At 37.4% G+C, this 72,089-nt stretch overlaps 2 protein-coding genes across 2 annotated transcripts; both read left to right on the top strand.

Annotated features, from left to right (window-relative positions):
* The first annotated feature begins 14,988 nt into the window (after positions 1 to 14,988).
* LOC140235362 (minichromosome maintenance domain-containing protein 2-like) lies at positions 14,989 to 59,620 on the top strand. The gene is made up of 22 exons (XM_072315390.1): positions 14,989 to 15,104; positions 30,462 to 30,629; positions 33,588 to 33,651; positions 34,240 to 34,298; positions 35,016 to 35,119; positions 35,943 to 36,044; positions 36,695 to 36,799; positions 44,075 to 44,142; positions 44,791 to 44,883; positions 46,267 to 46,364; positions 47,682 to 47,699; positions 48,390 to 48,453; positions 50,374 to 50,510; positions 50,850 to 51,009; positions 51,617 to 51,706; positions 52,642 to 52,793; positions 53,545 to 53,576; positions 55,674 to 55,821; positions 56,736 to 56,878; positions 57,803 to 57,912; positions 58,646 to 58,719; positions 59,528 to 59,620. Exons 2-22 carry the CDS (start codon positions 30,501 to 30,503, stop codon positions 59,618 to 59,620), a joined length of 2,043 nt encoding a protein of 680 aa, XP_072171491.1. The 5' UTR covers positions 14,989 to 15,104; positions 30,462 to 30,500.
* Positions 38,094 to 39,059, top strand: LOC140235045 (uncharacterized). Its single transcript, XM_072315082.1, has one exon. It carries the CDS (start codon positions 38,094 to 38,096, stop codon positions 39,057 to 39,059), a length of 966 nt encoding a protein of 321 aa, XP_072171183.1.
* Positions 59,621 to 72,089: the final 12,469 nt, after the last annotated feature.

Raw genomic sequence — 72,089 nt, 5'->3', positions numbered from 1 at the left:
TAGGTCAGATCTGTAAATGGTATCTTATTGAATCATGTGCTATGAAATCGCTTTTGGGTTTGTCAAGAGAATATTTTGAGAGTTTCGTGTTGGATAGGAGTGAATTGTGTGCAGTTAAAAAGTGAAACGAATTAGTCATCGAAACAAGTAATTATGTGTTGGTTGTTGAAGTATTAAAAAACACAAACGTTGTCATCTGCAAAGTATTCATATGAGAAATTTTTAGAGACTGTATAGCTTATGAAAAAGGGAGCAACAAAGGATGAATCAGTGCATATGACAAGCACTTTTTTTGTGTTATAGAAGAATGACAGACCATTTATTTTTGCGCAACTCTCCCAGACAACGGCAACGGCAGTCTCATATAGCTTCATAGAAACAAGGTCTTTAGAGGCAGATATGATTTTAATATTCATATAATGCTATACGCCTTAGAGTTTGATGTTGTAGCCTATAGATAATCAAACCACGTTTGATATTCATCAATCGTAACATCACAGAAATTTCATGTTGTACATTTGTTCTATATAGGAGCAAGTTTTCAACACTTACATACATTTATTATGTGAACAAGAAAAGAAAAGAAAGAAAATCAATGAAGACGAATCACAAGAAAGGGTGAGCATTCACAATATCATTAACATTAGGAGAAAAAGGAGCCTTGTGGGATTCCGCATTTGATCGATAGCTTGCATAAATCTGTATCATTGCTTGTACCATATTGCTGTCTATCAAATGCCATGGGAATGAATTTTACGAAGCAATACTGTATAATGTTATGAGGCATATCGAATGTTTTACTTAAGCCCAGGAATAAATCTATTATATTTTGCTTATCGCTTATTTTACTTATTAACAGCCGTATTAAGCGCCTAATAAATGTATTGTTTTATTCTTATTATTATTCTTATTATTATTATTATTTGCCATAACTTCGAAGGAGGACGAGGTCGGATTATATTGTTCTTCCCTATACCATCATGCCTTCAGCTAAATGTCACGGCTTTGCGTAAAGGTTTGTGAGAGAATGGACTCCCATGGTTATTCATAAATATGATAATTCCATAATGAAAATTGCCAGAGAGCAATGAGTACGCTCTAAGGCTTCAGTGCCGTGAACGTATGTTTTTACACCAAATCATTATCTTTCAATTATCAACGATTGATACACTTCTTATGGTTGTTCCATCAACGCTCCTTTCAGCGTAACCAATGGTTGTTACTATTTTTACAGAGTCAAAAGAGGACGCAAAGAGCCAAACTCAAAGAAATCTTTTCCAATGTTACCAGCAATGCGGACTCACAACTACACTGTAAAAACATCGGTGTTAGATTTAACATCATGGGTGTTAAATCTAACACCGACCTAGTGTCAATAGAGGATCACACCCACAGGTGTAGAAAATGTATTGTGATGGTGTTGAAAAGTGTTCACCTGGCTCTTCGTGGTGTTAATTTGACACTGTATCTGGTGATATTTTTGACACTGCGCTGGTGTTAATTCAATAATGACACCGCATGGTGTTGATTCGATATTGCTGGTGTTAATGTCAACGGTATAACACCCGTCCAGCTTCAATAGGAGACCACACCAACTGATGTTACTGTGGTGTAAATGTGGTTACACATTTTTTTCAAAAATCAAGTACTTTATCGGAAAATTCTTGATCGTCTTGTTGAAGTTCACAATCAACAAGAAGTGCAGTAACTAAGAAATTATTCAAAAAACAATCTTATATTTTTGAAATGACACCCGGAGGTGTTAATCTAACACCATAAATGAGCATTGAAAATTATAACACCAGCTCGGTGTTTCATATTTAACACCGGGCTTTTTGCAGTGTAATCGCGAGGTTAGCCAAATACGTCCCAATTCATATCAAAATCCATTTAAAAACTGAAAGAGATACAGAAGTAAGATTACATGGAATCGTTAAATGCCGAATATCTAGGAGACCTATGATGGAAATTTATGTAGAATTACATAATTTATCAATGAGATTATTTTTTTTTATTAAACTCAATCAAATCATTGTGTTGCTCCTAATGTGATCATGGTACAAAGTCATGAAAATCCTCTTCTCCATTTAAAATGACCACAAGATTTTGGCAAAAAAGAAATATATTTCTCTGAAAATGCGAGACTCCTTTTACGGTACTTGTTCAAGAAGTGTCTGCATGTTTTGTTTGTCTGTTTGTTTGTTTTTTGTTTTTTTTTTGTTTTTTTTTATACATGGGTTCCATCAACAGCTCTGCCTTTATTCAAGGAAAGTGACAATTCATGGAAAAAAAAAACACCTAGTAGGTTATTTACCATCCATAACTGATTGAAGTTGCCGAAACATGGTTTCTTGAATTATCTTGAACGGATCATGCAATTACATTCAGCTCTGAAATATATATATATTTTTTTGATATTCCGCATTCAAAAAGTTTGCGTATATTTTTGAAGACTGTTGCGTTATGTTTGAGGTAATTCAGCATTTAGACGTGTCACATAGTCGTCGATTTCATGTCTCTTGCATTTTATGTCTGGTTTTCGAACACTTGGTAATACTTTTGAAACGTTTTAAAGAATACTATTGTTTTATGAGCATTGATGAGGTTGAGAAAAACACACACAAATAAATCGGTGTGTGTGACAAAAATCTTCAATGGCATAAAACGCTTTATCCTGTCGGGGAAGCGTAAGATTTTAAAAACAAAGCACCAAACAGATTAGTAATGGCATCCTTCATCAACGACCAGGACGCGATGTGATGTTAGATTATAATCCGTTTTCTGAAGCAGACATACACACAAGGTAATGGCTGGCAACATATAAAATCAACAATACGAAAAAAGGGGATTAATCCTCCAGAAATTCATCATGTTGTGCTTCAACAACAACAGTTTATTTACAAAACACAAGTTTTCAGGCACCCTGCCCGAAATATGTGATTTTTTTCCACGTGCTGATTTCAGTACACAAAAGATGAAAAGAAGAGATTGTAATGCATTACTGCAGTCCAACAACTTCTTCAGTTGTCCGAAACCCTGAAGAAGACGAGTGGCGAGTTGGAAATTTGGAGCAACCATTCAAAAATGTTGGATACTAATGGTGTACAATGTATTACAATCTTCTCTTTGCAGCTAATATCATATTACATCATACATACATTTCAATAATTGTACTTGGCACAATGTTGAGGCTTACCCAGGTCGTCTATCATATTATGGTATTGCTTCACGCTGCTCCCATCTGCAAAACCTTCCTCCAGAAGAGGTTCATACTGACGATATAAACTTTTCCAGTCACTGTGATCGTTTTCAAAGAAATACTCGCTGTCGCTCTCTTCCCCATCGACCTGCTCGTCGTACGCGGGAGAAGTTTCACCAAAGTTCCTCCAAAATTCTTCGTTGTACACCGTCAACTTGTGAGCCGCCACCTGACAGACGAAAACCGAGCAAAACCAAAATACAGCGAACAGGATTCTTCGCACAAATGCCATCGCAATCTCCGCATAAAGGAAAACGAAAAAGAATCTAAAATACTACAATTGACAAGGAACTTCGACGGAAGTATGCAGTGGCGCAGTCTCCTTGATTTGTTTGTGAAGAATCTCGCCCGTCACTTTTATACACTGTAACTGCGAGCGACTTCCTTGCCAGTGGGTAGATATTGTTGATTGTGGGGCATAGGTTATGCTAATTACATTGCATATTGTCACTTGTATTCCAATTTTCTCCCTACCAGAAATTTTGCTAAATACGAAATAGTTTCTGTATAATCCCGACCACACTTATTACAACTATCGACACATATTGTTGTTCCATCTCCCATCCATCCCCCTTTTTTTGTTTTTGTTTTCTTCTCTTTTTTTTCTTTTTGCTTAAAAGCTCGCTTCAAACACTGCACTTTTCTCTTACCAAAATATTAAACAGTGCAAAGGGGATAGATTAGTATGAATATTTGAGCTGTTGTTTATTTCATTTTATTTCATTTCATTGCATTTCATTTCATTTCATTTCATTTTTTTTCCATTTCATTTCAATCAATTTCATTTTTCAACTTAAATGGAACCATACTAAAATATTTAAATACTAGTAAATTTATACGTAATTACACAAAATCAATCCAACATTGATTCAGAAAACTACTGTGAATAGATAATATATAGTAAATGATATTGTAGACTGTGACTTTCATGACATAATTTCTTGTGAAACCTTTATAGCTTTAGTTTAAGACATAGACATTCAGAAATCACGAATTTAGAGAAAGGTATGGGGTGCAAGGAGACTCCAAAACAAAGGACAGACCAAAAAAAAAAAAAATATATACAAGACTTTTAAACTACTTCTCATAAAATGTTCATCAGACACCCGGTTGTCAATACAAATTTAACATTTCAGTCAATAAAGATTCTATGTCATTCGCGAATATTCAAATCCTCTAACGAATGTACATAAATGCAGATGAAAATTCATTTAAAGTTTCCATAGAGTTTATGAGCATACTTCTTATGACATTCAATGAATTTACAAAGTTTTTCTGTGAGGCACGACCCAGTCTTCACTCAGTATAGGCCCTTACACGAGTACCCATAAATGTCGTACTTTGTACAAGTTGTATATAAGGATCGGCGATTGCTATAATACATAAATCCTTATCTCGAATTTCTTCGCAAACTCATTTTACCGACTTAATGCATCAGCCGGTACAAATTTAACTTGGTAATAAATTGACTCCGCTTCCAGTCTGGATATATCTAATTTCTAGTGAGAATGCATCTATTATATATTCATTGATAATTTAGAGTACGGAGTTAAACTTGCTGTTCCAAGAGCGTTGATTTACTTCTTAAATTCCTTGCCAAAATCTTTACCGAGAGCACAGCGTCATAAATCGGTCAATTACTGATACCTTGGTTCAGCAATGGCAGTACGTGTCTACGAACATTACAGGTTTTCATTTTCGATGCAGAATATGATTATGTGACTCTCAAATGATTGATAATGATGTTGATGATTATAATGCCGTTATTTTTTTCCACTTTATCGTTACAGCAACTCAGTGTGGAGGAGTTTCTGTCGTAAACGTATGAAATACTAATCCTATTTGATTAGGGACATCATCGATCGTTTCATTCTATTGACACACGATCATAATGAGCACTATGCACTTATTACATGTATTATGAGGTACTGGTATGGGGTGGGGGTGCTCGGGAGTAACGTAACCTTCATGCACAACTTTGACGCCATAGTGTTTCATGACAGACTTAAACCCTCAAGCCCCAAGGGTCATCCCACGAGACCATGACTCATACAGCCCACGAGTAATACACCCCGCGAGCTCGACACTAGGCAAAAAAGGCCCACCACCTCGACTCTTGGCAAAAAGCATATTAACTCGACACTATAGGCAAAAAAGGCACATGAACTTGACACTAGGCAAACAAGGCCCACGAGTCAGACACTAGGCAAAATGTGCCCACGAGACCGACACTGCGTACATTATTGATGTAGCCCCGTGATATAATTAATGTGTATGGACTGTATAGCTCATGAGCCTTGTTTGATCAGTGTCTAGCTTGTTGACTGTATGACTCGTGGGCTATATAACTCGTGGCCTGTATGACTCATGGGTTGTATGACTCGTAGGCTATATGACTCGTGGATGTTGAGTGCCCAACAAAATGAAATGATTTCTCTTTAATTAATGATATGATAACTAAAACCCTTCCACTCCAATAGACAACTATACGTTATACTATATACAGTAATCATATTCGACAGGGCTGACACCTTTCATGAAACTGTGCCCGGATTTTTTATACAAAAAATAAATATAAGGGGCAAAGGTTTTGATTTTAATGTAAAAAAAAAATGAGTTTCTTCGGTCAATATTGCAGTATGCTTTATGAGATATCAATTTAATGCAGGATTTCGTATCATGATGTCCTTTCATTTGTCTTTTTGTGCGAGTAAGCAGAAGTTTTTTTTTTTTAGTTTGATCAAGTTGATCAAGGTGAATTTTGCTTTTGTAAGACTTCTGTCTACAGTTTTGTATTTATAACAATAATTGAATACAATTTGTAGACTATTGTGTATAGTCTTTTGGCAAATTTGTATGAATGTAAGAGTTATGTATTACTTTGTATTACTTTATATGGAAATAAAATCATTTTGAATTGAATTGAATTGAATTGAATTGAATTGAATTGAATTTAATTTAATTGAATTGAATTGAATGTACAGGAGATCATTGTTTCCCTGTGAAGACGACGGTGATAACAAACGAAATTCGAATTAAAAAAAAATGTACCAGAAAAATGTGTTTCAGGTGTGTGTGTGTGTGTGCGCGCGCGCGCGCGCGCGCGTGTGTGTGTGTGTGTGTGTGTGTGTGTGTGTCAAACACAACGATATCAGAGTATGTGTTTGGCATTCTCCGGGGATGTCCATATTTTGTTGCATACTCAGTCATCAAAACACTCTTATTAGATACCTCATGCGAAAAAAAAAAATCTAGAATTGCTGTTTCAAGGGGAACTATATAGGGGAGGATGTTTCGCCCTTTGAAACTCTCAAATTATAAATGTATAGAATGCCAGAAACGTACCTAGAATGACGGGCCGATATTGCTGTCTAATACTCCGAGATTAAATTAAACCTCCTAGTTTTCCTACAGTTCGTAGTATCTAATGTATACTAGTAAATGATCTATTAGTATATATAAATTACTCGTCTGGACAGAGATCTTCGGTAATCGCTGGCACACAAACATATTCACATCCCATTTAACTAAAAACCCCAATCTGTTTTGAAGTTGACTGCTGTAAGACTCGAGAGTAATGAAGGCAAACCAACTTCAAATATACATCAAATTCCGACAAAAAAAAAATCGGAATTTTGAAGTCTAGCATCTGTTCGCAAAACACTTATGCCTATATATAACAACAGCATGAGAATGCAAATTGCACATTAAAGGCTACAGCGTCACAACCTACTGTTTCCTGTTGGTTTGTGCTTGAAAGTATTTGTCTATATTATCAGCAACTACTAGTATCACCTCCGTCTCATTTACGAAGGACATCATTTCTATTATGTCAAGTGGAGAATAATTCGATGTGAAAATAGACATTTACCTTCATCTGAATTCATTTAACAGACTGAAATTGGTTGCACTAAGACTAAGTGTGCAATTGAGTAGGAGACTTGCGTGACCATGCCATGTTATTGCAATCTCATCTACTTGTATAATGATTCTATTGGAAAACGTGTGTTTGTCTGTGTGTGTGTGTGTTTTTATTGTTGTTTTGAATAACATTTTGTCAATTGATCAAAGCCAACGTGAATATCGAGAACACACTACAAATTGCATTAACACGTTTATCTTCCTAACATTTATTTATTTATTTATTTCAACATATAATTATTTTGACAGCATAAAAAGATCAACAAGTACAAGCTGTTTCGTATCAAGGTCCCGTACAATCCACGTTTATAGATATGAAATCACGTTTCATAAATATATTTTTACAAAAAAAAAAAAAAAAACCCACAAAGTTTAAGGGATCAAGACGCCCAGTTGAAATCAGTATTACCTTTGACCTAGTGTTGAAAATAAAAAGAAAAAACAACAACCACCCAATGTATTTGAAAATAGTTGCATTTTAAACAGTTATCAAAACATGACACATGTACAATCAAGCAATTACAATATAAATTCAAAAACTCTTCGGGCAGGAACTTCCGTTCACAAACCCTCAATAACAGAAAAGCAAAAGTGTATCAGAGTCGACAAAAATTCACCCCAGAGGTCATGGATAAATGACAAACAGTCACGCCCATTAAACTCAACGATAAAAAGCTTGTCATTATACCCATTATATCAAGCATTCATGCACGCAGACACCATAGACGACAAGCTAAGGTAATCACTCATTCACATAATTCAGGTTGCTACCGGAAGGCACATTGTGGCAACCCCCCCCCCATAAATAAATAAAAAAAAGAAAAATCCAGTATGATGCCATTAAAACCTACCTAATATACAAAAAAAAAGATGAAATATATTGCTGAAAGAGGGGGCTTTGAGAGAAATCAGTGAAAGTACATTTTCTTTTACAGTGTTTTAAAAGCTGCTCTTATGTTAAAATTGCACAGTCGGTGTGGGGGGGGGGGGGGAGGGGAGTCCATGGACGCATTTTAAACATGAGCGTTGACCCAAAATAGTGATGGTGATATTAATTATGATAATAATAATAATAATAATAATAATAATGATAATAATAATAATAATAATAATAATAATAATAATAATAATAATAATAATAATAACAATAATAATAATAATAATAATAATAATAATAATAATAATAATAATAATAATAATAATAATTCCTTCTGTTTTCAAATACTCGTAATTTCAACATCTTCATTTATCATTCCCATTGACAGTTTCGTAATCAAAATTTGATGTAATAACTCGTACTGTCCTCTTTTGTAAACAATAAAGAATATTTAAATTTTTCACAGAGCAATTTGCCAAGACTGAACAGGAATGATCAATACACGGTGAATAACCGCATAAAGTTTCTGTGAACTTATATCCCAAAATTGGTTCATTTTACGTAACATAAATAATTTCTCAGAGACAGATTTGGCAAGATTTTGTATGAGCTCTTCCCAGAGAAGATGGCTATCAATCATAACACCCTAATACCCCCAAAACTACGAACCTGCTCAATCCTTTTCCCATCAAGGAAGATCTTCAAATATTCAGAGCATCGTGGACTTAATAACATTACCTTTATCTTATATAAATTAATACATAATTCATTATTTCTTATACCATCTATATATAGAATGTAAATCATTTTGCAGCATCAATGTACAAGACAGCATCAATGTACAAGACACAGTGGATCATATCACTTTTCCCCCGTTCGTATATACAGTTTTAGCCCTCAAGACAATTACTTCTACCGGCCCTTTTCTCTGGAATGAGTTAGATTCTGTTCGGCTGCAATCAAGTTCTCTGAGTTCCTTTAAGCAAAGTCTAAAAGCCATTTTTTATTTAATCCTATGTTTAATTACTTGCCGTGATCATCTGATATATCTGTGCTTATTCGTAATGATGCCTCGCTTGGGTGACTACATTTGCTTAACCAATATTGCAACTTTATGTAGCATTGAAACCTTGAGTTTTATCATGAACATTATAATCTATTTTGTACATTCCGTAGATTTTATTATAATCTCGACATATTGAATTTCGCATGTGTTTCGTCATTTTTCGTAAGCATGTTGTACTAAACGCTTATATTATTACTTTGGAACCTACATCCTACAAGCATTGTTTTTTTAGTAGATTCCTCTTATTACACATCATTATACTATAATTATTATATGTCATCATACATTTGTGAAACCATGTCTAAAATTGACTGTTGTGTTAAACATATTTTACTTCGAAATCAAATGGAATATGAAACCTGAATATAAAATGTGGAATATGGAACATGAATAAAAAAAAAACGACAACAACAACAACAACAACAACAACAAAAAAACCCTTCATCGATATCAGATTCAGGAATGTCATTGATAAATAATTCGAGCAACAATATACGACTCGTTATGTTAATGTTCTTTTCTTCAGCAAAGCTGTGAAACTTGACATAAGCTTTCAGTATATTTCGTACACGTCATTCTTGTGCAGTTTTATAACGCAACAAATTGATATCAAGAAATCGTAAAGATGCAAAATACAAGAAGATACAAAAAGTTATTGCGAGCTCAGTTATATCAAAATATGAATGTTGAGAGTTTGGCAGCAATATACTGACGTGAATGCTATGATTACTCAAGTACGTAATCAAAAGGAAATTTCATCATTGTGTCCCCATAACAAGTAAAAGCACAGACTTGATGTGCGATTCTACACCATACTTTGTGGTCATTCCACGAGCTATTAGACACCCGCAAGTCATACGGCCCACGAGCTACACACTGAAAATAACGGTCCGTGAGTCATACACCCACTTGTCATACAACCCACGAGTCATACAGCCCACGAGTCATACAGCCCACGAGCTAGACATCAATTATATCAAATCAGGCTCACGAGCTAGACACTTAATAAGGCATAGAGATTAACTCGTGACCGTTTTTATAGCTCGTGGGTCTATTTCACTTGATGTGGTCAAGTTTGTGGGGCCTTTTAACTCAGTATATCTAGCTCGTGAGCTGTATAAGATAACTCATGGGCCGTATGACTTGTGGGCAGTATGACTCGTGGGCTGTACGACTGTATATCACTCTTGGGTGTCTAGCTTTTGACATGCACCCTTTAAAGTGACTGTAATAGATATAGACTAAAGTCGCACGACGGTACATAACCCTAACAAGAATCAGACTTAACGAAAGTGAAGAAGCAAGTATAAAGTACGAGAGTTGTGCATTCTACTTCCGCCTACTTATTTTTTACTGAGTAGTGGGTGATATATATCGCAATAACATAATAGTAATGATAATAATAATAATGATAATAATAATGATAATAATGTCTTATTTACCCAGGGTTATAGCCTCTTCAGTGTTGTCACTGCTCTACCAGAGGACTCTGCCAATTATTATTACCCTAGAGTTGCCAGTACCCATTAATACACCAAGGTGGGTAAAAACATCTTGTCTAAGGACGTAAGCACTGGGCGGGATTCGAACTCGGGTCCTCCGATCGGGAGTCTGGAGTCTTATCCACTATGCCACAGCGCCTCCACTACGCAAATTATGCAGATTAGCAGAGGTAATATTCTTCGATTGGTTCGAGCACAAAACTGCAAATCTTGTTTTTAGTTGATAACGTAATAAGACCTATTTTGACAGTGAGAACGGAATCTTTTAGTGTCTGTGTCACCAAAAATGTAACATGATGTTATGATTGTGTGATATTATCTCCATCACTTTAGTGCTAATAATGTAGAATTTACGAACGAGTCTTTTTTCTCTCTCTCTCTCAAACTGCCATACATAAAAGGCGCACAATCACTAATCGAGTAACATAAACCAGGGCCACCAAAAATGACCCTTCAGGTGGGGGGATTTTTTTTTTTCTGTAAATAATGATATCAAGTTGTCATCGTCAATTTGATAGTTTCGCATCTCACTACATACGTAGGCCTATCTTTTGTTGACGGAGAGTATCACGGAACTAGTCAAATTCTTAGTTCGGCACAAAATCAGAAACAGAATATCCAATGAAAGAAAAACAAATCCTTGTAATTTAGGCCAATAAACTATATGCAACTTAGATGTTTGTTTGTTTTGTTGTTTTTGTTTTTTTGTTGCAATGTAATTGTTTAACTGCAACAAACGATGGTTTATTAGGCCCTACTCCATGATAGGGCTCAAGTGATGTTACGAACGGTATGTTGTTGTTGTTGTTGTGGTTGTTGTTGTTGTTGTTTTCAGCTCAAATGCAAACAATATAGATTATGATTCACAGATCCTCAAACTCGATTATCACATTATGGTATCAGGGGAAAGGCCTTGGAGTGGTTCAAGAGTTATCTTTCTAATCGAAAACAATTTGTATTTATCAACGGTCACGCATCGAGTATGCAAAATGTTAACTGTGGTGTTCCTCAAGGAAGTTTACTAGGTCCCCTTTTACTTATTCTCTATGTCAATGATATGTCAAATTCTTCAAACATCCTCTCTTTCTTATTATTTGCGGATGATACTAATGTGTTTTTATCTGATTCTGATTCTGATCGATTAATTGATACTTTAAACAGTGAATCAACGAAGTTACTTCATTGGATAAGAGCGAATAAACTGTCATTAAATTTGCAAAAAAAAAAAAAAACTAAATGTATGCTGTTCAGTGATTCGCTGGAAAATTTACCGAGAAATGTTTTTCTGGAAGACACGGTCATAGAAGAAGTCTCTTCCATCAAATTTTTAGGTTTGATTCTGGACAATAAACTTACCTGGGGATTGCATATTGATTCTGTATGTCGTGTTATTTCAAGGAATATAGGTATTATAAACAAAGTTAAATTTTATCTTCCCCAAAATGTACTTTTTATGTTATATTCTACTTTGATACTACCTTACTTAAACTATGGGATACTCGCATGGGGAAACACTTTTTCTACTTACACAGAAAGAATATTATTATTACAGAAAAAAAAGCTCTTCGTATCATTTGTCACGAATCGTGGAGAAGTCATACTAATAATTTATTTCACGAAAATAATATTTTGAAAATTTATGACCTTTATCGTTTGCAGTTAGGACAACTCATGTATAAACTCACCAACTATTCTCTCCCCCTTGTGTTTGATTCTATATTTTTAAAGAAAGAAACTGTTCATGCATATCCAACCCGTCAATCCCATGAATATCATTTGCCTTGTTAGGACGGTTTTGGCAAAATCTTTATTCTCCTTTTCCGGACCAAAATTCTGGAATTCTCTTGATAATAATATAAAAGAAGCTTTAAGTTTTGATACATTTTCTTTAAAGTTAAAGAATTATTTAAAAACTTCGTATGCAGCATAATGATTCATTCTTTTTTTTTTTTTTACTTTTGATTTTCAAAACTGTTGTTGCTCGGTAATCTCACTACTCTTTGTTTATCAGTGAGCCCGAGCTTCTGTGCCTCCAGTGCCCTGGTTATGACCCATCGTTTCCCTCTCCTCTCCCCCTCCCCCCCCCCCCTCCCTTGTCCACCTCGGACTTACTACCTTCATCACTATCTTTCTATCCTCTCATCAATCTTTCCTTACAAGAGAGCCGCCTTGTGTTTGTCAATTTGCGTTGGTATGTGTGCATGTATGTGTGTATTACTCTGTCTTTTTTCTTTTTTTTTTACTACCACTTAGGGAAATTGTTGTTGTTTTTGCTACTATATGGTTTTTTTTTTCTGTATGAGGGGACTGCATTCTACAAGCTCTGCTTTTTAGCAGTCCCCTCCATTTCCAGCCATATTGTTTATGCATTTACCACAGTGACATAACAGTTATTTTTTTGTATCTCTGTTGATAATTTACCTGTATCTTTTTTACAATGTTATTTCTGTTCATCGCATTGTGGTACTGATTTTCTGACATCTGTGTATATGAATGTTTCATTGTACTTCCAATTATTTTGTTTGTTGGAAATGAAATAAATCAACTTGAACTCAGCTTGAACTTGAAACTGCATGCAACAACTCTAGTTTCTTGGGCATTTATTCGATACAATTTTCATTAATTTTGCATTTTTTAAGAGGATGAAGAAATCTCAATAATCTGAATATCATTAAGACATTTGAAAGCACTGGTGATAGTTTATAATAGAAAACAAGGTAAAAGAAATCAAAAGCAATTTCATTGCATTTTGAATGGCTGAGGTATATCGCAATTGATATGTATGACGTCACCAATGACGTGTGTTATGGAAGCATAATTGCTATCGTCAAATCAAATGTTGTCTTATTTCATCTCCAACAAATTGAGAATACACTGAAATGTTTGGGTATACAAATCATGTCAGTGCAACAATGTAATGAACATAATAAGTTATGGTAACAAAGATACAGGTAAACAGAGATGCAAATTGAATGTTATATTTTTATGGTGAACTCCAAACAAAGTTGTTGGAAATGATGGGGTGGGGGGACTGCTAAAAAGCAGAGCTTGTAGTAATGCAGTCCTCTCATTAAAAAATAAAGTCAAATTGCAAAACAAAACAAAAAACTGGGTAATTTGCCTAAGAAAAAAAAGGCAGAGTATCACACACACACGCATGCACACAGAAAGACGCACATTAACAATCACGAGGCAGCTCTCTTGTAAAGGAAGAAAGCTAAAGATTATTGAAGAGGGTATGGCTTGAAGAGACTGAAGTGGACAAGAAAATGGAGAAGGGAAAGAAGATGTTTATATCGTTAGGACTCCCTAAAATAAATTATTGACACGAGATCTAGTTCCAGTATAGTAATCTATATCAAAGCATGCGCGGTAGATCTTACCCCTGTATTATACATACATACACACACACACACACACACACACACACATTATATACATGTATATATATATATATATATATATATATATATATATATATATATATGAAAGTTCTGCGTCGGTGTGTAGTATCAAGAGTAAAAACACTCGTATAAACACCGCAGGAGCTCCTGCGGTGTTTATACGACTGTTTTTACTCTTCATATATAAATATATATATATATATATATATATATATATATATATATATATATATATATATATATATATATATCATATATCATATATGTATATATATTTCCATTGATACAGATGTTAGAAATAAATAATGGAAAGTGAGAGGTCATCATAGAAAGAGTAGGCCTACAAAGTTTCATCACTCAAAATTGTAACAAATTCTTATAGTCACACTCAGAATAATTTCGTTTTGTTTCGTTTATTCATTTCCATTTCAAATAAAAAAAAGTACAACAAATGCAATGCTTACACAAGTCTTTATTTTCCAGCAACATTGAGGTAAGTCTTTGATTGAAATCAAAGTGAATAAACAGAGGTATTGAGAAAAATTCTCATAATCCTTGGAAAAAAGGGTCATAAATAGCACACAAATGGGCCCTAAAATGATAGTTCGAATAATATTTCTATTGTGTAACACCAATTGGCCTATTGTCAAAGAAAAAAAGAAAGCGTGTCAGGAACCCAGATGAGGTGTGCTTTGTAAAGAGTGCTTAAACAGGCTGGTATGATTTTTTTTTGGGGGGGGGGATTATTGGTTTTTGTTTGTTTTTTTACGAAAACGTATGCATACTGCTACAGCTGTAGTAGTACATGTACATAGTTGTAGCAGACGGGAACTCACTTTCATGGCTTTTGAGTGTGTTTACTTTGCTGCCCTCAGCGTTTGTTACAATCTGCTCCGAGTTTACGTACGTTTACCGAAGGCTAGGCTGTGCCTATGGCCCAAGCCATGGTTGATGCGATGACGGAGTGTTTACAAGCACAGCAGAAGGACATTTTGGACAAAGAAAAATCTTCTCTGTATTAAAAGTACAGTGGAAAGAACAACACCGAGGAAGCCGCACATCCCATCTGCTAAAGGTTAGTATGCAGTCTGCATTGATGCTTTAACGCATTTCCTCGGAAGCAAGATACACTGTAAAGGGGTACGCTGTAAAGTGTAACTTCCGCGAGCAGACTATCATCGGCCATCGGCCCGCGGGGCGCGCCGGGCGCGGCAGGTAAACTCAGATACTCGGGCAGCACCTCAGCGCTGGTCTCTCGGTCCATGCTCGGTCCATCCTGGCCTGGTCTGGCTGGGTGATTGATGATGGCTTGACCAGATGCAATGAGCCGAGAAAGACTTAAGGACAGCGCTGAGCTGTGTAAAGACTTAGAACCATGCCTATTCGGTTTTAGAACACTGTAGCACGATGGGGATGGCTTTTTCGAGCAGGCCAGTAGCAGTACGGTATATTGAGAATATTGATGGTTTAAAAGTTCCTAGTGTGCTGACATTGTTACAGCCCATAACAGTCGCTGTATAAATAGCGACAGCGTCTGGTCGGCGGGCTAGCTAGCTATAGGATAGCTGACAATATGACATCAACATGTGATGTGTGTGTGTGTGGGGGGGGGGGGGGGAATAGTTTTGTGCATGCATACCCATGCCCATGATGATGATGTCAATAGGCTAGCCACTGATTCACATAGGATTACCAAGACCTAGTTAGACCCCATGTAGGCTAGGGATATATAGGACCTATTAAAAATTTTACTAATGTAGATTAGGTAACATCAGTATAACTCGGTGAGTAGAGACTGAATTATCCGTCTATTACTTGCTTAAGTGAATACATATTACATGAAGTGTTGTATCAGTTTTCTATTTGTTATCCCTCTTTTGTTTCTCATCTTGTTTGATGTTGCTTCCCTATTCTTCTTTATCCATAATAGCAGGTTGCCCCCTTCCTTAGACCAATGGTATCTGTCTTTTCACGTTGGGCTTCATGTTAGGACATGTATGGTCAGCCCCCATTTAGATTGGGGGAACGGGGGCTGACCATACATGTCCCATTGTCGGATAAGAAGCTCACCTTGAAGAAACAAATGACTGTCGGTCTAGTGGCCCCTTATCTTTCTTCTTCTTCCTGTTCAGCACAGTCCACCTTTGATGTATTGTCCTACTGTTGGCAGGTGTGGTGTGGAGGTGTTTATGTACAGTGTAGGTTAATATGACTACATTTTAAATTGAAGGTTGTATTGAAAATCTAAAAGAAATTTTAAGACGTCTTTGTAAGCAGGATACAACACACACCCACACCACACCACACCACCACCATGCTCGTTGTTGATGATCCTTGGGATCATTACCGACACATCTTTGCATATTGATTGTCTACCCTTTTAGTCTTGCTTTAATCCCCTCCCTTACTTGTTGGGCTCCCTTCCCTTGACTTCTAACCCTTCCCTTTTGTTTTCTCTGTTCTGTGTCCCTAACCCTCCCATGAGTGTTCTTGTTGTGTATAGTCCTAATATGTATTACATTCCTTGACAGATGTCAAGGAATGGATGTCCCAGAATGACAGTAAATCAGAATTCATTCTTCTTGGTGCCAAATCTAACCTGAAGAAGGTGTCTTCTTTGCTTACCATTCAAATAGGAGACTTGGATATCCACCCTAAGAAAAAATGCCGAAACCTGGGTGTTGTCATTGATTCAGGTATGACTTTCAATGACCACGTTTCCACTGTTTGCAGAGGAGTGAGATTTCAGTTATTTCAAATTTATCGCGCATTCGTAAGTATCTCTCTCCTAAGACAACTGAATGCTTGGTTCACTCTCTTACATATCCTCTCGTCTTGACTTTGCAAATGGGATCCTGATAAACCTACCAGGCTACCAAATACATCATCTCCAGCTGCTCCAGAACTCTGCTGCTAGACTAGTAACTCTAACAAAGAAAACTTCACACATCTCTCACGTCCTCCATGAATTACACTGCCTTCCAGTTGAGAAGCGAATTGTCTACAAGATCTTGATCCTGGTTTTCCGTTCTTTACATGGCACAGCACCCAGTTACCTTCAGGAACTATTCCATAAGTACAAACCAACTAGATTTCTTCGTTCATCCACTCCTCACACCCTTCGAGTTCCCCATACTCATTCATGGGGTAACAGAGTTTTCACCCAGTCTGGATCTTCTCTCTGGAACTCATTGCCTTTGAAACTGAGAATGAAGACCTCTTTCCCTCTGTTCAAGAGGGAACTCAAGACCTTTTTATTTCAATAACTGTGCTTTTTTTTTTCAATTGGGATCTTTTCCTGAATGAAGCAATGTGGGAGGAGGTCTGCGCCAGGAGTGCCACTGTTTGACAGACATGGCGCATTACAAGACTCCGTTATTATTTTTTATTATTATGTACTTGCTTTCCCTGACTGTCTGTTATTTTGCCTCTGACACAGACGCTGCTAGGATCGAATGCTCAGGCTCCCTTTTGACTCCAATTTTCAATTTTATACTCAAACCTCATCATGTGTCATTAACACCTGATCGTGATCGACCCAATCTGCCAATTTCCTGAGCACAGCATTCTGTAGATCTACTAGGTGCCACTGCACCTAACTGCACTGGCTTAAATGTGAAGCATTACTGGTTACAGCACCGTATGGTTCTGTACTTTATGACTTCCAAATGACACATCTGGTTGTTTAAGGGTACATCTAGGGTTATTTGTACATCTTTTTAGTATCTTCACAATATCATCATGATTGCACTGATTTCTGAATACTGTTTTATCTCTGGCAATAATAACATCTTTGTGCAGCTGATTGACATTAAACCAAAACCCAACAACTCAAATGTTTGTTGTAAACATGGCTGGATGTTAGGAGAGCAATCGCACTCTACACATATATGCTACTCCCACTTGGTACATGCATATTTGCTTGTAGTGCTCACATTAGCCACTGATTGTGTTGTCAAGCAGAATGTTTGAGTTCGGTACCCTTTCATTAATCTTCCTACTTGATGGACTAGAGCAGGAGTTTTCTCTTTAGTGTTTTTTTGTTTGTTTATTTTTGTTGCTGCTCAGACAGTGAGGGATTGAGACGGAAAATAATAATGATAATTAATACATCTCTGCAGCATAGCTGCTACTCTATATTGCTATTCTTTTGTGCTGCAATAGGAGACTCCTGTGCAGTCTACTTGATTTCTATCTAAATTAGAAAAGCACTCTGAGAGTGCAGACCTCTGCCAAGCAGCTCATTTCCACCCTTACACACATGCTGAAAATCGTTCAGTTTCGCAATATATAGTGTATATGTCATCATTGCTTGTCATCAGCTTCCAGCTGCGCAGCACCTCACCCGAGCAGAGCACTCACTTTAGAGCACGTAATGCAAACATCAAATATGTGTAGCATGAACTCCCAAGTTCATTGACCCTATATGCCAAAAGATTTAAAAGAAATCCTTCAAAAATCTTTAAAAATTCCTGGATCATTACCAAAATTTAATCATCTGTTCCTCGTGTCATTCTATCAAATTTTCCTGTATGCTTCATTCCAATCCATTCTCAACTTAATGAGTTATTTTGCACACAGACAAACAGACAAACAAATGCCAATGAAAATATAACCTCCTTCCTTAGCGGAGGTAATTACAGATAGGTCTACCCAAAACAGTACAAAAATGTAAAAGCAAAAAACTCATCGAAATGTAAATATGTTATTCCAAGAAAATGTGCAATGCATGTAGACTGTCAATATAAACAAAACAGGAACCCCCTGTAGTGTTGCTGGTAGGGATAGATGGATGATGTACATATCAACAGGAAATGAGCTACTAAAGAAAACTGACAGGAAAAAGGAAGTGAGCCAGTCTTGTTTTTACTACTGTATGCACGGTACATATGTAACCATTACTATGTTTATGACAAAACTTTGTGGAGCCAAAGTGGGACCATGATGTAACCATGGAGAGGCTCAAACATGTGCAGATACCATTCTTTGAGCCAGTATTATGCATGGCCTCTAAACACTGAGACTGCCCATGATACCAGTAGGCTCTATACCTGTACCATTTGATGATGTACACGGTATTGTACAACGTACCTGACGTTCACAATATTGACTATTTATCAGTTCTCATTTTCTCAGAAATAGCTGTTTAAGGGTTTATAAAACTTGTTTTTATCAATAATGTTGTTATTTCGATACATATGATATTGTGATTATTACTTTGCATAAATATCGTTATTGTTATCATACCTCTTTTGTTCCTTGATTATATATATTGGTATACAAATGATGCACAGGATAGAGTGCGTTAGTGGAGATGTAGCGCACTCGAGGGTATTTACAATTGTGAAACATGCACGAGGCAAAGCCGAGTGCATGTTGCACTACATTGTAAATACCCGAGAGTGAGCTGTGCATCATTTGTTTTATAAAATGGGTCGAAAACTAACAGCATTTTTCACGTACCTTTGTGGGTCAATACCAGTCAGCTACATGTAGCACTCGCTCAAGAGTCAAGATGTCCGAAGATGTTCGTCCCAAACATTTACGCACGTCGCACTCGGAAATCCCGCACATATAAGTACTGTACGTATAAGAGTATACATACGCTACACATGTTATGCACACAAGAAAGGCCGGCCGGCAACCTGAACTAGAAGTTGTTTACAGGATTGACAGCGCGTATAGTAGCGCGACGCACTTGTAACAACTGATTGAGTGCGCACTGCTAGTGTAAACATTGTGACGTCAGGCTGTGCATGTTAGTGAGAAATTAATACACACACACGTGACTCATTTCAGCGCTTCCAATTGGCTGCATTCTTGAACCCATTTTATGATTTATTTTATCCATAGAATGACTGCGTACACTTGGCCGATAATTTTCATATTTCATATTTTTTCTCTCTCTTTAGAGAATGAGAGAGGATCTTATTCACCCCTCCCCGTAAAAAACAACTACAAACAAACAATTATAGCAGTTACTATACTGCACAGCAATGCCACAGTGCACCCTTTTCATTCTGTCAAGAGCCTGTTGTTTTATTTATTTATTTATTTATTTATTTATTCAAGATTTCATGCGTGTTCACAAAATAGGAATGCATACAAATGTATGCAAGTACATCTCATATAGCCAAGACAGAATATATACAATAAGTATACATTGATATGAAGCAGTTACAGGATAGTATACAACTCCACTAAGAGAGCTACATTATTCAAGGTAACGAACACGCAAAGGAATTGCAACATAAGCTTAAAGCTTGAAAATCGTTGCAACCCCAGTGCACACAATCTATATGCTTGCAAATAGTTTAAATGATACTTGATAGGAGTTGGGGGGGGGGGGGTATTTACAAAGAGAGCATGGGAACATGAGGGGGAAAGAAGAAATGCATTTGTGGTGCCTATTTGTCCTGTCGGACATTGACAAGAGAGAGCAAGAAAAAGTTTAAAGTGTCAAGTCATTATAAGCAAATTATACTGATTAAATTGATTAAATTTCTCATAAATCCCATTCAAATGTCGATTTCAGGGGAAATATATGATCACAGCAAGTTTAATAGTTAATAGTATCCAGGAGTTCAGCGTGAAGCTGATGATAGAATATGTTTGATCGACCTTTTGAAAGTAACTATTTTTTGTAAATTACGAACATGCTGAGGTAGCGCATTCCAGACATCAGGACCGCTATGTCTGACTGATTTATAGGCTAGTGCAGTACCAGGGTTCACTAAATGTATATCTGATGCTTGTCTCGTGGGATATGAGTGAACTGCACTGTTAAGTTGAAACATTGTCGAAAAAGAGACAGGTAATAGGTCTTGCTTAGAATGAAACATGAAGAGGGCAGTCTGTAGGAAATGTATATCATCTACTTTTAAACATTTTAATTTCAAGAACAATGGGTCTGCATGTTCTAGGAAACCAGACCCTGTACATATGCGAACAGCTTTCTTTTGCAACAAAAGGATATTATCGGTCAAATTCTTTGATGTTGCCCACAGAATATTACAGTACAAAATATAAGGTAAGCTAAGAGTGTTATATACATCAAAAGCACTTTGTCAGAAACAAAACTTTTTACTTTATATAATATACCAATATTGCGAGATATAGGTGTAGCGATATGATTCACATGGTCACTCCAATTAAGTTTATCATTGATATATACGCCAAGGAACTTTGTACATGTTTTCCTTTCTATGCGGGTACCATCTAGATTGACATTCATTTGTTGAGCACCTGAGCATTTCCTCCCTATAAAGTGAATGAAATTAGTCTTCTGCACATTCAGAGATAGTATGTTACTTCTGAACCATGATGTTAGCTTTGGTAATTCTGAGTTAATAGTGAGTTCAAGGGTTCGAACATCACGATGAGATAAGAAAACACTGGTATCATCAGCAAATAAGGTGTAGGTCAAGATTGTTGAAACATCACAAATGTCATTTATGTAGGTGAGAAATAAAAGTGGGCCTAAAATGGATCCCTGTGGAACACCACATTTCAGATACAGAATGTCAGAATTAACAGAGTTGCAGTGAATAAACTGTCTTCTCATTGACAAGTAGCTAGAAAACCACTGATAAGCCACACTCCTTACACCATAGTGACAGAGCTTAGACAGGAGGTCAAGTGGTCAATGGTCAAGTGTGTCAAATGCCTTACTAAGATCCATAAACACACCAATAACATGCTCACGTGCAGCTAGAGCACTAGAGACACAATCATAAAATTTCAAAAGGGCATGGTCAGTTGAATGAGACCTCCGAAATCCATACTGTTCAGGATTTAGAGAGTTATGTTTCTCCAAGAAATCATAGAGCCTGTTATATACAATCAGTGTCATGAGTTTGTAGGTCACTTATTCATGCATTGATATTCATGCTGTGTGCCAAATACCTTCAATCAAAACCAAGTGTAATCTGATTGATTTGTGGAGTTTTCCAATTACATTTTTTTGGCATTTCTCCATACCTCATTGTGCTTTGCATTGATTGATCTTAGACGAGTTCTGGGTTGTGCAACATGGATGTAGAGCTTCTACATGTATAGTCACCTCGAGTGCAATTTCTGCAAATCGACAAAGTTCTGTCTCGAATGCAGTCACAGATCTCACTGTACAACCCTTGGTAATTGGCTGCTTGAAAGATCGACAGCATTGTGCTAGAATTTAAAAAATGATGATAATAATAATTCAATCATGATAAGACATGAGCATTAACCTAACATGCATGAAAGACTCATCCATTGCTGTGACCCACATTGGTACTTCTACATACTCCCGTAGAGTTCATTCTTTTCATAAAACTGCGTGGGAATAAGAACAACTTTCCCATAATTGCAAAGAGATGAAGAGCATGAACTGGGATCAAAATACTCATCAGCACACTTTCCATCATGACTAGATAGTGATGCCACTGGCTAGATGCCTAGATTGCTGAGTGAATTTCTGGCAAGAGCCTATTAACATTACTTCATCCAGATCCAGATTTTGGTACTAGTTTGATGGCCTCAAAGAAAATTGGTAATGCTGCATTGATTGAATCAATTCTTGAAGATATCCAGAAATGCATGAAAAATGACTGATAGTGTTCTAGAGAAAATGTTTAATGTCACCTTCATCATCATGCAGTGACTGAATGTTAATAGTGCTCATTATAAATGAAGATTGTCACAAATTGCAGAACAGTCAATTAGTTTGTCTCCCACATTGGAATGGTGTTGGCAAATGTTTCAATCCCAGGTGAAAAAAAAAGAAAGAAATCTGTTCATGAACGTTAACTATGGTAACACCATAATGAGCACTCTACTTTTTTTGTTTCATCAAGTAGACGCTGTAATCAGATAAATTTAGTAAATATGTACTCTGTTCCAGCCAGAAAAAAAAACACAAAACAAAACTAGAAAAGCACTCTGAGAGCGCAGACCTCCGCCAAGCAGCTACTTTCCACTGTGATCTTGCTCTTCAGACCAGTGATTTCCACCCACTGAAAAATCGCCTATTTCCCAATAAAGAAGCCTTTGTTACATCATAGACCCTCAGATGTGCAGCGCGCCTCGCCCCAGCAGAAACTAGAGCACGCACTGTAGTGCGCGCATGAAAACCTCAAAAACACGCAACCTGAACTCCCAAGTTCATTGACCCTACCTGCCAAAATAGCAAAAATCCTTCATAAATTCCCCCCAAATTCTTGGATCACTACCAAAATTTAATCATCTGTTACTTGTATCATTCTAAAGCTTTCCTGCAAGTTTCATCCAAATCTGTTTACTACTTTGAGTAATTTTGCACACTGACAAACCAACGGCAACAAAAACATAACCTCCTCCCGTGGCGGAGGTAACAACCCTCATGCAAATGAACCCTTGGAATTTTGCAGGAGGGCAATGTGGAAGGTGTACACAGGCATGAAAGAACACCCTCTCTCTCTCTCTCTCTCTCTCACACTAAAGAAAAAAAAAAGAAAAAAAAAGATGATGGTCAACGGAAGGGGGAGGGGGAACATTAGGCTGGGTTCACATAGGAGTATACTATTCAGGTATAAGGTGCACGTTTTCGAGAGCACGCGAATAGCTTGAATCGAATGATAGGATTTCGTAATACCGAGGCACATAAGAGGGCACTATTCGAAAATGCCGCATAGCTGCATATAGTATAGTATAGTATAGTGGGAATCGTGCTTGTTCGATTTTCGTGCAGCGTATACCATCTCTCATTTATGAAATGATAAAAATTTTGGTCTGGATTTGCCCTTTAGCAAAAATAAGCATGTAGACTGATATTCTGATGCAGTGTTGTGTATCATGATCAAATATGATGTTATTAAACAAATTAAAAATAATCAGTTTTAATTGATTTACCCAAACTGACCCCCAGTGGAGTTGGGTCAGTTTTTTATTCATATACTCAATTCATAGCTTTCTTGTAACAAAAATGGTACATTCCAATGTAATCTCAGTTTAGAAACTGTTAATAAGATTACTGGGATGGTTGTGCAGGAGGAAGAAATCCTCCCTGCATGGGATAGGGAGTTGATGATGCGGGTGATGGTGTACTGGGTCAACTTGACGGCGCCAAAAGAGTATTAAAGTAGGACACGCATGCTACCTTATGTGACCCGCCATTCCCAAATAACATATAGCGAATAGCGAATAACGAATAGTGAATACCGTATACTTCTATGTGAACCCAGCCTTAGGGACATAAATGCTGTAGAGAGGAATCAAAATCAAACTCAAGGACCCGAATTCTCAAAGCTGGAATAATTATTAGGCGGAATAGTTATTCCGGGGAATAAGTTATTCCATCTTTGAGAATAGATTCCGGGGAATAAATCGCGTCATTTTACGTCACGAGGGCCTGATTTGCATAAGAGGCGTAATAAATCGGCGGAATAAGCGGTGTAATTAAGTTATTCCACCTTTAAGAATTCGGGCCAAGATGTTCTCACTGAAACACAGTGTGCATGCACTAAACCCAGATACTTCTTTTATAGTGTTCCTTTAAAATCAGCAGCCTTTTATAATATAGATAATGTGCCCAAGCAGTAGTTGCCTTTGTGTTGCAGTTGGGATTCTTGATCTATTAGCCATAAGTATATCTTTTAAAGGTTAATTGATACAGTTTAAACCCTCACACATGTTTAGGAATATCCGTGGAATATGAGGCGAGGCTTATGTTGGGATCCTATTGCTGCTCACTTATCATCAAGCGGATCAAAATCAGTCCTGGAATAGCCACACCAAAGCATGTTAAAGATGCTGGGATTATGTAGGGATTAAAGGACGAGTTCATCTTCATTATATACATTTGGATTGAGTGACTGCAGCAGTATCCGTAGAACACATCAGGGAAAGTTCCAGGAAGATCGGACAGTCTGTTCAAAAGGTTTTGAAGTTTCAGTGTCACCATCGCTGGATGAGAAGACTACTACAGTTTGTAATATCACATGTGTAGAATGATAAAGAAAATATAGAGAAAATTCAATATATTTTCACTTTTCTTGCATAGTAAGCAATGCAGAATGTGTAGGGGCGGCACAGCAGGGGGTGCCATTAAAGGAAACCAAGACCCAAAGAGAAATCTGGTTTGAGTGAGAGCAGCAGCATTAATACAGTGCACTCCCGTTATAACGAACAGAGATAAAAACAAACTTCCGTTTACAATGGAGTAAAATTTCAGACCGCAACGTTATCCGCTCTATGTATTTTTGTTGTTTATTTGTTCGGTTATATTGAAATTTCGGTATAAGAAAAGAAAACTACTGGTCCCGAGGACTTCACGGGAGTCCACTGTAGAACACAGCAGTGAAAGTTTGAGGAAAATCGAGCAATCGATGCAAAAGTTATGAATTTTTAAAGTTTTGGTGTTGGAACTGCTGGATAAGGAGACTGCCAGAGGTTATGATGTCATGTGTGGACAACAATATAAAGAAAGTATAAAGGGACTTCCACAAAAATTCATGAAAATTACACATTCCATCAAATTGATACTGACAGTGTATAGGGCAGCAATTATTCCCCCTGCTTTCTGAAGGCAGTTAGTCAAGTGCTCTTTCATTATGCTAGAAAAGTGACTTTTTGAGGAATTCCTCTTTATATTTTCTTTATATTGTTGTCCACACATGACATCATAACCTCTAGCAGTCTCCTCATCCAGTGGTTCAAATACCAAAACTTTAAAAATTCATAACTTTTGCATCGATTGTCCGATTTTCCTCAAACTTTCACTGATGTTATTCAAATTCATGAAATTCTTCCGTCGAGATGTTTTCATTGCAACTGATTGACAAATTGCCCTACATCGACGTAAATAAGTACTGAATTGATCAGTATTTTAGTAGTAGCCATGATAAAAAATCATGGGCGTACATACTCGAGCAGGATTCGAACCTACGACCTCCTGATCACCGGACAGGCGTCATCTCCACTAGACCACCGAGCTTTCGCCCGACAGCAAGTGTTGGTTCTAATCCTTATAGCATGTAGCGGGTACTGCTTTGTTATTCAAATTCATGAAATTCTTCCGTCGAGATGTTTTCATTGCAACTGATTGACAAATTGCCCTACATAGACGTAAATAAGTACTGAATTGATCAGTATTTTAGTAGTAGCCATGATAAAAAATCATGGGTGTACATACTCGAGCAGGATTCGAACCTACGACCTCCTGATCACCGGACAGGCGTCATCTCCACTAGACCACCAAGCTTTCGCCCAACAGCAAGTGTTGGTTCTAATCCTTATAGCATGTAGCGGGTACTGCTTTGTTATTCAAATTCATGAAATTCTTCCGTCGAGATGTTTTCATTGCAACTGATTGACAAATTGCCCTACATCGACGTAAATAAGTACTGAATTGATCAGTATTTTAGTAGTAGCCATGATAAAAAATCATGGGCGTACATACTCGAGCAGGATTCGAACCTACGACCTCCTGATCACCGGCCAGGCGTCATCTCCACTAGACCACCGAGCTTTCGCCCGACAGCAAGTGTTGGTTCTAATCCTTATAGCATGTAGCGGGTACTGCTTTGTTATTCAAATTCATGAAATTCTGTTATTCAAATTCATAAATACTGATCAATTCAGTACTTATTTATGTCGATGTAGGGCAGTACCCGCTACATGCTATAAGGATTAGAACCAACACTTGCTGTCGGGCGAAAGCTCGGTGGTCTAGTGGAGATGACGCCTGTCCGGTGATCAGGAGGTCGTAGGTTCGAATCCTGCTCGAGTATGTACGCCCATGATTTTTTTATCATGGCTACTACTAAAATACTGATCAATTCAGTACTTATTTACGTCGATGTAGGGCAATTTGTCAATCAGTTGCAATTTCACTGATGTGTTCTACTAATGTTGCTGCTTTCACTCAATTCACATTTCTCTTTTGGTTTTGGTTTCCTTTAACCCCCCCACCTTAGAAAAAAGTTCCAATGTTCCTGATATGTACACACAAAGGATGATGATCTTCAAATCAAGCCAAAATAGTGTTCTAAAACAATTTTAGACTATAAGACATATATTCAATAAAATGATTCTTGCATTGAGCTGTAGGCCTATCTATTGCAACTGTAAATCATGGCTATTACTGTAAAAGTGGATATTTTTGCGTGAGTGATTTTTCGTGCACAACTGGGGAAGATGAATTTCACTTGTTTTTAATTCTGCAGAATCAAGAAACAAACTATTGTAATATATCGCAAGCAAAAATATTTGTGTGCTTTTATTTTTGCGCTAGTTTATGGCTGCGCGAAATTTCAACACCACGAAAATTTCCAGTTTTACTGTACTCTAAACACTGAATAATATGTGCTTATTTATGCCAAAGTGCAATTTGTCTATCAGTTCTAATAAAAAGATATTATTATGAGGTAGTTAGATGTCAATTTTATCTTGTATCTCAGTGATAACAACACACAAAAAGCATCCTTACCACAGAGACTCCTTGAAATACAATACTCGAGCAGGCAAAGAGTATAACAAGAATTGATCAATTTGAGTGGCATTTGAGTCATGTGCTTGTCAACTCATTGCGTGCCCATCATCACTATTTGTTGTATTTGTATGAAATAGGATCGTCACCATATTCCATGAATTAGAACCACTGATTTGACACAAGACTTGTGAGTGGGACATAGCATACTACAAGGGCTAGATCCTCATTTGAGAGTTATAACAAGGTAATTGCACTGAATTTGAGATTGCTTCTGGGTTGAGGGAATTATGAAATGCCATCACTAGGTCAACATTCCTTGAAAGATATGCGACCAATGACAGTACAGTTTGTGACCTGTATGACTTAACCTGTTGCTTCCGAGATTACTCAATTTCCCATTGGTTCAAAACAGGGGGCACCCGGTTCCCGTAGACAAGGGGTTAAATGATTACATACGGGTAGTTTATTTATGGCTGGGCTAGTGTGGTGAACATACAGTATACATTCAGGTTTGTTTATGGGTGTGGGTTAATTTTATGTACTGTATACACCATATATAGTTTTAGTGAGTCTAATTTTGTGGAAATCGGGACTTCCCAACAATTTCACTGGTGGTTAGATTTGCGATCGCAGAGTACAGTGATGATTGGAGAAATGTGTGCAATATGTACATTGAATTCATGTTGGGATCAGAGCAAATATTTTTGCATTGTTATTTAATTTGCAAATACCACTCGACTCGCAAAATTTGCAAGAATAAAAACCCTGTGAAATATATGGCGTATATGGTAATAAGTTTGGAAACCAAAAAGTCTTTATGACTCAGCCGCAGTCATTTCATAATTTTGAAGGCAGTGGGTAGGATGGTGAATGGTGAAAAAAAAGATAAAGAATAAAAAAAAGAAAGCATGGCCTGTTTCAGAAGAAGAGAGAAAAAAAGGAAATAGACGGTCATTTGCTTGTATGTGATCACCTTTGGCATAAGATCATGAAATTCAATGATGCCAATTGTTTGCTTGTCAGTTACAAGTCTGGCGCCGTTATACGATGTATGGATTTTCTCTCCCTTATTTCTTCCAGAATGCATGCCTCAAGAGCTACAATAGTAGAAGCTTTAGTGACCTCTTCTAAAATTAGTCACTGCGGTGCCAAATTTAGCAACACCGGACTGTCTCGCACAGTGTGATGTAAATTAGCACTACTTCCTGTTATACGCTGCACAAGGTAGAGAAGATTGAGTTGTGTACAAAATTTCCAAAAAGGTAACACAAAATTACACATATGACACGTTCAGCCGTTGCCATGACCTAGACATACAGATGTATTTGAGTCATTCTGATGCCAGACGCTGACAGCGAAAGTCCGCGCGTGACTTCCCTCAAAAGTAGTTGTTGTTTTTTTGATGAATGGAAGGCGGTTTCGGCATGTTTGACACGCGCAAGACAGTCGATGAGTAATCGCATCCTTTTTAGCTGCACATGCACCCCTGCATGCCAGTATGAGTCAGCCAGTGTTCTATAGTGTCCCACCGGCACACAAATTCACTTTGAGAATTGCGTGCTCATGAATAGAGCCGGCGACATCACTTCTCTGCATAGTGCTTTCTTGTCTTAAATAGCCATTCCAGTATTGGGGCACCCTGACCAGTGTCGGTAAGATTTTTTTTTTTTTTTTTGATATGCCTTTATCTTTTGCAATTACTGTTATGCCAGCAATGGCTATGGGTGGATTATTTGGTAAATGTGAAAATGACAGAAATATGTGTGTGTGAGAGAGATCAGTGTCATATTCTACAGGATGTATTGTGCAACGAAGCCACAGTTTTGCTTAATTAGGGTCTAACCTACCTATGGGTAAAATGTTCTACAGTACAAAGTATTAACTCTGTAAACCATATCAGGCTCTTTGGTCAGGGATAGCATGACTGACATGTAGAACCTATTAGCATGCATGTTTGTATTCATGTATTTGTGCTGCTGTTTTGTCTCTTGAGACAAATCCCAGATATTGCTTCAATGCCAGAGAAATCCCTTGTTTGTGAGATTGATACTGAATACATCTTTTGTATACAAGCAAGCCTGTCTATAGCGTCCACCCGAGGAAGACCGGAAGAAATGACCGTTATAGACAGGTGGCGGCTACTGACATCTTAGTGACAAGACCTACATGGCTTTCCTCTTGGGAGCTTGGGGGAATTGTTTGTAGTGGTTGTATAGGGCAGGTGGCCACTATAGAGAAATGGCTGCTAAGGCAAGTGTGACTGTAAACTTAAAGATAATGCATATTTCATACTCTGTTGATAGCACAATCATGATGTTAAGTATGTTCTATTATAATATACTTCATAACCATGGGATATTATATGTAGGTACTGTACAGACAATATGAATCAATCATGGAAGTGATTATTGGCAGAATTATACAATAATTAGATAAGTTGCATCTTTCTGCTGACCAGCATGGATTAGAAAAGATAAAGACTGTGTATTTTTAGCCAGTGGGAGTTAGTGGAGAAAAACAGAATGAATGTGTGCTTCTAGCTTTCTCAGCATACATCTTGATAGAGTGATGTGAGTTGGTACATCTGATGATATTTACCAGCTGCTTATGTCATTAGTGCCCTATTGTTTTCCCCCTGAAACCCATACAAGCTTTGAGATATCACTTAATATGCTTAAGGTATGATAAACCTAATGCATGAAAATGCTGTGTAAACAGTATGCAAACCTTGGGCCTACAAATGTGGTCATATCCATGGACTACATATTGCTTTGTGTCCCCAGAAGATAAATTTCTGTAGGCTAATGAATAAAAAGCCACCTATATTTGCAGTGATGTAATTTGTTCTTGCTGTTTTACAATTACCCCATAGGTTCTATTTGACCACAATGTGATGCTTAGTAAATCAATATATTTTGCATGATATTCGAAGGAGCAGAAGTATGTTTCACTCTCCATCGATCTTTGTTTCTCATTCATCTACAGGTTGTTCCAGCGTGCAAGTTTTAGAGGCGATCAGCCTTGATGTTGGCTGCAGCAAAACTACAGCAAGGAGATCTGACGCTGAAGGAGAGTGTGATTAGGTACCTGGACCAAACACATCAACTACAATCACTCAAGGATACGTACACAGACATTCAGATTAGCCATGAAGTAAGTACTTTGTATGTTATAATAATAATAATGACTATGTTGATTTTTAAAGCGCTGTATGCACCTTAACTTGGAGCTCAAAGCACAGGAGCTTGTATTCCCAAGGACAAGTTCCATCTATTTCTAGTGAACCTTGCATCCTACACCAAAGCATCGTATACACTGCCACCTTATTGATCATTCTATTATTTTATCAGAACCGGGATTAAGAATGAAGTATCCAGTAGTAGAACGATAACATGTGGAGTACCACAAGGATCAGTGCTAGGACCCACACTGTTTCTATTATACATCAATGACTTACCTAGCTCATGTAACTATTTTCAGTTCAGACTATTCGCTGACGATTCAAATATTTTTCATACATTTCCTAAAGGTACAAAAGAAATTGATATGAATGATGTAAATGGAAAATTGAATGAGGTACAGAAATGGTGTATTGTGAATAGATTAACTATAAACTTGAAGAAAACAAATTATATGATTATTAAAGGACCAAGACAACCAATTGCAGTTAAAGGTGTGTTAACAGTCTCTGAAATGGTTATAGAAAGAGTAAATGTAGCATCTTTTGTAGGTATCCAAATTGATGAGACCTTGATGTGGAAGGATCAGATTAAATGTATCAACAAATGCATTAGGCGCAAAATTGGCTTAATCTTCAAGTTAAGATACTTTGTTCCAAGGCATGTTCTCATGCTTTTATATAAATTCTTTATACAATCACATGTACTTTATGAAATTGAAGTATGGGGAAGTACCTACAGAAGCCACTTAAATTGCATATTTTTAGCGCAAAAAATGGCCATGAGAGCAATTACATTTTCCCCCTTAAGAACAGGTTCTAGGCCATTATTCACCAGTCTAGGAGTGTTAGATGTTTTTGACCTGCATAAGCTTGCAGTGTCAACCTTTGTATATGATCTACACAAGGGACATTTGCCACATTCTGTAACGCAATATTATGAGCCAATGAATCATGCATACAGGACTAGAGACAAAGATCATTCCATGCTTAGACTCCCGAAATGTAAAACGACACATGGTACATTTTCTATATCTTTTGTCGGATCAAAGTTTTGGAATAGTTTGCCCAAAAATGTTCAAGAGGAAAGAACAAGATCTTCATTTAGAAGAAACCTAAAAAATCACCTGTTAAAAGAAGTTTAGTGATGAAAAGAAATTTCAGTGTTCAGTTTAATGTACTTCTATAGTACAGTTACTTTAAAAGAGTAGACCTTGCAATAAGCAGCTTAAATATACATGTAGCTATGATGGGAGAACCATTCTCGACTAGCACTTGTGCTAACTTTTGGTTCCCCCTTTAACAACATTATCTTCTGTTTTTCTATTTTTTTTTTTTACTTTCGATTATTTTTTTCAGAACCTCTGTCTATGCATATAATGTCTACATTACATACTTATTCATTCTCTTTGCCTTTTCAGTGATAAATGTATCACAACGAAATTAAATGTATTATAACACATGTATTCTTATGTAAGGTAGATATAAGTATGTAAAATATATGCTTGCAAAGCTGTAAGAACCTTGTACAAAATCATTGTATTCTCATAAAAATTTCATGTTATTGTATCCTACACTGTGGAATTTCATGTTATCATGTTATCATATTCATATGTATGTTGTTAATAAACTCAACTCAACTCAAAAAAAAAAAAAAAAAATAACCTGATACTCTTGTAGGGATTTCCCTCAGAATTTCAGTTCTACACACTAGATCAATTCAAAGAGTAGGCTGCATGTCAAACAGAGGAGGTAGCATTTTATGCTAGCAGATCTTTGAAAGTAAAAAACTGTATGCTACTGCTTTGTCTGTATTCTCAACATATAACAAAGCAGTTGAGGTTGTAAAGGTCATACTCAATTGCCTGTTCTTTCAAGTAACCATTCGTGCACTGCAAAAAATAGCTGTTCTTGTGCAACACTTTATACGCTCTTTCACATTTGAGTAGCCATGCTGAAACTGTAAAGCAGTATGTGAAGAGGGACTGTAATTCTAGGGAAAATTTGGCTTGTGTATTGGAAGAGCTACAAGGCAAATCAGTGGGATACTGGCATGTTTACATCATACACATAGCTACCAACTCAGCTTTATTGCCAAAGAGGCCCCTCTCTAGTTTGATAATCTCTAGTTGACCATAGAATCAGCATGAATTTCTACCTTTTTTTTCTTCAAGCTATAATGTGCTTTCAGTCAACAGTTGTGTTTTTTTTTTTTGGTAATAGTCATATAATATGTATCCTTATCAGATATTACTGTGCTGATGATAAGTTAGCTTCATTTTCAAATAAAACAATGTCACATTTATCAGAACACTATCAAGGATTTTGAGAATTTTGAAACAGCAGATAGAGACTCAAGACTGAGTTGAAGCATTACTACTACTTCCCCCTCCCTGACAACATTCAGATCAAAATATGGGCTCAAGAGCAGACCTGTAAACATACAAGGTGTACCCACTAGAATCTCTACATTCCCTACGATATCCATAGCTTCCCAGACCAGATATTAGCTATAATGTAGATATGGGTATATTCAGTTGAAACTGTGCATGACACACTTGGACAGACAGACAGACACACAATTCAGTAACAGTGTAAAAGAGCAAACAGCGACAGTGTTCATGATTCCAATAATTTAATGCCCTCTAGGTTAAAGATACAGTAGCCTAGTGTGAGACAAAGTTGTGTGTTATTTAATTCTTGAGGGGAATCTGCAGCACAATGCTTAACAGTTTGTAGAATCGATACATGCAAGAGACTAAGTGTGTTAACTACACAAATTGTCATGAAATTTCATCACTTCGCAATTATCTGTGACAGAGGGGTAGATGCCTGCTAATGCTTGAGTAAACTTTATCTGTATCTGTTTGAATAACATTGTCATACATGTACATTGAAATGCCACTCTTTAAACTGTCTATTTACTTCCACAGAAACAAGTCCAGACATACAGTTTCTGTATCCAAGTCAATCTGTCAGAATTATGCCAAGTTGATGGTAAGAAATATAGAATCATTGTGATCTGTGTTGTTTTTTCCATGTTCCATTTAGTTCCAGAAAGTGCCAGTCCAGGCATACAACTTTTGTATCCAAAACAAGTTGTCAGAATTATAGCCAAGCAGATGTGATCAATAAAGCACAGACTCATTTCAAGGTCAGACCTCTATTATTGAATCAATTTCAACAAATTAAAGAGAGCAATGTGATATACAATATGTCATGTTTCATAATTGTATTTCTCATTTGCCATGTAATGATTGAACTGTAACAATATTCCAGAAGTTTCAGAATGTGACTGAAGAAATGCCAAATTGGAATATACTTACCGTACATTAATCCTGCAGCTCAAAATGAAATCAAAACATAACAAGATTGAAATAGAAGTGATCCTGCATGATCCTCCAAACTAAAATTGTGAAAAATAATAGGGTTTTTTTTTTTTTATTATTATTGAATACACAAGATGATGATATGCTTGCTTTTGTCATTAATTGATCAAATGATCAAACCAAAATTTATTGCAAATTTAATGCTCAGCAATTGCTGTTCTCTACCTTTCATCTTCATGTTGTCATATTACCGCAGCGGACCTCGCAAATATGGTTTCAAACAAGCCATCGGATGCACATGTACTATTTCAAGAGGTATGCATTCTTCTACTTACTTTCACAGCAATTTCAGAACATAATGTTGTTGATTGTTTTTTTTTTCTTATATTTTATTTGATTATTTATGTTCATTGATGATTTGACATACTGGTAATGAAAATTGTTTGTCCTACACTGCAGTGATTTATCACTCTGGGTTATATGTAGAAAGTTGTAGTTTTTACACAATGGAGAAAGGGAACAAAATGAAATAATGTTTTTGTATTCAAGGTGGTTTTCACATGCTATGCTTGGGTCTGTTTTGCTGGGCACTTTCTTGTTCACTGTATGTAGCTTTGGTGGTTAAATGGTTTATGTGGCTTTCTCTGCAATATACAAAGATGTAGATGTTGTTTGATTAACTTTGTTGTACAAAGTGAAAATAATTGTTCAGCAATTTTTTTTTTTGCTCAAAAAGTATGAAATATGTTTATAATCCAATTCAATCCATGGAAATTGGACTGAAATATTTTAACTTATTATCAACATACAAAGTAGGAAAGAGATTTTTCTTTTTACTGTGATGTATTCCTTTCAGTATCTTATTTGTGGTCATGAGAAGATGTAATAAAACAAGCTGTTGGGTCATTTGTGTTATTAAACTGTTGTCATGATACAGTGCACAGTGAGTTGTTCTTAAGGTAGTAAGATATAAACATCTTGAAGATGAACAGTGCATTTGTTTCAACTTCAATTCATACCTGCGATGAGTAGGTGTGTCACACAGCAGCAAAAGCACTTGGAGTTCTTCCGGACGGCATCAAACGAACTCAAATCCACGTTTGTCTCCGGCTCAGCAGCCTCCCTCAACTGCCTGGGTGAGATGATTTCATCTTTTACCATAAACACTCTGACCTCTGTGAAAGTACTTTACAAAATCCAAATACCTGGTACATGTCATCCAGTGATGGTGGTGGCTATGACTACAATATGTTAGGAGGCTTGATTATAGTGTGATTATTAGTTACTTTGATAAATTGAAATGAGCACTTTAACATCAAAGGGAGTCATGTGGACAAGAATATGAAAATGTGTTCAAATAATCTTCTTTAACCATTTAACAAGATGATGAAATTCAACAGTTATATGACTGATCATTATCATCTGTGGTATATGGTAATTTGGTATAAGCATGTTCCTATTAAAGTACTCTTAACCTGTTGAGGACGAGTCGCGAGTATACTTGAGCAAGTGTCTATGGGAAATTTGTGTTGTAGCAAAATCAGCCTGTCCTCAATGCGTTAAATGCATCAATGGTACAATGAAAGCATTGTGTATATGGTCTACTATCTTAATCACTAACAGGCTCACTTGATCATTACAGTAGGGGTTTTAGCTGTTTTTATGAAGTGAAAAATGATCTTGAATGATCAACATTTTCTTTCGTTAACATTGCCAAGAAAAATACATTATTGACATCTGCTAATAATTCATTTAATTGATTGTAACAAAGCTACATTTGGAGTTCAATAGTGTGAAGAGCAATCAATGATTATTTGGGGTCGACCTTTAGCAGCATTTGAACAAAAAAAAAATTCAGGAGTGTGCATATATGCAGGAGATTGCAGATTTGGGGGCCCTGTGAGTGTTTATCAGGATGTTATTACTAATAATTCTAAATATGTTTGTCATTGCTTTCAGCTACGTACTGCACAAAAGAGATTTCTTTGGATCCAAGCTTGCACCCCGCTTTTACCAGTTTGTAGGCATCGTGTGTGGCATGACCGCACCATCAAAGTATACGTGAGTTTAAACATCTTTGTAGGGCAACTTCATACTTTCGCTGTGTGCTGAAAGTAGGGCCGTGAAGAGACAGTTGTCCCTGTCACACTGAGAAAGATCAAAGGTTTTATCGTCATAATGCATTTCTAATCATGTTTCATTCCAGTTTAGTGATTGTAAATGTGTACATGAATTGCATAATTTCTGCAATCAGGTTTCTCAAATCAAGTTTGGCCGGTCATGCTCTGGAGCATGTTAGGTATTGCGTACTGAATTGACAGGCTGTGCTGTTTTGTGCCAGTCTAGAGGATTTCCATAGCAGCCAAAATTTACAGTTTATTTGTTGACACATCAACAAACCATTGATGAAGAAATCATGATCCTGAGGTACGTTTATAATGCAAATTACAGGATCACGTTAGGTTAAAGCTATTTTGTTTCTCTGTAAAGATACAACAGCGCAAGTTATTTCAATGTGGTATACAGTGGACCGTTTTTTCTTTATGACCAAACAATAGTTTAACAATTTGCAATCTTTGATATGAACCAACACACAATAGTGATTACCTGGTAGTCATTTATTTGCTCTATGAAACAGTGCTTGCGTGCTTCTTGTTATAGGTATAAATGCAAAGCTGTTTGCCCTTTTTTGTGATATTCAATTTCCTCAGTTGCTGTGCCAAATATCGATGTCCCATTATGAAATGTTCGGGGTCAGATGACAATGTCTACATCAGATTTCACACAGCAGGAGCAAAGGAAGCCCAAACTGTAAGGTGAGACCATTTGCAAAGCATGTATTAAATGTCAGGAGGCAAGCCAGCCAAAGTTCAGAAATCACACAACGTATTCCAGTATTCGATTGTGACACACATTGTACAAGTTTTATGCCATACAAGCAAGCCCACTCGGGTTTCCATTGAATGTGGGCTGATGATGGCTTTAATTGAATTGGAATAGCATGAGTGAGGCTTTGAAGGGAAGCTCCCCTCCATGCTCAAGTTTATAGTGTATTTTAACCATTTCTGTGTCAGGGACCTTTGGACAGCATGTATATCAAAGGCTATGGAGTATTCTACCAGTATGCTAATAGACACTCAAAAACACACAAAGGGATAAAAAGAAAAAAGGAGTAAACTCTAGCAAAATAGTGGGGTTTCATTAAGATTGGACGTAAAATGTGGTTTCTGTTAAATTTTGTAATCTTAACTCACTTCTCAACGTTTTTGCTGAGTTTATGTGTAGTGAACATGTTTTCATGAAGCAGTCATATTGGTGACAGATTTTGTCAGCATGCAAATTAGATGAGATGATGATGTGATGATTTTATATCGTAATTTCGTGAGAGATTACGTCATATATGAGATCCCGCTAGTGTGCGCGCCGCTCAATTTGTTAGTCGCCGCCATCTTGCTTACATGCGAATTTCTGTGCATCGGAAAATTCGCCGGAATTGCACTTGAAAATTCAAGTTTCGTGCAAGTTGGATCGACATAATAGCTAAACTTACTTCAGTGGGAGGTTTTGCCAGGTTTTTTATGGTTTTAATGATCATTCTTCAGCTGAACAGGAATGGAATTTATGTCTTCGACCAACGTTCCAAACGTGGGCGGCACAGCCGCACCACCGCTACTGACAGCAGTCGCGTCCCCGGCAGCCACCGGCGGGGGTTGCGGAGACCAACACGCACAAGAGTGCAAGCAGAAAACTGCGACAGCCAAAGGTAAAACGCCTACTAGAACCGGCAAGGTAGGTACTAGTAATAGTACTACTGCAACTACAAGCAGTGCTAACCCTAGTGGTAGTACCGGTGCAAACAAAACAGTGAAACCACCTGCCAAACTGGCTTCTAAAGTTTCAACTTTGGAGGATAGACTCTGCAAGCTTGAAGGCCAATTAGCTGTGGTTGTTCAATTTGTGGAGGCACAGTCGGCAAAGCAGACACCAGCCCGTGAAGACGGTGGCAATGGAAAGAGTATCAGGACTCGTTCTGAATACTCCCCTTCAGACTCGGCAGATACTGACTGCCATTATGATGATGAATATGCGGCACCATTTCTGGGCCGAGATATGGATGAAAACTCTGTGATTATCCAACCAGGTCAAGGGGATAGTTGTCAGGATGACAAATTTGATATTGAAGAAGGCGAAGTTCCCCCTCCTGTAGTGGAAAAAGTTCCAAACATTGCAGCCAAATTTGCTGTGGCTGAGGAAGTTGGTCCCCCCATTGACCCAGAAATTGCTAAGTCTACAGTCTACCTGCTGACCCACCAGCTTGAGCCCAAAGTGGTAGATGAAACGATCACTAAATACCCCATTCCCAGCAACTGTGAGCTGGTGGATGTGCCGAAAGTCAACCAAAGAATCTGGAATGGGCTACCTGCCTTTTCAAAGACACGAGACCTCAAATTCCAGAGACTCCAAAAGAATCTCACGAGAGGCATCAATGCCTACATACATACTGTGTCGGCACAGGATATTACTGAACAGCAACAAGATGCACTAGCACTTCTGTGCAGTGCGAACTTTGACCTAAATTCCTTACGTAAGGAATTCATTAAACCAGACATTGGTTATCAATTCCAACATCTCTGCAAGCCCTCTACACTGGTCTCCAAATTCCTTTTCGGTGACGACCTGGGAAAGCAAATGAAAGACATAAGAGATGAACAAAAAGCAACTGAGGGTGTCCTCAGGAGTGAGCATAGCAGACAGTACAAAAAGCAGCGTTTCAGCCCATATGACTATGGCAGGAGTGCATATGGCAAGGGCAGGAGCAAGATTACATCAGGAAGCTCGAATTTACCCCAACAGTACAGCGACGCAGGCTGGACTACATCTCGTGCAAGCACAAGTGATGTGACTAGGCCTACAGGTGCAAAAGGACCGTGGACTGGAGCTACCAGCCATGCTTTTTTAGGCCAGCGCCCCAAGGGGAGGGGGAAGCCGCCAGCTCCCCACACCTTCACACATCCCAGCCAGCACCAACCGCACTGCGGCAGCAAGCAAGGCTCAGGGATGAAGAGAGCACGATAACCTCCAGTTCAACTGACGAGGTAAATATAACATCCTTTTCTAGTGATCATGCAAAGCTATGTCATCATGATAATGTGGAACCTGTGGTAGGAGGTCGACTGAAGCTATTCTTCCCAAAGTGGCGCAAAATTACTTCAGACCCACATGTGCTAAATGCTGTAAGTGGTTACAGGCTTGAATTCAGTAAAGAGATGGGTGCACCATCTAGAACTAAACCCCCTTACCTTTTTCGATGTGATAAAGCCGAAGAGGCTGATATTGATCTTGAAATTTCTAAACTCCGTGACAAGGGAGTAATTGAACAGTGCCAGAGGGAAACTGGAGAATACGTGTCTAATATTTTTACACGGCCTAAAAAAGATGGGGGTACACGCGTTATCCTAGACCTGTCTGATCTCAACAAATATCTCCAGTACCAGCATTTTAAGATGGAAAATATCCATACTGCTATTGAACTCATTTCAGAAAATAGCTTCTTAGCTTCAGTCGGCCTTTGGGACGCGTACTATACAGTACCTGTGCACCCAGCACACAGGAAGTTCTTAAAGTTCTCCTGGAAAAATCAACTTTGACAATCCAAAGTACTGCCTAATGGCCTGAGCACGGCGCCAAGGTTGTTCACTAAACTACTGAAACCTGCATTCACATTACTGAGAGAGCAAGGGCATGTATTAATTGGATACCTTGACGATATACTCATTATTGGAGAAAGTGAGAATCAAACTTTGCAAACGGTTTTGGAAACCACTAGCATCCTTGCACAACTTGGGTTCTTGGTGCACCCAGATAAATCAGTACTATGCCCCACTCAAGAAATACAATTTCTTGGTTTCATTCTCAATACTCAGACCATGACAATTCGACTGCCTGATAACAAATCAGAGGAAATACAGTCCTTGTGCACTGAACTTATGCAAATAACAAACCCCAGTATGAGGCAGGTGGCTAGAATTATCGGGAAAATGGTAGCATCATTTCCCGCAGTCCAGTATGGACAGCTCTATTACAGGGCTTTAGAAAGGGACAAAATCAAAGCACTCAAAATGAATAAGGGGCATTTTGACAGAAAAATTAGCCTATCTTTGGAAGCAAAACAAGAGCTGCAATGGTGGATAGACAATGTGCAGTCTGCTTTCTCACCCTTACGACACCCTAAACTTATGCTCGAATTGTGCACGGATGCCAGTGGCAAAGGCTGGGGGGCATCTGATCATACCACCCATACAGGGGGTAGATGGAATGAAGACGAGCTGCAAAAAGCCAGGGAGAATAAGATTAATTATCTGGAGACCCTGGCTGCTGGCATGGGACTCAAGTCCTTCTGTTCTAATTCACAAAACATTCATGTCTTGTTACGGCTAGATAACAGTACTGCTGTTGCTTACATTAACAACATGGGAGGCATTAAATCCCTTGACTGTGATCGGGCAGCCCGAGAGATTTGGCAGTGGTGCGAAACTCGTAAAATTTACGTCACAGCAGCACACTTGCCAGGAAAGCTGAATGTGGAGGCAGACCACATGTCTAGAAAATTCAATGACCGCACAGAATGGATGCTTGACCGCACAGATTTCCAAGAAATAACCTCACGTTTTGGGACACCAGAAATAGACCTATTTGCCACCAGACTTAACAAGCAGGTAGAGAACTATGTCACATGGCTGCCCGACCCACATGCCAAGGCTGTTGATGCCTTTACTCTCGATTGGGGAAAGTGGTACTTTTATGCATTTCCTCCTTTCTGCTTAGTTGCTAAGTGCATTCAAAAAATCAAATCTGATTTGCAGCTGGGATACTAGTAGTCCCAAAATGGCCAAGCCAGCCATGGTTTCCTCTCCTAAACAGGATGATGAATGAGGAACCACTTGTTATTCATAGGAGTGAATCCTTACTAACATTGCCAGTTTCTAACACTCCTCGCCCACTTCACACTCAGATTGATCTTCTTGCTTGCAGGTTCTGTGCAACCCCTTCAGAGATGCGGGATTGAATGCACGGATAATTGCTGTAATGGCCTCCTCTTGGAGAAAAGGGACTAAAAAACAGTATGCAGTGTACATAAACAAATGGAAAGCATTTTGTGACAAGAAATGCAGCAACTACTTGTATTCAGATGTTCAAGCTGTCCTAGAATTCCTGAGTGACATTTTCTTTGAAAAAGGGGCAGGTTACAGTGTCATAAACTTAGCACGGAGTGCTCTATCTTCATTTGTGATACTTCGAGATACTATGTTTACAGTTGGAAACCATCCCTTTATCCAGAGGTTTATGAAGGGAGTCTTTCAGCTACGCCCACCCAAGCCTAGATACATGGAAACGTGGGACGTTAACCTTGTTTTCAATCTTCTTCGTTCTTGGTCCCCAGCGCACGTATTGGACCTGAAAAAATTGACGCTTAAATTGTGTGTGATTATTGCATTAATCTCAGCACAAAGGATTCAATCATTACACTACCTAAGCTTGGATGATATGGTGTTAAGAGAGAATGCAGTCACCTTTCACCTTCATGATCTCCTAAAACAGAGCAAGGAGGTTTAAGAGATGGAGTTCCAACTGGCTGTAATTATTCAAACAGTTGTCACTTTTTTTAAAGCTGCATCACTTCGGTGATCCCTCGCATTTATCCCCAAGTTGAATTATCCTTCGGGTTTATGCCAGGTTCAAGTGTGTGCGTGTGTGTCACACACAAACACACTGCTATAGCTTCTGACCACCCGAGCATTGAGAATTAAGGGTTTCTGGGACGAACACTGCACTAGGGCTTTCTATAGCTCAGTCGGTAGAGCACCGGTCTAGCAATCCGGAGGTCTCGGGTTCGAATCCCGATGGAATCCCATTTTCTTTGCTCACTTTTCCACTAATAATTTATATTCTTTCTGGTCAGTTTTTCCTGTCTTTATTTGTTACTTTTCTATTGATGTACAAAAGAATTCCACAGGTGCATCTGTGCCTTTGGTGGCGGGGTTTGATGCCGCCGTCTTGCTGAGCAATCTGAAGATTCATTTTGAACGTTAACTTAATGTTGGCTATATTTTGCTTGTTTATCTATTAAATGAAACGAAATCTCACTTAATGATAAAGCTCATTAAACAAAGGTCAATCCCTTCAAGAAATATGTGCAAAAGTGTAAATCAGAGCTGTATTATGTGAAAGTGTTTAAAACTGTACCCTCCTGGAAAGCCGGTTTTATCGCTTTTCCACTTGATTCCTCCAAATAAAACTGATATGGAATAATCTTCGAGTATAGTTATATATTAATAGATATATCAGATTAGTGGCCGGGCACGGCCAGTCGAGTAATTTTCATTTTCATTTCATCATTTTTTGCGCAATTTCTATTCGCGCATCCCCGTGTCTTTACCAGTATATACCACCTATCTTTTATAAGTAGGGATGGCGAAAAGTAATTACCATCACAAAGACATATTTTCGTTAGAAAGTGGCTGATGATTATGCAATGAGACATGAGTCAATTGTCTTCCTATCTGCGCGGCAGATCCAGTTTGCCACATGCTTCAAATACTTTCGAGTGGCGGCATCAAACGTGACTTCAAAGGAAATACGACAGTTGTGACTCCATTCTCTTGAACCTCCTTGAACAGAGCAAGCCTGGAAATTACTCACACAGTGTCAAGCTCCAGGCATACCCACCAGACAGGAGACTTTGTGTGGTCAGGTACTTGCAGGAATACATCAGAAGGACCCGCAGGATCAGAGCTAGTGAACGGTACCTTTTTATTAGCTACAAGAAACCTTATCACAGGGTATCCTCTCAAACAATCGCTCGCTGCATTAAGGAGGTTTTGGAGGCTGTGGGTATTGATACAGGGATCTACAAGGCGCATTCTACTCGGGCAGCATCTACCTCCGCAGCCAATAAGGGAAATTTCCCAGTATCTAAGATACTTGCGCAAGCCGGTTGGGCCAACGAAAGAACCTCTCGCAAGTACTACAACAAGCCCTGTCCTGCTGAGAAAAACTTTGTAGAAACAATTATCAAAAAATAGACTGTGAAGCCCTAAGATGTGAGCAGACATGTCTTGAACTGCCTGAACTTGTGAACTCTTGGAGACACAATATCTATGCAGCATTCAGCCTGAATGAGAATTGCAATGGAACCTCTATCTAAGGTATGCTCCCTACCCCTTTCAGGGGGGTTGCCTCGAGAATGTAACCACTGGCTTCGAAATCTCATATATGACGTAATCTCTCACGAAATTACGATATAAAATGGAAGATTAAACGAGAACTTACCGTTTGAAGTTAAATATTAATTTTATGAGTAATTGGAGGGTGAGATTACGTCCCATCTCACCCTCCCCCAATTTCAAACGGTAACTTAATCTCTCGTTATCTTCCTACATCAGTGGTCACATTCTTGCTTCTAATATTGAGTGGCGCGTGCACTAGCGGGATCTCATATATGACGTAATCTCACCCTCCAATTACTCATAAAATTAATATTAAACTTCAAACGGTAAGTTCTCGTTTAATCTTCCATTTTACAAGTATCCAAGTTTCGTGTTTGACATGGATTCACTGAGAAGTTCTGTCTAAACAGCATATTAATTTTTAAGCTGTACTGATCTAACACTGATGACATTTCAAATGAGAAGAGGCTTTTATTGCTGCATTGTTGACAAATACAGCTATTTAGTGGTAGTTTCTGTGTACTCATGAAAGGGAGATTCATGAGGTAACTGGATAACCACTTTTCCTAAAATACAAATGTGATATTAACCACTTTTCCTAATATAATTATACAACTGTGATTCTGAATAAAATTGCTGTTACATCAACACTTTATAAACTTTGTTAAAATTCTATAAATGTCTTTTTCTTTATGTTATTTAGATTTTCATGGCACTGTTTGATATTCTTTTATCAAAGTCAAATTTTGATAATATAATCATGTTTCTATTAGAAGTGAATATTTTGTCTCATGTTAAGTCTGAATGTTGTTTTTGGAAGGTTTTTAAGGCATTTTTTTTTTTTTAATGCATGATTTGATACAGGAAAGACTTCCATTGCTTTTACTGTGGCTCCGTGCTGGTTGAAGATGTGCATGGACGAATCCTTGGAGGTATGTGTGATAACAAAATGTTTGATTTCACAGAGTTGCCAAATCTCCCTCATTATGCAAAAGATTTCATTAAAACTTACGTAAGTGTTCTTGTCCTGGCGAGAAAATAGGCCTTCCTGATGTGAGGTTTATTTTCACTTTTTTTTTAGCACCTGTTTGAATGTTCTTTAGGTCCTCCTGCATTTGATACCAGTGAGTGTTGGCAGCCATGCATTTACACACATTTTGATTTGGTACCAAATGTTAATGAATCTGTCATCATTTAAACCATTTTCTACCATATGTGAGGGAAAATTTTCGTGCCAAGATCATTGACGTTGCATGTGATTAAAAAATGCCCAAAAAAAGAAAATAAATAAGGGAGGGGAGTATTCTGTGTATTTATCATTGTCAATACTCACATAAAGACTATTTGTATCAGCTTTTCATTAGTGTCAATGTAGCTATATCATTTAATCCAACCATATCCTTTGCTCTCTATTCATCATACTTGGTCTTATGGCAGCTGGAATCACTTTTGTACTTACACGTAGTTGATCCAATTATTTAATCAATGTTTGAATGATGTCTGCTGTTAAGCTGAATGACAGGTCTCATTTAATGTGAACTTCCATGTTTTGCCTTTCCTGGAATCTCTTCTTCTGCCAGAGAAAGTTGTTTTGAAGATGATCCCAAAGGAGTCTACCAATCCTAAGGATGATACATCAGTCTTTCACCAGTCAGTCACTGTCTATGTCAGAGGTATGAATTCCTGCCTGATTTTTTTTTTTTTTTTTTTTTTTTTTTTTTGGGGGGGGGGGGGAGGGGTTGTATGAGAACATCATCATCAGCAGCAGCATCATCGTCACCATCATTGTGATCATCCAGAGATGCAAATTTTCAGGCAAAAGCCCAAACTTAGGTTCTGATAGTATTCAATTTTTCAGGATCTTTTGTGGTAATTAGCTCTCTGTAGACGATTTCCATGCCCTCTCATCCATTCTAAATAGCATCCCTTATTATCATCACCATCTTCACCATCATCACCGTCATCAATTATATCATCACCATCATCGTCATCATCATCATCATCATCACCATCATCACCATCATCATCACAGTCATTGTCATGAAGGAAAATCAGACATTAACATCCTCTGATATGACTAGGTCACTGATTCTTCTCTCAGCAAAATGAATTCAGAGTTATACATTGAGCCCATTGCTTCCTTTTGATATCAGTTTGTTATGATGTTAAAGCTGTACATTTAGGAATCATTTTTGTAGTTAGTTGTAGCACCAAAAGTAAGAAATGTCTCATTGATACACTCTACAGTTATCTTGTCTGACAATATGTTTACATTTGTGTAGGACTCTGACAAATTATAGCAATAGTTGTTTTACTGTGCTTTACATCATATTGTGTATAGCACAACTGCTTTATATATAAATACACTATAATTCGTTGTTAATTGTATATACCCAAAACAATTTCAAACCTAAAACCAAAAACAACTCATCAAAATTAGTACACCATTACAAAAACAAAACAAAACACCTAGACTGTACCAAAGAGACAAAGAAATCAGGAACTTCCTACCAGCGCCTGTACTGCAGTGCGGGGATGCATTTGTTCTGTCGACATGGCGAACTGCCTGAATGGATAGTGCCCCATGTCAACGTCAGTGAAGTTGTGATCTTTTCTGGGAACAGACGCCACCAAATCCTACCTCCACTAGTCCAGAAAGGGAAATAACCACTTAGCTGGTAGGGGGACCTATAGAGATAGGATAGAATAGATCGAACAGTAGAGAGAGGCATTGCACAGAGAGATACAGAATACATGCACATCAGGTATATACAAAGTAAAATGATATCCAACCATAAAGTAATTACAAATTGAATTACTGAACAAAAAAGTAGAGTTTTGATATGTTTCATAAAAATCTCCATAGAAGGGAACAGATGAATTAATATTGTAGTGTCGGAAAAATATGAATACTGTTAGCATCTGTTGTAGGTACAATACATTCAAGAGGGGTAATAGAAATGCAATTTTCTCAAATGTTTCAGTGAACAGTGAAGACATATATTAATGTAAAAACACTTCTCAAGTAAACTGTAAATAACCTTTTGTTTTCACAGATGAGCTCATTCCCAAAGTGATTCTTGGCAGCCATGTGAATGTGGTTGGCATTCCCATTGTGGAACACTCGGGAACTAGAACATCTGTCGCATTTGAGGTGTGTACCTAATTTCTTATTGTCCCCGCCAAACGAGTTCGAGCAGGGGACTATGAAACGGGCTCCGTACGTGTGTGTGTCCGTGCGTCCGTCCGTCCGTCTGTCCGTCCGTGCGTCCGTCCGTGTGTGCGTCCGTGTGTGATCAAAATGTTGAATTTGCTACTTCTCTGTCATTTATGAGCCAATTTTGATTCTGTTTCCTTTATATGATAGCACTACATGGGAGCTTTAAAACTTCTACACAGAATTTCAGTTGTGACCTTTGACCTTGACCTTTGACCTATATTGTACATTTTGCTACAAAATGCTACTCCTTCGCCATTTCTAACCCGATTTCGATTCCGTTTGCTTTATGTGATGGCACTAGGTGAGGGCTTCAAAACTTCTACACAGAATTTTGACCTTTGACTTCTTTGACCTTTGACCTTGATTTTTTACCTATATTGTACATTTTGCTACAAAATGCTACTCCTTCGCCATTTCTAACCCGATTTCGATTCCGTTTGCTTTATATGATGGCACTAGTTGAGGGCTTCAAAACGTCTACACAGAATTTTGACCTTTGACTTCTTTGACCTTTGACCTTGATTTTTGACCTATATTGTACATTGGCTACAAAATGCTACTCCTTCGCCATTTCTAACCCAATTTCGATTCCATTTGCTTTATGTGATGGCACTAGGTGAGGGCTTCAAAACTTCTACACAGAATTTTGACCTTTGACTTCTTTGACCTTTGACCTTGATTTTTTACCTATATTGCACATTTTGTTACAAAATGCTACTTCCGGCGGGGACATATATTACGCACCGCGTAATTTCTACTTTTCCTTGTTGTTTTTAGATTGAGTTTCAAGGCCCAAAATTGAAGATAGTGTAAAGGGTTAGGCCCTACCATGTGGAGCCCAAACATTTGTTTCTAGAATTTTTAACAAGCACAATTTTCAGCATGCTTTTAAATCAGTCCTTTACAGAATTTACTTTTGATGCTTAATGTGCAATAGTTTACCATGTTAGAGAAGTTGTCCATTGAGAGGTTCATGAAATACTTGTATACCGTTATTATGTGTGTATGAATAAAGGAAATAGAATATAACTCAGTTGCCAGATTGTTTGATTTTTTACTGCCTACTCCGTAACAACCTAAAACGAGAGCAGATGGCACTTTCCTGTCACATACGTAGGGAATAGTATTGAAGATCTTTCTTCAGTGTGGGAGTGTTTGTGCAGATTAGTGAAATGTGAATGAAGTGCTGTAGTATATGTACTTGAACTGATGAATTTATTGCATGTTTTATATTTTTCTTATATCTTTCAGGCTAACAACATCATTTTGGTAAGTTGTCAAAACATCTTGAAGATTTTTTTTTTTTTTAAAGTAAGACAGGTTTATTATTGCTTCTTTGTAGGGTGTTTATATATACACCTATTTCTTTTCTTCTTTTTTTTCAATGTAATGTAAATACCTCCAGACCATATATTTTGTTCATCAATATTAGAATAGGTGTTTGATGTTACAGATGCAATTGTCACCAGAAAAAAAAAAAAAAGGAGGTCTACCTGAACTTTACCAGTGTAAGCTATGCCACATATCATACATCTCCTTTGAGTGTGTGAAGCCACTTATTGCTTGGTAGTTAATAACTACATTGTGCGCATTCTAATCATTGGAGCAAAGTATCTCCAACAATACATTCATATTAGAATGTTACATATTAGAAATGCCTCAGTTCTTCAATGTATTCCATTTATGGACGCTTCTTTTCCTACAGCCTTGTTACAGAGCATTGCATTCACATGTTCTCTTCATTAACCTTAGGCAGGAATTTGCTTAGTTGTTGCTAGGTAGGACAGAGAAAACTTTGTGGTCATTCAGGGCAACTTCTGTGAACAAAACATGCATAGAATTTGACTGCATTATAGAAATATTCCATCGGGCTTGACCATTTGAGCATATATACATGTAGTCATTATCACGCATGCCCTATAAATGTTTTGTTTCTTCTTTTTCTTTTTCTTTTTTCAGGAAGCTAACCCCACAATTCACCTCTCAAGAAACATTCCAGATTATGTTCAGGCTCTACATGCAGGTAATTTCCCCTCACACATTTGATGATCCCTTGGAAAATGTTTCTTGGTTCTGGTAGACATTGTTTCAAGCAAAATTCTAAGCATCATTTATGCATTCATTCTGAATGGTGATACCACACAGTTCCCCAGAAGTTATTTACTGAGATAGCTCTTGTGTGTGTTATAAATATACGTACCACCCACCCACTGTCTGTCAGTAATCGTATGATTCCCTTCTAGAATCGGTCTATGGATTTTTATACCCCCGCCAAACGAAATTTGAAGGGGGTATATAGGAATCAGCGGACGGTCGGGCGGTCGGTCGGGCGGTCGGGCGGTCGGTCCGTTGCAAATTTTGCGTCGCGAACTACTTCCTCAGTTTTCAACCGATTCCCATAAAACTTGGCACAGATGTGTGCCTTGGGTTGTAGATGTGCAAGACATATTTTTTGACAGTACCCAAAAGTACGTTGCCATGGTAACGGCATATTATGGGCAAAAATGGGTACAAATCTTGCGTCGCGAACTCCTCCCACAGTTTTTGATCAATTTTTATGAAATTAGGTACATCTGAATATGTTAATGTGCAACACACATATTTCCGCAGTGGCAAAAAGTGCGTTGCCATGGTAACGGCATGTTATTGGTAAAATATAGGGCAAAATGCTTCATGGCAAAACTGCTTCATCAGTGTTCTTCCAATTCTCATGGAATTCATATTGAATGTTTGTCTTAGGATATAGGTCAGCATGACACATTTCTTGACAGTGACAAAAAGTATGTTGCCATGGTAACAGCTCACATATTATGAGCCAAAATGATGGAAAATTTTGTGTTGCAAACTATTTCCTCAGTTTTTGTCCAATTTCCATGAAACTTGGTACAGATGTGTGCCTTTGGTTGTAGATGTGCAAGACGCATTTTTCGACAGTACCCGAAAGTACGTTGCCATGGTAACGGCATATTAATGGCAGAAGATCAAGGAAAGATCTTGCGGATTTAACTACTTCCTCAGTTTTTTGACCAAAGCTTATGAAATGTTGTTTTGACCAAAGCTTATGAAATGTTGTTTGGCGGGGGTATAACCAGTCCCTATAGCGACATTTCTAGTTATCTCAGTGATCTCTTCTTCTGCATACTTATATATTCTTGCATATGTTCCAGTCTCCATCTCCTTTCTAGAATTTTCATCCTCAAATTTTTATAGTGCATAGCATTTCTCTCTGTATTTTGCACACCCTTGGCTCCCATGTGACATCATATAATATAAATAATAACAATGATACTACTACTACTACTACTACTACTACTACTACTACTACTAATAATAATAATAATAATAATAATGATAATGATAATAATAATAATGATAATAATAATAATAATAATAATGATAATAATAATAATAATAATAATAATAATAATAATAGTACTAACAGTAATAATAATAATGATAGTAATAAAATCACAGTAATAATTCTAATATATCAATTTATAAAGCACAAAACCTATAGACATATATTCTTCTGCACTGCATAAGCTTCTGATGTACTTTATAGACAGTTAAATGAAAAGATGTGTTTTGAGTCATGATTTAAAGACTGCTACAGTTGGGGATTTCCTGACTTCTAAAGGTAGGTCATTCCACAGTTAGGGAGCTGCACAGGCAAATGCTCCCAATGTTATTTTTGTTTTGTGTGTTGGAATTTGAGGTAAAGAGAAGAGTGTCCTTCATACTGCGCAGATTATAAGTGTGTTTGTGGGGTTTAAGCACTGATAATTCAGAAACGTAACTGGGGGATTGACCGATGAGTGACTTGTATACAATCAACATCAAATCATACCCGTCCTTATCTTTGTTAATGGTATCATTTCCTTTACCAGGACTGTTGCATTATCTCTATATCTTCATTTTGTATGTTTTTTTTTTTTGTGCTCAGATAGGAGATCTTCTCCCTGGAGCTTCAGCACCAGCATGGCTTACCTGTTTGGCTCAGATGTTGCCCCGCCCGGAACATTCCACAAACTGAAACTTCACCTCCTTCTCAGTCTAATGCAGTCGACTGATCCCTCAAATGTAAGTCCTTCTATCTTCCACTGGTACATGAGATTGTTTACCCATGATTGGCATTACTGTAAAAATGGAAATTATCGCGCATGTAATTTTTCGCACTTAGCCTGGTTAGATAAATTTTGCATGTTTTTGATTCTGCTGAATTAAAATCTGAAGTAGTATTACACATAGCAAATAAAGAAATTTGTGTGTTTTGTGTAAGCGCTAGTTTTATGTTGCACAAAATGTGCAAAAGTTTCTTCACATTGAAAATTTCCACTTTTACAGTATTGTTTTCACCAAGTGCGTAGGCACTAGTATTTCTGTCCCAGACACCAGTTTCCCCTTTATTGCTTTCTGCAGTCGCTACACGTGTTAGCTGTTGGCAAGGACTCCCATATCCTCGGCAGGCTTCTGCAGTATGCAGCATCGTGTGCCCAGAGGCATGTAGTTCACGGCTCATCCACACCGGTGTTTGGATCAGTACAGAAAGACACGCAGACAGAAGCATGTAGCATTGATGGTAAGGCATCCATTCATTTATTCCAACCTTGTTTCATCTTCAGTCAAGAGATGGTGGCGTTTATCATAAGAATGTCAATGGGGGAACCGATTGTCCTTGTGGGATTCCAGTATTCTGGCAGATATTTGTCCTATTACATGCCCTTGTAGTGGGAATGGCATATGGCAGCTGTTTTCTTCTTTATTTCTATTTTTTTTTTTACCTTTTTTTTGTTGGGGAGGGGGGGGGGGGTAGAAAACTTCCATTTTTTATAAATGTCCAGTACCTCTTTAAATCCTTGCAGTGTGACATGTATATACACTGAGCATGCTTTTTGTGACATGATATCGATAACAGCTTCCATAGCTAAGCATACATAGAGGCATTACATGTGCCTTCTTCACATTCAAGAGTTGTTAATGCATTTACTGTATTCGAAGTGGTAACATATAACATGATTTATTGTATACATACAATATTTGTTTACAAGGCTGATTCATCAGAAATGTTTGCTTGCTTTAATTTGTATCCCTAAATACATGTTCTTGCTCCATCTGGTCAACATCTGAATTCTGTGAAATATGTGTTGGATTCCATTAATTGTTTCTATGTTTTCTTGTTTCTGTAGGTGGCTCTGTTAATCTTGCCCATCTCGGTGTTTGCCTGCTGGGTGACCTTGGTGTATGGAAGAAAGATTGCAGGGATAGACTCAGAATTGGTATGCACTGTACATTGCATCATTGAAGTTAAGACTATAAGTGCGTTTGAGCGCTCTCCTGAAGTGAACTGCACCATACCATACCCACGCCAGAGGAGTGCTCGAATGCTCAGTGCACTGTACTGTGTTGAACCGAGCTAAAAGTGGACCACTTCCCGATGTGCTCCAAAAGGGTACCAAAAAATGTACATAAAGTTTACATATGAGAATGCGTGTATCATGTACATATGTCATAATGCAAAGAGTTCATTCTCTTTGTTCGTGACAGGTGTAAGTAGTTCAGACACACCAGTTGAATGACCCTTTTGTTACAAAATGCTTGACCCCCTCTAAAAATGACTCATGAGGTACGCTTTCTCCACAGAGCGCTCGAACGCTCCAAATCGCTCCAAATCACAGTTCAGTACGGTACGCTGCGGTTCAGTTTACTTTAGTTCACTTTAGAGTGTTCAAACGCACCCTTTGAAATGTCTTTGATGTGCTTTCATGTCCTTGAATAGATTAGTGAAGAGAAAGCACATGTGTGTCATTTGATATTAAAGAACAAGAATCCTACCAGTATCACATGCAATTATTGAACAATAGCTTATAGGGTTTTTGTTTGTTTCATCCAGAAGCAATCTGATTTTTTTTTTTTTTTTGTTTCTTGTTGACAGATTGTGAAAGCAAAGTAATGTGTAGTCTTTCCCCCCTGCTATTGCAATTTTATTACTTGCAAATCAATCATGGTTATCTCTGTAAAGGTAATAAATTTTGTTTATATGTTCCTATTTCTCATGATCTGTGTATGAGCTGCAAAATTTAGTTTTCAACAGATTTTTGACAAGAAATCATCATGCACCCAAATATCGCAGCATTTACAGAGCTTTGCTCATCATTGAGTTTGATGTGAAAATATCCTATGTCCTGTGTGTTCAATATCCACCCACATACAGCCACAGAGAGTGGATTTATCAGCCTGGGAATTCCCCGAAGTGTGGAGGCTGGCCCTCTGCACACTCTTACTCTCCCCCTGCAGTCCACCTTGTGGGGTTACACTGCCCCCGACGGCAAAGCGACGCCACACACAGATCTGTACACTACTCAGGTCAGTATTTATGCATGTCTCGTTGAGTGGATGGAATCATGTTTGTGTATGGGATGGTATGCTTATGTTAGAATTACTTTATCAAATAGGGATGCTCAACTCTGTTTTAGTCAATTACTGCACAATCCCAAATGTCCATTGATGGAAATAATTTCCATTCATGTGTACTAATCGGTACTGATGTTACTCGTGTGAGGATTTTAGATTTGACTTCATCATCTAGAACTCTAATTTTAGATTGATGTTATCCATGAATTTCTATCGGTGATAGGTCCAAGAGTAAAATGGAAGTACCCCCATGCAGATATGGCATTTTGTCTGCGAATGACACTTGACATTAATGCTGAAGCTTGATAAGTTGTTGCAAGCCACAGCAAGTGTAACACTATGTGACACCCACATGCAATTTTGCCAATGTGGATTACAGTATTAACCCAAAATGAGTTGTTTATCCCAGCTCTGTTTCTTCTGTCGAGAAACTGATCATTCATTACAACCAAGAGTTTTCCAACCATGCCGTGGTTGTGTTCTTATCTTTAATTACGTTTATATTCCTGTCAGGATTTACTTCAGTCTGAAAATCATCATCTGCTGGTGGATGCCACTTCTGTATATAAACAAATAGCAATTTTAGTAATGACTTGTAATTTCTAGTAATGAGTTGATAGGTGGTTGATAATCTTAATGACATTAATGATTACATGTTTTGTCATGATACATTTTTTTCAATGATTATTGCTTCACTTTACAGGGCATTGATGGACGATGCAGTACCATAACAGAGTAAGTACATCTCTTTATGTTTATAAAATAGTTTTGACCATTCAAAAACAAAGGATGATTGCTTTGTGATAAAATTGCAGATATTCTCTGCATGTGAATGAGGTAATGTCTTGAAAATGACATTATAGTTATTAAACCATTTTGAATTATTAACCTTGTTTGTGATTCCATAATATATATTCAATGAATTGAGCTGCAGTTCTAGAGAGAGCCACTGTTTTGTTTCATCAGCTGTAGAGAAGAATTTGCAGTGTAAAGTGCACTCATGGTCTGTGTGGTTCTTCCTGTGTATAGAGTGTCTACATGTATGACCTGCAGAATGCCCTTTCATATTGCATTGTTTAGAAAGGCTACAAAGGTGCTCAAGTAGGGCAGTTTATAATTTTATCAGCTTGAAATCATATTAGTTTAAATCCTCTTTGGTGCATTTCAAAAATTAAAGCAGTAAAAAAAATGGAAGATAGAAAGAAAGAACTTTCAAATTTGTGGAAAGTACAAATTAAATTTACACTTAGCAGTACATATGACACTCCAAAGTGTAATTGCCTCATTGCAAAGAGCTGGACTCCAGTTTTAACGTTGCTCATGTTATTTTTGTTGTGGGTTTTTATGCCTCCGCCACGAAGTGGTGCCGGAGGCATTATGTTTTCGGGTTGTCCGTCCGTCCATACGTACGTCCGTACGTCCGTACGTCCGTCCGCATTCGTTTACGCGATAACTTGAGAAATATTGACTGGAATTTTACCAAACTTGGTCCAAGTATAAAGTATGATGGGGCAATTACTTGATTAGAGTTTGGGTGAAATCGACCAAAGGTCAAAGGTCAAAGGTCAAGGTCAAATCATGAAATTGTATCCGTTTACGCGATAACTCAAGACTGGATCAAGCAAATTTCACCAAACTTTGTCTGAGGATGATGTATGATGGAACAATTACATGATTAGTTTTTTTAGTGAAATCGGACAGAGGTCAAAGGTCAAAGATCAAGGTAAAATCCTAAAATTTATCTGTTTACGTGATAACTCAAAACTGGATGAAGTAGCTTTCACCAAACTTGGTCCAAGGATGATGTATGATGGGGCAATTAGTTGAGGAGATTTAAGTGACATTGGCAAGAGGTCAAAGGTCAAAAGGTCAAGGTCGAATGCTAAAAATGTTGGTATTTCCCCCATATCTATGCAATGCCCGAAGGTATTTTATTGAAACTTAGTGTAGACATGTACTACTGCGTAAAGATTCTCCAGAGAGAGTTTCATGTCATAAGGTCAAAGGTCAAAAGGTCAAAGGTTAGGTGAAAATGTTGCAATTTCACTTTCTCGCAAATGGTTTAATGTATCTTCATAGAACCTGGTACATATGCATGTTCTGACTGGCAGGGATTATCTAGGGAATTGATGGGTCATGGGTCAGTAGTCAGGGGTCAAAGGTCAAGGTCAACTCCTCAAAATTTTACTGTTTCCCTCATATACTAGTGTATATTCAATGCTTGCATTATTAGTTTTAAAACTTAATAAAAAATATATACATGTTGTATTACCTAATGGAGATTCTCTGGGAAATTTCCAGCCAGAAGGTCAAAAGTCAAAGGTTAAGGATCAAAGGTCAGGTTTAAATGAAAAAAAAAAATCTATTTTGTACTGTAATTACACTCTTTCTTCATACCTTGAAAATTACTCAATGCATAAACATATAACAGGGTCGGTCAGAAGTCAAGTAAAAATCCTCAATTCCCCAAATATGTGTACCTGCACTCTTAGACAATTATAGCAAACCCAGTTTGAGGAAAGTGAACATTCAATACATTTATTTTGCCAGTTATGTGAAACTGTCATCACACATTGTGAAGACATTGTACTATACACCTATTGGGAGAATCATGCATTATGGCGGAGGCATCAGTCGCCATAGCGACATTTCTAGTTGGAAATGCAAACATGCTCATAATTTTCTTTCCTGCAGCAATGTTTCCAATTTTGTGGAAATTTTGTGACCTCCTCTCCCCTGACCCCCCCCCCCCCCCAAAAAAAAAAAAAATCATATGATTTGCCATTTATTGCAAATGTGCTTACTGTGAGATGTATCTGAAATTTCCTACAGAGGCTTCAATCTGATGTCAGTCTGTGACAACAGTGACCAAAGTTGGGATGACTACAAGGAGGCGTGTCTGGTGCACAGAGCTCTGATCGGTGCTTGTGATATCTCAACCCAAGATCAACGCATCATCAGCGGCAATGATTTCAGAAAAGTAAGTACTGGTATTGGCCATGTAGAGATCAATTATGAATGAAAAGTACATTAGCTGTTGATATCATAATTATAGACTAGTGAATAAATTTAATTTTTTCATTCATTTACACCCAGTTTCATGTGAGTAGTAGTTCCACCACCTGAATTTTGGGGGCTAACATCAGCTGTATCTGCTCAATTGTTTGTCGTGATGTACTGCCATTTGATATAGATTTCAGACTATATGTGCACTCGTGTGTGTATATGTGTGTGTGTGTGCATTTGGTTTGTGGTGGTTTTCACTCGGGGTAATAAATAATAAACTAGAAAAGCACTCCGAGAGCGCAGACCTCCACCAAGCAGTTACTTTCCACTGATGATCTTCCTCTTCCACAGAGATTAGTAATTTTCACCCACTGAAAAATCGCCCGATTTCCCAATATAGAAGCCTTTGTTACGTCATAAACCCTCAGATGCGAGGCGCGCCTCTCCCCAGCAGAAACTAGAGCATGCACTTTAGTGCGCGCATGCAAACCTCAAATACGTGCAGCCTGAACTCCCAAATTCATTGACCCTACCTGCCAAAATATCAAAAATCCTTCATAAATTCCCCCAAAATTCTCAGATCACTACCAAAAGTTAATTGTTTGTTACTTGTGTCATTCTCAACCTTTCCTGCAAGTTTCATCTCAATCCGTTAACTATTTTTTTTAGTTATTTTGCACACGGACAAACGAACTAACTAACTAACAAACAAACCAACGGTAACGAAAACATAACCTCCCCTCTTGGCGGAGGTAAAAATAGTAGCCTCTTATGAAGTGCTGTAGTCCGTCAAAAATGATGCTCTTGGCGCTGTTACATAACCAACATAAACAGCATGATTAATATTGTTGTCATCGTTTTCCATGATGTTGCCTTTTTTTCTCCTAGTTCATCCTTTATGCCAGCCAGCAAAGCGTAGAGATGACCAAGCCAGCCCAGCAGCTGATCAAGGGCTACTTCATTGGTAGTAGGAGGGTTCGAACTTCATCCGTAAGGGGGTCACCTTTTCCCCCCTCAGTTCTGAAGACATTGTAAGTGTACTGTGTAAATTGTTTACATTACTGTATAAGCTGTTATTTTTTAGTACAGATATTTTCGCAAATGAAGAGGTCTGGGACATTTTCGCGAGATGTTGTTTTTGGTAATTGAATTTGAGGCTATTGTAAGTGTACTATTAGCCTTGTGGATGGCGACATTTTCACTTGCTGTTAAATTTGCGATCCAACAGTAATTCGCAAAATTCGTGAAAATTAAACCCTCACGAAAATATTAGCTTTTACAGTATATTTACCAAAAGACAAATTGTCTTAAAGGCTTCAGAATGTTGATGCAATCTCTCCTTAGTCTGCCACAAAATTGGCCAACACATCAGTTCTCTATCTTCAGAAGATAGGGAATTATTATTATTATCATTTTTTTATTTTTTTTTTTACAGTGATCTTCCAGCCAAATATTAGGTTTTGGTTTGTATTACCTTTTCTCTTCTTTTGTTTATATTTTGAAAATGGAGGGTCATGTACAATGTTCAGTATGTATACTGCTTGTCTTATTAACTCTTCTTGATATACTATGGCACTGGTGCCTGGTTGATACTCTATGTCGACTATCGCTAGTCACCTGTAGCGAACCACGAGAGGTTGGCACAATCATTATAGTGTGGGTATGTGGGGCAGATAAGTTCTCCAGGTTAACATTCTCCAGTTTGCGCTGAAGTGAAGTGGGATCTTTTGAGTTCGGACTGTCTCACACCGAGCACCTCCATTTCATGCCCTATCCGAGGGATGGAGTGCTTTAGGGGGCGGCAAGACTTGGGGGCACTCAAATTTGGGGGAATCGAACCCAAATTGATTTGATTGCAAGGCCGACGCACTACCCACTGAGCCACCTCACTGCCCTTATTTCTTGAGCATTTAGATATGACTAGAAAATTTATGTTGGATATTACTTGCTCTTAGGTCCTCTATGGCCAGTGCACATGCCAAGCTGAGTCTGCGGAGAGAGGTGACTGAGAATGATGCAACTCTTGCCATCTGGCTATTTGAAGAAACTGTCACATCCCAATATGGTGAGAGTATGTTGTGTTAGTGATCATCTTTTGTGTTAATAACTTCGAGACTCAATGGGAATGGCAATGTAATACTAAGTGAGTAAGCTGAATTGAGTGCATTAGTCGTAGTTGTAGGCAAAGCGTATGTATGGCTGCGTTACCAAGTAAAGGTCCTAGTATCATTGAAGATATTCACGTGATCATCAGTTCTATTTTCATGCCTCTGCCATGAAGTGTTGCCGGAGGCATTATGTTTTTGTATCATCCGTCCATCCAACCGTAATCAATTTTGTGGACAGTGTGACTTTAGAACCATGTGTGAGATATCCAAATGAAACATGGCATATGATGCAAAATAAGAATAGCAATGTTTGGCAAATTAATTAGGCTTTTTTTTTTAATAGTGTTGACAGGTCTTGTATATACTTAAATAGATACTGGAGTTGATAATGAGTACAGTATCCCAAACAGTATTGCAAATTTATGAAATCATATAAGGGCCCAGTAGCCTGTTTCACATAGATGTATGTATTTACAATTATCACAAGCTACAGTGATAGAAGCAAGAAACATCAAATCAGCTTTGAGCACTGAAGCCGGTTACTATAGTATTAACAAAAATCCCAGTGGTGATTGCTGACTTGTGTATGAAAGGGACTCGTGATCTCCCATGATGAATAGTAAATGAGAATTACCATTTGTTAGTCTTTACCAACAGATGTTTCTCTCTCTTTCTCTAACGTAACACCAGGTTACTCTGCACTGAACGTATACCCTCTCCCCCATTTCAGGGACGGTAATGTCGGTGGACACCTGGGCCCTGAGGTAAGAATCTTGTGCATTTGTTACTCTGATTCCCATTTGCAGACATCCTAAGGACTTTTTTTTTTCCTGAATCAACCTTTTTTCTCAACAACAGAATACTCATGTGTGTGCTTCACTTTATTTCATAGTACAATTTACCTGATATCATTGGTGGCATTATTTGCTGAAACTAAAGCCCACTTCACATTACGCAACCTGAGGTCTTACAACCTTCCAACTGTAGGTTTGATGTTACCAAACACCCAAGTGTCGAGTCGTAGGACTAGGTTGTATGACCTGATTGGAAGGTTTAGGCATGTTGAATTTTTTTCAAGTGGTCATGCATTTAAAACTAGCTAGCTAGCTGCTAGCTGCACGGGTGCTGTGTGCTAAAGGATGGGAGGCAGGTTGCAGGTCATAAGATCAGGTTGCGTAGTGGTCATTGCCAGGTCACATGACCTGGTCTCATTGTCGAAAGGTCGTATATCCTCCAGTCGTATAGTTTGAGGTGGGCATAGTCCATTGCCAGACTGATTTTGCGATAGAAAAAACAAAGGAGAGGCTGGGGCTGTGAAGCCAGAAAGCCGAGGTCTCTTTTCATTTTATTTTTGGTATACTTTTCAGTGGTAATGTTTGTTTCTTTGTCTCCTGCCAACTGGATCTGCTTTTGGTAAATGATGCTCATATGTGGTTTGGTCCTGCACTTTGTGCATATGCCTACTTTACCAAAATCCCTTTGTTGTTCTTGGCTAGCACTTGATCAGTGATGAGCAATCATCATTTTTTTAACCCTTTTTTTGTGTGTGTGTGTTTTTGTTCCCACATGTAGAATGATCTCCGCATGGAGCAGTTTCAGCAACAATTGCTCCGATTCTGCTGCAGCCATGATCCAGACTTCACTATGCATCGACCTGAGGATTGACCTAGATGTTTCTAAATCAACCTTCAAACCACCATATGAAGGCACGTGTTTAATGCCATGAGGGAAACCATACAAGAAACAAAGAAGACTTTGACCCACTGATTCATGAATATGATACCATAGGAAAATGCAGCAAAGTTGTAATGATTCAGAAATTTGCTTTGATCAGAATTCATGTGAGCTTAGAACATTCAAATGGTTATGATAAAAGTGGATTTTTGTAACTTTTTCAAACTAAAAAGCAATGTTTCAGAGGGTCATAATTGTGATAAAGTAGTCTGACATGTGATTGTATTGATGCTTGTTAAATTAAACTTGCTACAAAATTGATAAGAATTTTTGAAGACTTTCATTAAGGCATTAGTTTGTTCACACATGTAGATCTGTCTTTGCAATATCTCACTGGAGTTTTTGTTTTTAGTGGTCATTTTCAAGTTCTTAGTATGGAGAAATCCATTGACAGCAAGATTTTTTGCATGACAAATGCACCTTTATAGTGGCTTTGTTATTGTTTGTCCTGAATAAATGTATCAATTCATCACTACCTATACATGGACATTTGTGGCAGTACACCCTTTCCATACTCTTTCCAATATACACGTAAGTGCCAAGAATTCATGGACTGAAAATGCTCACAATAGTTGCCTCATCAAACTGGAAGTGTCTTACATGGGATAGTTTGACAAAGTTTGTGTCTTTTGGTAGACTGCTGAAGCTCTGTTGGTAGGTGCCAGCATAGTTAGATTTTGTTTCTGAAGTCTTTCACTCGAGGGTATTCTTTGCGATTGCTTGCTGGACAAGCATTGACAGGGTGAATTGTGTTTGATTTGTGTCTTTCTTTCTTTTTGGACATGCTTAGAAATGTAGACATGTGGAGTGATTTTGTGAGTAGAGAAGACATTGTGCAAAATCTTATCTGTCAGTTGTTTTGGCACACTCAAATGCACAGGTAATATCCCTATATACCTGAGAGCCTTCCAAAATACCATTTCTGTAATGTATTCAGATTGTATGCATGCTTTGTTCACAAAAAATGCCCTCAACACTCAACAAAGCTTGTGGAGTCTTGCCCTTCCTGGCAACAACAAAAAGAATTTCTGCCTATGGAACTTGATGAGAGGGAGCAGGTGAATGGAATACTTTGTTTTATCACTTGGCTGTAAGAAAAGAAACATCCATAGATTGTAATAAATTACAGAAACAGTCTATTCTATGTGATCGGACAAATGCTTGTGACTGAATTTCCTATACACATAAACAGTTTAGAGTTGTATCAGTTGTTAGAATTGTAGATGGTTATTGGGATGGGGGAATCTGAGATGGTTCATTCTGTGGTTAACTATTTCCTTTTTGTTCCAGACAAGCAGTACAGCATGTGTAGTACTCCTATCGTCAAACTAGTTTTCATGTTAAATCCCACATTTGTGTATTCATTTATGTCCATTGCTTTAGAATTGTGTATTTTTTGTGATTTTTGGTTGCTTTTCAATATATTGTCAGTTGAGAATGAGAATGGTGTTAAAGTTTTCTCAAACACTATGGTCTGAATTCACATAGGTGGTAGAATCTTTGTCCATGGTTTAACCCTATTCTAACTGGGGGGGGGGGTCAAATTGACCCCCCCCTCGACGTTTCGCGCCACGATTTCGCAACGTGCAAAGCTTTTGCCGCGTCGTTTCACGACTTTTTTCATTGAAGTCTCCCGCATATTTTGAGACCAAATTTGCGACGCCCGGGTACACCATTTTGAAGTTACGTAATGTTTTGCATATGCATGTCAACCAAAAAACAGCTCAAATTCATGATATCGTGTGCAAATCCAATGCAAATTGTGTTTTTTGGTTAAATTGATATAAATTAGATTATTTCAACTTTTAACCATTGAAATTTATCAATTCTAGTGTAGATAAGCCTGAAAAAGTGCCTGCAACAAGTTCTGGCAAAAAAACAATGGAAAACAAAAGGTTGAAAAAACAATAAAATACATAAGAAATTAACAAAACAATAAAAAACAAAAGAAATTAATTTCAATTGAGCTATTTTTTTACACAAAAATTGTTTGATGTGTCTTGAGGAACTCTGACACAAAAATTTAGCAATCCTCCAGTCTTTTTAATGGAGTTATAGGTGAAAATATGATTTCATGCACAAATTTGCATAATTAATTTATCAAAAATAGAAAGGCAATATTTTTCTATTGTATGATGATGTAATCTTGTAGTTGACATCCAGCTCTATCTTCAGGCAAAATTTCACGGCGATTGCGCGATCGGCGGCCGAGATCTGAAGGGGGGGTCAAATTGACCCCCCCTCAGTAAAAACTTGGTTTCAAATAGCCCAGTTAGAATAGGGTTAAACCATGGACAAGTGTCGCATGGCCTATTTCGCTACGAAATCAGTCATTTCGTCGAAAAGTTAACATTTCATCTTCGTCGACAAAATGACTGATTTTGTAACAAAATAGGCCATGTGACACTTGGCACTCCATACAAAACTACGGTCTTTGTCTATGGTTTAAACCATGGACAAAGATTCTACCACCTTCATGAATTCGGGCCTATGAGATTTGCTAACTTACTGCCCTTTTCATTCTCACCCAACGATATGTTGATGTCATCCTTATTTTGTTGAGTAAAAAAAGATGCAAATCTTGCCAGTTGTAGGTTAGAATCCATGATTGTATCCTATATTTGATGAGAACATGTGTAACCCTGCTCTTGCGACTGTATATTTTAACAGCGTTTATTCAAAGTGCAAAAGGTGATTGTCCTGAGAGGGCGTGTTTGATTCATTCATGTGTGCAATGATTCATCAAGGCGTGTTTATGATTCAAGAAGGTGCTTAGGATATTAGTGTGTGTTTTCTGGGGTCTAGGGTAGAGAGTGCTTTACGTGGCGAAAGTCGCTTGTCATCTTGAATGCTTGTATATGCAATATCAGTTAAAGGTGCATAGTCCCGGTAGTGTAGAGGGCGCTGTTGATGATACTGCTGATCACCGTTAGCGTTGATACGAAGATTGCCGAAGTTGAGCTGTCATTAAGAGTAAAGCGCATAGATGTTGCTAAGTAACGTTGCCTTTGTTGTCTTCTCTGCGCATCACGCAGTCTGTAGTAATGCCAGGGTGCGTGCATATGTGTTTCTTATTATGACATCACAAAAGAAGTTTGCTAAAGCTGTCATTCCCTCAGCCGAATCATGAGCCAAACTGTGATCGGACCACTGACTACAGTGGATCGGACTTCTTCGGACGCGGGGAAGTGGGCCACAGCCTAAGCGCTAAAGAGGAGTCGATAGTGTAGGTCTCTATAGGAAACTTGCGCCGTGTGCCCGTGTATGCATTGGACTAAACTACCGGGACCATGTGCCTTTAATGTCAACATTCAAATCTTCATTTGTGGTTGTCTGTATATATTTTGGGACTATTCACTTCGCTTGAAGGTCATTCAATATAAAGAAATATTTCCTGTCAAGAAGATGCCTAGAAAGGCAGATTACATAAAGTGCATTCATTTTTTCTGTATATATTTTGGGACTTTTCACTTTGCTTGAAGGCCATTCAATGTAAAGAAATATTTCATGTCAAGAAGGTGCCTAGAAAGGCATACCTAAAGTGCATTTTATCTGTTACATTTATTTTAGTATATTTATGTCGGCACTAATTGCATGTATTGCTGAGAATTACAAATTTTCTGCATAGTGCTCATCAGCTTTCTGGTAAAGCCCTTTACTCTTGAAATGCTTAGCAATATTGTCTCAAAGGGTTGCAATGAAAAGCCAGAAAGGTTTATATTTATACAGGCGATGATATACATTGTATATGCAAATGAGAGGTCTATTTATGCAGTTCATTTTTTATTTCTTAGAAAGGTCGTACAATGTGATTTTGAGAAAGCAATATCCAGATACTTCATGCCATGATAGAGAATGAAAATGAAAGAAGGATGTAAAGTCATCAATGTGTACATAGACAATGAGATGTGATATATATATGTATATATATGAACTTTACATAGAGCGACTGATGGTGGTGAGTTGTAGTCACTGAATTGGTGCCTTTAAAAAGGAGCAGACATGACTAGCACATGGGAAAACAAGTGTCTGATTATAGTGTCTCTATTTCCGCTGAGTAACTGAATATCACTCTATGTCTCCAGCATGGAAGCAGTTGATGAGATTACTACACTATATTGCCCAATGCATGTTCAGAGTACTTGGGTATCCAGTTATTATACAAAGGAGTATTATAACACACCAGCTCATGTTTTACATACTGAAGTAAAACATGTACTGTGCAACAGGAGTGGCTTATATATCTTGGTCATTTCTATCTCAATGCAGGGTAATGTGTACAGAATCGAATAGCTCTGATCAGGGAGGTCCTAACCACCTCCCTGCTCTGATGACGTAGATTTAACACAATAATACACTATTATTGTTTTGCTTTTTTTCCCCTTTGTAATGTTGCAATGCAGATGAGGTATAGATTTGATTCATGCAGATTAGTTGCAGTGGATATTGTAACAAGACAAAAAGATACAGCCTTACCACTAATTTGTTTCTTTATGCACCACTGTGAATTTCTTTTAATGCTTAAAAAAAAAAAGAAGAAGAAAGAATCTAAGTTATTGTCGAAGCTGTGTCTCACATGTCACAAAAAAGAAATGTGAAAAGAACAGGTTAATGACATAGTGGTGAAATTAGGGTAGCATATCACATTTGACATTGCTGTAAAAATATAGCCACTTAGTGGGGGCTCACGCTAAGCCGTCTAAAGGTTCAATGTTTTGATGTTCTTCCTGTCCAATGGGTAGATATCAAGAGCAGAGGCAGCAAGTGAGATTAAAATGGCTACAGAGTGGTATGTTGATTTCCCTTTTGGGTGTGTAATAACAGATGTCAAACAGACAACATCGTAAGTATGGAGCATGAAATTATATGTTATGAGGGGAAATATAAATATTCTGAAGTCCAGTTGAAATTTCATGCTTTTAGTTATGACGTCCATATAGGACCAATTAATCGTGTAGTGCATTATAGTATTGCATGTGCAAGAAGTGTAAGAAGCTTCAGTATGATTTGATGGGTTGGGTGGTGGGGGGGGGGGGTTGTACCCTATAAAGACTAGTGGTTATGTGGCTTTGGTCATGTCATCATCAGGAGGAAGATAAGTATATTGGCTATCCCAAAGATGTGCAATGGATGTGTATCTGTGACTACAGGGTAGCTAACCTTGACAAACTGGTCATATTGTGGTGGTGATGTTTACCACTACCTGACCTTGCCATCCATCATAATAAATGATAACATTGCCAGTTAACAGAATAGAAGTATACCTTTTATTTGATGGATTTATGTGTTTTTGTATGTACATGTACTACACTGGTATGAGACTCTTTTTGAAGATACAACACACACACACACACACACACACACACGCACCCTCACACACACACATACACACCATAATACTCATTCAAAAACTCTCATAATTATGCCCTCAAAAACTGTATTAGGATGCTCAATTTAGAGCTTTTGAATCATTATCCGTAGAAACATGAATCGATGTCAAAAAGTGTAATTTTATTATGAGACAATTATGAGTTTGTCCCAAAATTCCACAACCCGTGCCTTTTGTCTGTCCACCCTCCTGCTCTAATCCCCCTCCCTTTACCTGTTGGGCTCTTTGCCCGTGACCTCCCACCCTCTTCTTTGTTTGTTTGTTTGTTTGTTTGTTTGTTTGTGTTTTTTTTTTTTGTTCTGTGTCCCAAACCTGTCCCTGACTGTTCTTGTTGTGTGAAGTCCTTATAAATTATGTGATTGCTTCCCCTGCCTATTTGTCATTTTGCCTCTGACGAAGATTCTACTAGGATCGAAAGCTCAGGCCCCTTTTGACTCCAAAAAGATTACATCAATACCATCCAATGAAATTGGATGAGGCCTTATGTTGCTATCGACATACGTCATCACGTGTGTCTGAAATGAAAAGAGAAGGGGAGCAGGGGAAAGCAATGCGTTGGCAGATGCGTGATGATACATATTCATTTGTAAAACGTATGTGTGTGTGTGTTAATGTATGCAAACGATCAGCCAGCCATAACACAGATCACTTGAGAAATGTTTTATAATTGGCTGTGTATGGATACGTATACTAGTATATATACAAGTACAAATATACATAAAATTCATATATATATATATATATATATATATATATATATATATATATATATATATATATATATATATATATATACATGTATGTATATGTATGTACATATATATATATATATATATATATATATATATATATATATATATATATATATATATATATACATATGTGTGTGTGACGGAAGGAAAACTTGCAGTATAGACGTTGCAGTGATGCAGGAAATCTGTTGAAAGTTATACATTTTTAAAACTTCAGAGCAGCCATCGCTGATGGGTAAGAAGCCTACATGTCAAACTGGGAAAAACAATAACAAACTTAAAGAATACCACAGAATGTAAATTTTCTCAAAAGTACACATTATTATTCCTTTCACTTTTTTGCCAACTGGCATCTCATGTTAAGGGTAATATTATTCCGCCTGCCTCCTGAAAGAGGTACAGTCAAGTACTCTGTCATCATGATAGAAAACTGTAATAGAAATGACGATGTCTCTTTGCACTGTTTTGATATTTACCTTAGAGTGAAATCACGAATTAGTGCAGTTTCCTCATTCGGCGGTGACGGCATGTGGATTCAGTATAAATTTTAACAAAATTAACGTTAAGTTCTAAACGGATCGTCGGTTTTTTTGTTTTTTTTTTGTTGTTTTTTAGATACAAATTTCATCGATGCGCATACTACGTTTGTACCAATAATTCTGCATACACTGAATCAACATAAAATTTGGGTCTACGAGTTATACAAAGAAAAAAAGAGAAAGAGAAAGAAACATATGATATATGTATAATTTGTTTCTTGTTCGAGATATGCTTTCAAAAATATAGAAGCAAGACAGACGAATTTTATAATGTTGGAATCCTTTATAAAGTATGGCTAATTTGATGACTCCAAAATTCGATTCTCACTTTCAACGCAATGCACCAGGTGAATCATTGCTGCTTGTGTAGACTATGATTTACATACAAAAACTGCTCGTCAAATTTAAGTCATTATGTAGCTGCGATTGAAGAACCTATAACAAACACACAAAGAAATATTTCGACAGAAATGCATTTAATCTATTCCTGATAATGAAGCTTAATATCTCATGTAACCAGAGGTGTACATATCGACTGTTTAAGGAGACGCAAGTGATGGCATTGATATATCTTTATAGATAATAATGATGATATGCTATATATATTGCGAGAAAGGGTCCCGACCGTGTACAGAACCAGTGTAGCTCCTCCCTTTATTCAATGCGAGAAGATCAGGGCATTCATGGACGTAGCTAGTTCAACGTATATGTATAGTTAACTCCCAAGTTTCGATCTTTCATCAGGGCTGTGAAGTGATACATAAAATGACTCACTGGTATTAACATGGCTGCACTCCTTAGAAGTACTAAAGTCTCCCAATTAACATGAGTCTAAAATGACCATTTCATCAATGGGTTCGTAGCTGTATAACAAGATACAGTGTGAATAAATAATTTCATATTATTGGGTACATTTCATTTAGAAAAAAAAATTATATATATATATATATATATATACATATATATTATATATATATATATATATAATTATATATATATATATATATATATATATATATATATATATCGAAAACTTTGAGCAAAGAAAAGTTTTCGCTATTTATTATTACAATTGTTTCTGGTCAGTTTTTCCTTCCTTGTTTCAAAATATATATGTATATATATATATACATATATATATATATATATATATATATATATATATATATATATATATAATCATATCCCGCGTGTTATTGGTTATAATGACGGTATACAACAATAGTGGCCAATTAGATATCATCGTGTTGTATGCTATATAACATAAGACTATAGTAATTAATGTAGGACTAAACATTTTCATATTGTTGACAATAGTACAGAGCATAATGTGACAGCAGTGCAAGACTGGACATTGTGGTATTCTATAGTGATTTCTGAGTACGATTTTTACACATTATAGTTTACAGTCCACATAATATAATAAATGTCAGAAGTATATATACGAGTACATTCTAGGTAGAAGAAGAGAGTTTGGTTACAACTGACGTGTACTAAAATTGACAACGTTGGCTAATTCTATCAATGAATGAGGCTTATATGATCTCGTTACCCTGGAATTAGTCTATTTTGTTGGCAGTAATTGAAATTAAACTTCAGCTTATTTATTTGAATATTCTTAAATCGTCTAATAAAAACAGTTATATAGTTTTAGAAAACAACTACCCAAGTGTTGGAAATCATCTACTAAGTATTTGTTAAGTCCGTCAAAAGAGCAACCCTCTGCCCGATTTTTAACTTTCACTTTATGGAATTTCAGCGCTGTCTTCACCGATTAGAAAAGGGCACTTTCTTATTCTGTGCGTAGTACATACCTAACGTACATTGCATTTGATTCTCTCTAAGCTTGTAATAAAATTATAAACAGAGAGAAAAAAATGTAGGGTTTATCAAGATAAGTAAGTCTTGGTTAAGTTATACAGGTCATAGTATTAGACGCTTGACAAGCCGTCTCTCTATCATCTATAGATGGACGTCCTGCTCAAACGTGATGCTTCATATCTGAACGTCGCCAGCCGCAGAATTCAGGCAAATTGTCCGATCCGCTTGTAGGACATTGGGTATAATAATGTTACGTAAAAATCTGTCCAAACAGAAACAGCAGGGGAAAAAAACTTCAGATAAAGTTGAGATAGCATCACATCACCATCGCAGGTTACAGTCTGAGATTATTTGCAGATTTCCTCTCCAGAAAGAGAAAGAAAGCAAAGTCAGGGCATGTATGTTCAGCATACCTTATCGGACAGACGTCAATGTCAGCAACGAATTACTCACAGCTACAATTCGTCATGGTTAGACACAGGCTCGTAGTAGTCACATCCCGGGTCAACCTCGAAATTCCCAGGCGCATCGTCTTTCGTACCGCTGTTCAGCTCGCATACATCCGCTTTATAGTTGAAAGATGAACATTGGGAATTCTTCGAACATTCTCCTGCGCACTGAATCCTGTTCTTCACAGTAATGGTCGCCACCACGCTTCCTCGCAAGCATTTATCCTTTACTGGTACACCAAACTCGTCCTTCACCAACGAATAAAGACTGGATCTCATCCGGGTTGGAGGCAGTGGCGCAACTGCATGGGGGAAACAATGCAAAGTAGGGCAAAGAAATATTTTGTTTGGTGAATTTGGCTGTCATGATAAAATTGAAAATTTACAGCTTGTATTTACTTTTAATCAAGATTAAGTTAAGTGATTCTCTTAGAATACAAGTATACTTTTCGCCTTTCTGTATCTTATGTTTGCCACTATAAAACATTGAGAACAAGGAGTACAATCTATGATTCAGGATGGAATTTTGTTTGCATGTCACAAATAACCAATGCATTTTAATTGTTTTGTTTTTTTCTTACATGAAATGGAATCGATTGTTAAAATAACTCTACCAGTAAGAGTTGACTAAAAGTTATGAATATTAATTTATTTCAGCTTTGCTAAATATCTAAACCAACGTTTTCTTTCTATATTTCAGGGGTCTCAATTGATCTTCGGACTCTAATGTGATCGGACCGATTGCTGGTAACTTGCCATTATCAAACAAACAAACAAACAAACAAACTTGGATACTTTGGCCACTGGAAATGAAACAATGTGTAAAGACTGCGATTTGGCGTTTAGTATGGCGCAGTGTAGGCCTACATTACCAAGTTTCCCACTGACCTGGCGTGAGCTGAAAACTTCATGTATGCAATGAAGACTGATAGCACTTATCGTTCTCAGCGCAATGGAAAAAAAAAAAGAGGAAAAATGATATAAAGAATGGAAATTTTTGTCTAACTAGTAGGGTTTCAGACACATTTTGTTTTGTTGTTTTTTTCTTTCAGATTACCATAGGCTATCAACACCCAGATGTAGTTCTTTTTCGTCATTCTTTTTTAGTTTATCCAAGAGTTTGCGTCTTATTGCCTGTTAGTTCAGATGATATTTGCAAGACAATTCTTAAGCCCTTGCATTATAAATGATATCAATTGACTCTTGTTTATGTACCACTTTCATCTTGTCTGTGTGTGTATGTGTGTGCTGTTGTTGTTGTTGTTTTTGTTGTTGTTGTTGTTGTTGTTGTTGTTGTTGTTGTTTTCCTAACAGAGATTGACACACTGGCTCTGGTAATAAGAAAAGATGATATTAAAGGAGTTAAGTTTTGGGAACATGAGATGAGGCAAATATCGTACAAGCAGATGATATTTCACTTTTTATAATAAAACACACACACACACACACACACACACACGCAACGATATATAGATCGCTGACAGATTATTTTTGAAGGATTTGTGAAAATCAGTGGTCTCAAATCAAATAAAGTAATTTGTTTTTGTTTTTTGTGGAAAGGTAAGGCTTAAATTGTGATTTACAAGTTATGTATGTTTTGGGAAATTTTGTTCAGGAGGTTAAAATTTTGGTTGGTTTTTTATTTGTATAGTGTGAAAGTTAAAGATAATTTTAAAGAGATATTAAGCAAAATTAAGAAGTTGATAGAGTGATGGAAAGAAAGGGTGCAGTAACGTTTATGGGGAAAGTACACCTGATTAAGATATATGCATTGTCAAAGTTAAATTAAGTCTCGTCATTTATATAAGTTCCACAATGGGAATTTTCTGAAGTAGAGAGATAATTATTGAATTTAAATGGTATGGGAAAGACCAAATAAAGAGAAAAATAATGTATCAGGATTATGAATGGGGGAGGGGGTTAAAAGTGACAACTTTTAGTTTTGTTTTGTTTTTAAGGGGCGCAACACAATGATGTAGTTCTGTCATTTTGTTGTACGGACGAAATGAAGCTGGAAGGAAATTGTGTTTTGATTATTGCTTTAGATCGGTAGGACGAAGATCTTTTTTTAATGTGATTTTGAGTCGTCTATTTTGACATTGAGCACTTCTCCATTTAACTTTGAAATGGTTAAGGCTTGACAGGATATAGAAAGTTGGAGATATTTGAAAGAGATGTTGGATATAATTCCTATTATTTCTGATTACATAATCAAGAGGGATATTTTGAGATTTATACGAGCTTGGTATGTCAGTTATCAGATCTATTTTGATAATGGAAGAGTGAAGCCTGCGGTATCAAAGGAGAATATTCGTTTAAGATTAATGATGATTATTATCAGTGTGATAGCAGTGAGTTTAAAGGACACTGTAACTTAAAGGGGCATTCCAGACGATTTTCATAATTTCAGATCACGTTTAAGTACAGTGTACATAAATCAACAGCTCCTTGTGTAGACTTGTGGAAGTTATTGTGGCCCTTGAGCAGAGAAACCAATAATCTTAAAATCTTAAACAAATGACACTGAACGGTGTTGATGACATAGGAGCCTCATTTCAGAAATGTAGTAGAGTAATTCCATTACAATAATGATAATGATAATAATAATGATAATGATAATAAGGGTATTTATAATGCCTTTTACCAATCAGTCTGAGTTCTCAAAGGGCATGAAAAATATCACACACAGCATAAGAGAAAGAGAATGAGGAAAGAAACTGTGAATTCAGAAATTGGATCATTATGCCAAATGAAATAGGTGTGTTGTCAGTGCTTAACAAGTTCACCTGTGTAGAATATATAAATATGCATTACTTCTTCTTTTTTTCTGCTTTCTTGATCCCCAACTCAAGCATTCATGTGGTGAGGCTGCCATATCATCTTCCTTGTTCATTGCAATTTGTTACAAATTTCTATAAATTCTGAAACCCTTATTCAGTACAACTAATCTATAGTTGTGCAAATGTAAAAGTAAAATGTAAAACCTTCCGGAGGTACCCTTTATGATAAACTTCGGCAGGTAGATTGACAAATTTCATTTAGTGTTGCATATTTTTGGGCAGTAAATGGATATTCAATGTACAAACTCGAGACAAATTTGTGAATATTTCGTCACAGGATTCAAAAGTCATATATTCTGCAGATAAGAGATGATCACAATAACTTTTAGTTCGGTGATAAAGAAGTCCGAGAAATATAACGCAAAGAAGTTCGGAGCTTATTAATAAATGCCAGGAATTCCAGTTTAAGTCATTGCATAGGGCTTGTGTATACTAAGAAACAGTTTATGACTTTTAATTTTGTAACAGATATTTTCTTTTCACTTGCTGTTTGTTTGTTGTTGCTTTTTTCAAATGGAACCAGATAGGCATGTACTCTTATTTTTACATAGTGATAAGGTCAGATGAATATTGAAACTTGTTCTTGAGTTTTGTAATGAAAATGAAATCT

This window comes from Diadema setosum, chromosome 11 (genome assembly GCF_964275005.1).
Source record: "Diadema setosum chromosome 11, eeDiaSeto1, whole genome shotgun sequence".
Taxonomy (NCBI): Eukaryota; Metazoa; Echinodermata; class Echinoidea; order Diadematoida; family Diadematidae; genus Diadema; species Diadema setosum.
This window is presented reverse-complemented; position numbering and strand designations above follow the sequence as displayed.

Bases quoted from the DNA above. Each gene is read 5' to 3' on its own strand.
- LOC140235362 (XM_072315390.1), top strand. From the start codon at position 30,501: ATGTTGGCTGCAGCAAAACTACAGCAAGGAGATCTGACGCTGAAGGAG. The intron at 51,707-52,641 runs GTATGCACTGTA...ACCCACATACAG, and splicing joins CAGGGATAGACTCAGAATTG to CCACAGAGAGTGGATTTATC. The intron at 56,879-57,802 runs GTAAGTGTACTG...ACTTGCTCTTAG, and splicing joins CCCTCAGTTCTGAAGACATT to GTCCTCTATGGCCAGTGCAC.
- LOC140235045 (XM_072315082.1), top strand. From the start codon at position 38,094: ATGGATGAAAACTCTGTGATTATCCAACCAGGTCAAGGGGATAGTTGT.